The sequence below is a fragment of the Triticum aestivum genome, chromosome 5A (genome assembly GCF_018294505.1).
Source record: "Triticum aestivum cultivar Chinese Spring chromosome 5A, IWGSC CS RefSeq v2.1, whole genome shotgun sequence".
NCBI classification, from domain to species: Eukaryota; Viridiplantae; Streptophyta; class Magnoliopsida; order Poales; family Poaceae; genus Triticum; species Triticum aestivum.
The window spans coordinates 107790074-107862162 of NC_057806.1; the positions used below are offsets into that span (position 1 = coordinate 107790074).

Here is a 72089-nt window from a genome sequence, read left to right on the forward strand (position 1 = left end):
CCCAGAACTGCTTCTCCATCCTGCGGACCTCTGCAAGGTAGGCTTTCATGTGCTCATCTTTCGGCTCGTACACCTTGTTGGAGAAATTGACAAGGAGCTGCGAATCGCCCTTGATGGTGAGGCGTTTCACCCCCAGGGCAGCTGCGGCCTTCAAGCCCGCTATTAAACCTTCATACTCCGCTATGTTGTTGGAGACCTTTTCACCTTGCTGGAAACAGAGCTGTACAGCGTAGTAGAGCTTGTCCTGAGTGGGCGATATAAGCACCGCCCCAGCCCTAGCGCCATGCCTGGAGAACGCCCCATCGAAGTACATGACCCAGCCTTCTAGCGCCTCGCTTCCCCGGGAGAGGGACCGATCCTCGTCGGCCTTGAGGCCTGGTGCCTCCGTCCATTCTGCCACAAAGTCCGCTAATGCTGCTCCCTTGATGACTCTGGTCGTGCTGAATTCGAGCTGAAACGCTTGCAGTGCTATGTTCCACTCAGCGACCCTTCCAACTGAGTTAGGGCTCCTGAGCACTCTCTCCAGGGGGTATGACGAGACGACCTTGATGGGGTGACCCTGAAAATAGTGCCGCAGCTTGCGCGAGGCCACCAGTAGCGCGAGGAGGGGCTTCTGAGGCATGGGATACCGTGCCCTCGCGTCCCGCAACACCGTGCTGACGAAGTACACTGGGTGCTTAATGAGGTTGGGTGCGTCAGTGCTGGTGGCGCCCTCCGGGGACCATGGCGCCTCCTGAGGCGATGAGGCCTCCTGAGGCTGGCCATCTGGGAGAGGGGCCTCTTCCGCCTCCGGTGCACTCCTATACGGCGGCTGATCCTCCTCAGACGTGGTGGCCATTTCTGTGGGCCTTCCTTGTTCCTGTTTTGCCTTGTCCCGGGCTGCTGATGTGGTTTTGATTCGACACTCCTCCCTAACCGCCACCAGGGCTGCGCTAGCGGAGTAGGGAGTGGCGGCGAGGTAAAGCACCAGGGGCTCTTGAGGGCGCGGGGCCACCATGACCGGAGGGCTGGTCACGTATCTTTTGAGCCCCTGGAACGCCTTGTCGATCTCTTCAGTCCATTCAAAGGGCCCCCTTTTCTTCATTAGCTGGAAGAAGGGCAGCGCTCACTCCCCCAACTTGGAGATGAAGCGCCCCAGCGCGGTCACGCGCCCAGTGAGCTTCTGCATTTCTCTGAGGGTCTTTGGCGGGCTCATGTCCTCGACCGCCTTGACCTTTTCCGAGTTAGCCACGATGCCTCGGTGGGACACGAGGAAACCCAAGAGCTTGCCCGAGGGGACTCCGAACACACACTTCTCTGGGTTGAGCCGCAGGTTCACTGCGTTGAGGCTCGCAAAGGTTTCCTCCAGGTCTTGTATCAGGGTCCTGGCCTCCCGAGACTTCACCACAATGTCATCGACGTAAGCCTCAACATTCTTCCTGAGCTGCGGGCCCAAGGTGATGTGCATTAGCCACTGAAAGGTCGCCCCTGCGTTACGCAGCCCGAATGGCATGCACGTGTAGCAGTACACCCCACACGGGGTTAGGAAGGCTGTCTTTTCGACGTCTTCTACCGCCATCTTGATCTGGTGATACCCAGAGAAGGCATCCAAGAAGCATAGCAGGTCGCATTCTGCGGTGGAATCGACGATCTGGTCGATGCGGGGGAGCGGGAACGGATCTTGCGGGCATGCCTTGTTGAGGTTGGTGAAGTCGACACACATGCGCTCCTTCCCTCCCTTCTTTGGTACAACGACAGGGTTGGCCAACCAATCCGGGTATCGGACCTCGCGAATGACCCCCGCGGCTTCTAGTTTGCGGGTCTCTTGGACGATGAAGGCCTGCTTTTCTTTGGACTGCCGCCTTGCCTTCTGCTTCACAGGGCGCACGTTGGGGCACACGTTGAGGTGATGCTCGATTACGCTCCTAGGGATCCCCGCTAACTGGTTAGGCTCCCAAGCGAATACCTTCTTGTTTGCGCACAGGAACCTGACCAGGGCCTCCTCCTGCTCGGGCTCGAGGTTGGCGCCTATGGTGAAAGTGGCATGGGTGGACCCGTCCTCATCGACGGGTATCTGCTTGGTTTCTGCCTTGTCTTGGGTGAACAACTGTTTCTTCTTGGCGGGTGCAGCGCCCTTGGGTTCGGGGGTCTCCGAGTCGGCGGGCTGTGCCGACGCTGCCGTCTTGAAGGCGAGCTTGAGCACTCGCAGCGCGTCTCCGGTGTCCCCGTGCACGGTGAGGACACCGCTGCTCCCGGGCATCTTCATGAGGTTGTACGCCGGGTGCGTCGCGGCCATGAACTGGGCCAGCGCTGGGTAGCCGAGGATGGCGTTGTAGGGGAGGCCGATGGGGGCGATGTCGAAGTCGACCAGCTCTGTGCGGAAGTTGTTGTAGGTGCCGAAGGTTACTGGGAGTCGGATCTGTCCCAAGGAGCTAGATGATCCGCCCCCAACGCCTGTGAAGGGCCGGCTGGGTTGCAGCCATTCCAGGGGTATGCAGAGGAGGTTGAAGGCCTCAACCGAGAGCACGCTGAGGCCCGCACCGCCATCGATGAGAGTTCTGGTGACGGCCACCTGGCAGATGGTGGGGGTGCATAGCATGGGGAGCGCACCCGAGCAGGCCGAGTTGGAGGGGTGGTCCTCCGAGCTGAAGGTCAGGCCGGCCTTGGGCGCCGCCCGGTCCGGGAGAGCCCCCTGCCGCGTGGAAGCGACGCTGACCCGGCGGATGAACGGCTTGACGTGGTGACTTGTAGGCGGTGCCTGCGAGCCGCCCAGGAGGGCCGCGACGACCGGGGGTGTTGGTGTAGCATGGTGGGCGGGGAAGAGGCTGTAGAGCTCTTCCCAAGAGGCCATGGAGGCTGCCGGAAGGTGGAGCAGCCATGCGCGCGGAGCGCCGGTGAGGGCCGTGGGGAGCCAGTTGGCCAGGACCCTATCGTCACCTCCAGCTTTGAGGATGGCCTCCTCGTACGCCAGCAAGAAGGCCAGCGGATCAGTCGCGCCGCTGTAGCACGGCGGCGTCGTTGGCTTGAACTTGTCCGGCCACCGTACCCGTTGCAGGGCTGGGGCCAGGGCTCGGAGCCCCCTGGCCCCCGTGCTGGCGCCGGCGGCCGGAGCAGGCGACACGCTACTCATCGCGAGGCAGGTCGTGGCGGTGGCGGAAGGGAGAACTCCGGTGCACCCCTACCTGGCGCGTCAAATGTCGGATTTCGGGTTCCGGCAGACCCTTGAGGTTCGAACACTGGGGTGCGCACGGAGATTTCGCCTTCTACCTACCTGCACCCCTCCGCCTCGCTAAGATCTAAGCTATGGAAAGAACAGCACAAGAGACATAGGGTTTTTACTGGTTCGGGCCACCGTTGTGGTGTAATACCCTACTCTAGTGCGTGGTGTGGTGGATTGCCTCTTGGGCTGATGATGATGAGCAATACAAGGAAGAACAACCTCGCGAGGGTCTATTCTTGGCTGGGGCGACGAACTGCTAGGAGGAGCTCAGTCACCCTCTCTCTCTCTCTCTCTCTCTCTTGATCCTCTCTCCGATTTTTCCCTCCTCCTACCCTGGGGGTGGCTAGTCCTATTTATAGGCAAAGGCCCTAGGCCTCTTTCCAAATATTGAGCGGGAAGAGCGCCAACAATTGGCCATTTTAGAGGGGGACATCTGGTACACTTATCCTGACTAAAGTTGGTCCTCACCTGCCAAAGGCTCTGGTGGTGACGATGGCTTGGGCTCCACAATGACTTCCTCCCTGCCGTTGGGCTGGTCTTGGTCTCGTTGCACTGAAACGGGTGCCTTTGCTTGATGCCCTCGCCTGCGCTTGCTCCCTTTGCACCAAAGAGGAAAGGAGGACACTGCGTGGGCTGACGCCCGCCTGGCACCCTTGGTCGTCATGGCTCGCGTCACGGGCACGTTGTGAGGTGCCCCGCCTTAATCTCTCCGCCTCCTTGTGAGCCAGCCTGATGAGGCCGTGCCTGAGGAAGCTCTGTGTCGTCTGCCCCACGAGGCTTGACCCCTCGCGAGGGTCTTGGGTCTGTGTTGATGAAGATGGGCCGTGTTGGGCACCTCCTCGAGCCACGCCGTAGGCCGCAGGCAGGCAAGTCTGGGGACACCCGTTCCCAGAACGCCGACAGACGGCAGCATGGTCGGGCGGAGCCGACGCGGGCCAGCGCGGCCCAGCGCGCGGGACAGCGGACGCCGACATCGGTCTGGATGAGCGCCAGGGGGCGGCGCAGCGTGGCACGGGCAGCAGGGGCGGCAAGAAGCAGCGGCGGCTGCTAGCGTAGCGAGCAGCATCAGGCAGAGCAACACAGGCGAGAGCGGGGGTGAGGGCCGGCGGGGAACGACTGTGGCATAGGTAGAGGCTCCACGGAGGCGACGGCAAGCGGCGGTGGCAGCAGCAGGATGCAGAGCAGCAGCAGCAGCACAAGCCAGTGGCGGGAGGCGAGCAGGCTGCGGGCGCACGCAGCAAGCAGCCGCAGCTCGCGGGGGCACGGCCAAGCGCGCAGGAGGACGACAGCGGTCGCGGCGGAATGGGGCGCAGGCGGGGCGCGCATGCGACGGGGCTACGTAGCAGCGCGGCGGACGGAGGTGCAGGCTCAGGGGAGTGGCCGCGGGCGTGCACGGGTACTAGTGAGCAAGGCGAGCAGGGGAGCCGAGCGAGGGGGTAGGGCGATGGCCACGACATGATGACGGCGTTCCAAGGCGGGGGTTGGGGGAAGGAGAGAGAGGGAGTGGCGCTCACCGAGGAGGCGCAAGGAGGCCCGTCGAGTGGGTTAGGAGCAGCAGGTGGCCGGCGGCGTCGTGGTTCGTCAGCAACCCGAGGATGAAGAAGCTTCGATCCAGCGCTGCAGCGGTGAGGAGCTCCAACGGGTGGCACCGGTGGATGTAGAGGATGACGCGAAGCAGACAGATGCGGTTCTAGTCGTCAGGGCACATGGTGACGTGGTAGGGCGAGATGGCCGGCGATGCGGGCGCACGGCGATGGCGAAGAGCGGCGGTGGTGCGGATCTGGCGATGAAGACGAGGGGAAGAGGAAATGAGGAGGGGCCGGCTAGGGTTTCATACCGGGGGAAGACATAGGCGAGGGGGGAGCATTGGATGGGCGCCACGACATCGCCCTGTGCCGTGGCGGCCATCTCCGGTGTCCATGGTAACGTGAACATGGGAGATGGGGAGGGAGCGTGCGTCTGGGCCAGCCTGCTAGGTAGATGGGCCTTGAGGCCCAAGGTAGGGGGCTTCTCTCTTTTCTTTCTGCAATTTCCTGTTCTTTCTCTTTATAGTTTTCTGTTATCCTTTTTGTTTCTTTTATTTTTAGGTTTACAAAATATAATACTAGCCCCTAATTCAACATTAGTAATTTATGCCACTGCCACATTTAGTTTTAGAATTTAATTAAAATACTTTGCAATTATTATTATTCAAAAAGCATTTAATTAATTGTTTTAGTCCCTCTTTTAGTTATTTTAAGGCATTTAAGTACTTTATAAATATGTTGGTTCACCACCATAAGTGTTTATGGAATATTTGCCACGCAATTAACATTTTAGTTATGACGTTAAGAAAACTTTAAATTTTGACTTTTATTTGAATTTGAATTTGAATCGGTTTCAAACTAACGCGAGATTAGCAACAATAACCGAGGTGATGTGGCACCATTAACATGGGATTACTGTAGCTTAATTATCCGGGCGTCACAATTCTCCTCCACTACAAGAAATCTCGTCCTGAGATTTAGGAGCGGGAGTAAGGGGGAAGAGATTAGGTTACGAAATTCTAACGAATCTTCTCGGTCGTGGTTGCTCTTCTCGAAGAAGTTGATCGCTTCTGTGGATGTCGTCATTCCTTAGCTTCGGGTTATCAGGATAAGTCATCAGCCTTTCTTGGTGAACTTCATCGTACTTATCAATAAGAAAGGGGCATCCCGACAATGATAGAATGCTAACAGGGGAAATCATCTGGGGGTTATCGCATGAATGATCACATGAGTAACTCTCGAATTGGTCAAATGGAACACATCGAGAGCCGAGCAAGAAGGTACGGTAAGAAGTTTCAAGTGGCTAGTCAATCGTTCGTTGCCTAAACAGAGTGTGAAAGGGTTTTAGAGCAACGGGGATAAGTATTATGTCTGATACCAGAATTGATGATCTCTTAGAAAGTGGCTTGTGAATTACATACGAAACCAAGCATGAGGAATAACCTTTAGGAGCTGGGGTGTACAGGAGAGTCAGGTTTCGATCCTATGGAACTGTGGGTTATGGGCCCACCATGTGGGTTAAAAGTAGGAGGAGCGGTGACATCTTGCATGGTCATGATAGCAAGGCATGTCATAGGGTAGCCTGTCAGTTATATCGGCAACAACGTCAGTACCAAGGGCGAGGGATGAAGAGAACCATTTTCTTGCTCGTTAAACGAGGCGGACCAATAGGCAAAGTTCTCGTCCATCGGTAGCTACCGGAATGTCATCAACAATAGTAACAGGGTCTTGCTGACGGGATTGTACACCGAGGTGTTTACATAAGCAGGAGAATATTACTGCTTAGATCATATAGATCACAAGTAACGTTAAACCAACCAATGGAAAGGGAAATAAGATTATCATATTAAACAGAACAATGGAAAGGAAAAATGTGTTTAAACACATATTTCAAGGGTATATCCTTCCCAAGGACAAGCAGAACATGATATCCATGACAGGAAAACTCTTTGGGTAGGGGAGAGAAATTTCATGACATTACCCATATAGCGGTGTTTGGACAATTGAGCAGGAAACATTTAGCATTGGGCTTCAAATGTTCTTGTTGAAAATCGGAGTACTAAATACATGCTTCGAGATAGCACCGACATGGTCTTCAAGCAAAGGTCAGACTTTGGATACACAAAGGACCCATCAGGAACACTCATAGAATAAGTCTTACAATTTCATCATGGAATAATGGTTATAACTTTGCTAAAAAGGATACTATAACAATAGGTCCTCCGCCCAGGTGTTTTAGGCATGACATCACCTTACTGAGTCTTATAAAGACCAATGTTATAACTCTTGGAAATATGTTCCAACCATCATATCTGACCGATATTCAGGTCTGATTGGTGTTAGGATACCTCAGATTCATGATGCCTGAGAAGAAAAGGTGCAATATAGATTGATGAAATGACATTGTAAGAGTCTTGGGAAATGAACTATGGAAGCGAGTTCCGAAACAAGAGTTCATCATTAAACCAAGGAGAGGATGAGGAGGTGGCTGATGGACTCAGTGAAAATCCATCGAAATTTCCAGAAAGATGGATTCCCACAATTAGGTGAACAAGGAGATAACATTTGTCAGATCAAATGATATAGTGATGTATGCTCAAGGAAAACATACACAATTAAACATTGGTTGAAAGGTGCACCCGAACATGGGCTTGGGTATCATGATCAATGTTAGAATGGTGATTCCATAACCAATAGTCTAAGAATGAACTGTTGACCATTAACTTCAAAGCAATAGGGTCGCTAGAAGTTTTGAATTTCGCACGTCATAGTTCAATTGTCGGTTTTCCGGTTAGAAACGACACGGGGACCAAGATATGAAAAAAGATGGAAAGAAGTATTAATATATCAAGAATTCTTAAGATGTGGTGAAATTGTCACAACATTCTTAACATAAAGGAAGGTAACACTCCAAGGTAGAACATAACATAAGTTGGATAGGAAGGAGTTCCATAACATGAACAAGTTTGTTTTGGAGGGAAGGCAATAATGTTGTCGATAATAACACAAATCAGTGAGGGGCAAGGATGTTATTTATCATTATGAGTTCGATTGGTATCCTGGAAGATCTCAAAATGTTGATAATGATCACGACACATTTGTCAAGAGATTCATGAAGATGTAATCGATCGGCGATGACATCAAATCAAAGGAATGATGAAGCGAAAGGTTATTGGAACCACGGGTACGACACAAATTTGAAATCAAGCTTGCTGTTCAAGGCGAAATGACATGACGAGAAAGATCAACATAAGCTTAGCTCATCGTCGAAAGTTGTGCTCCGGGATTAAGGACCAGGTAGTACAGTTAAAATTGGCACGATAATGATATAGCCGAGCAAGCTAGAAATGACGTGATCGAGTTCAAACTCATAAGTAATGAAGGTTACCAAGAGTTGTTTAATCGCGGTGCGGACTTGATTAAGTTATCGGTGTCTTTGAGTGTTTAATAACTCAGAGCCCGTGAAAAATTTGGAATCAGTGAGAATGTAGTACTTGATGAAGAGCTCATAAGTTATGCAGTTCCGTGATAATCTCGAGATACCAGGGGGTAATACTCAACGAAATACCAAGTAGAGGTTGGACTGGGGTATTCCTCTACAAAAGACAAGTGCTTAAACTTGCACGAGAAATGGTATTTAAAGGACAACATGGTCAAAACCACGATTGCAAAAGACCAGATCCTAGATATAAGATGAACTTATACCGAGGAATAATTAATTTAAGAGAAGCTTCCATGATAAGATCTACATCGTGTCCATGGGCATGAACACAAAGTTCAAGGTCGACTCCCACTTCTCCAATGCATGATCATTCATTCACTGCTCTTATAAAAAATGATTTGTGTGTGAAAACCTACCTGGCGAATTACCAGAGTAAGACCTTAGAAAACTTTTTGGGCTCACAGATTAAGGAAGGCATAGGTCCAACCCATCGGGGCATCTTAGGAACATATAACACAACCATCAGGAGTAATAAACAGAAGCTCGAAAGTAGAGCATGGTTGACAAAAGGAGAGGATACAATTTACCAAAGGCATTATGTATCGGAGAAAGGAGTCACAAGGTGATTAATTATGAAGGACACTATCGAATAATAATCCAATGGTGGATATGGCGATCCACAACGGAGTTGATGTGAGTATCGGTACCCAATCAGAGGAAGAAAGAATGCAATGCATCGATTTATAGAACATCTGAATAATTCAACGTTTAAATAACAAAGGAATTATGATTTTCAAATCAAGGGACCAGGAGCAAACGCTTTGATCAAGGATGGATAAGTTGAGTACACTTAGGGTTACAATTGATGGCAATATGATTGGTCGAGATCCAACCCATGATTAAAATGACGTCTGAGCCGGAAAGATGAATTCTAGGATCTGATTGAGGATGCAAGCATTCGCAACATATTGAATAAATGGACTCAAAAAGGATAATGACAAAGGATGCTATGAATATTGCTGGTCATATGGAACGCATCCATAATGCAAGCATACAAGTATTTGCTGGGCAATAGCGGGCTGAGGATTATCGGAAGATCAGTTAGTATTTTCAATGTATCTTGTGAATCATATGAACAACGAGGGATGAATAAATCCTCAATAAGTGTGAGGAATTATTCTTAGGTGTAATCATGCAGGAAGAAGCTGCAAGGCAGTAGGCATAAAGGATTCTCAAAAAAATCGAAGAGCAATTCAAGGCATCTTGTAATAACAAGAGCAATGGGGACTAATTGTATGAATGGCAAGTGTAAGACGTTACCCATAAGGATATATCAGTGGTAGAGAATTGCAAGGATGGTGGGCACAAGGGTCTCGGGAAAACATCAAAGGGTATCTTCAGAACCTTCTGGTGACGCAAACGATCATCTGGAATAAGGGGCTCTCCAGGTGAAAGTACTTACGAGAACCTAGAGTCAAATTTAGTAAAATCATTTAACCCGAATAGAAGAGAGATCAGAGTCCCGGAGTAAAGATCAAGGAGTAAAAGATCCTAATACCACCCGTAAGACACACAACCATGTTAGTAAAAAGTTTTGCAATGTCTAGACTCGACTTCGGCCAAGGAGTGGGGAAGGGGGATTCCTATAGGCAGTTGGCTCTGATACCAACTTGTGATGCCCCCGATTCAATCGTACACTAATCATACACATAAACGTGTACGATCAAGATTAGGGACTCATGGGAAGATATCACAACACAACTCTACAAATAAAATAAGTCATACAAGCATCATATTACAAGCCAGGGGCCTCGAGGGCTCGAATACAAGAGCTCGATCATAGACGAGTCAGCGGAAGCAACAATATCTGAGTATAGACATAAGTAAACAAGTACGCCTTAAGAAGGCTAGCACAAACTGGGATACAGATCGAAAGAGGCGCATGCCTCCTGCCTGGGATCCTCCTAAACTACTCCTGGTCGTCGTCAGCGGCTTGCACGTAGTAGTAGCAGTCGTCATCAATAGTGGCATCTGACTCCTGGACTCCAATGTCTGGTCGCAGCAAATCAGGTATAGAAAGAAGGAAAAGGAGGAGCAAAGCAACCGTGAGTACTCATCCAAAGTACTCGCAAGCAAGGAGCTACACTACATATGTATGCATTGGTATCAAATGGAAAAGAGGTAACATATGTGGACTGAACTGCAGAATGCCAGAATAAGAGGGGGATAGCTAGTCCTGTCAAAGACTACGCTTCTGGTAACCTCCATCTTGAAGCAGGAGAAGCGAGTAGATGGTAAGTTCACCAAGTAGCATCACATAGCATAATCCTACCCGGCGATCCTCCCCTTGTCGCCCTGTGAGAGAGCGATCACCGGTTGTATCTGGCACTTGGAAGGGTGTGTTTTATTAAGTATCCGGTTTTAGTTGTCATAAGGTCAAGGTACAACTCCAAGTCGTCCTGTTACCGAAGATCATGGCTATTCGAATAGATTAACTTCCCTACATGAGTGCACCACATTTCCCAACACGCTTGATCCCCTTTGTCCGGACACACTTTCCTGGGTCATGCCCGGCCTCGGAAGATCAACACGTCGTGGCCCTGCCTAGGCACAACAGAGAGGTCAGCACACCGGTCTAAATCCTATGTGCGCAGGGGTCTGGGCCCATCGCCCATTGCACACCTGCATGTTGCGTGGGCGGCCGGAGAACAGACCTAGCAACCTCCATTACAAAGGAAGTTGTGTTACGCGGTCCAACCCAGCGCGCGCCGCTCAGTCGCTGACGTCACGAAGGCTTCGGCTGATACCACGACATCGAGTGCTCATAACTGTTCCCGCGTAGTTGGTTAGTGCATATAGGCCAGTAGCCAGATTCAGATCAAATATCCAGATCTTGTTAAGCGTGTTATTTTGAAGTAACCGTGAACGCCGACCAGGGCCAGGCCCACCTCTCTCCTAGGTGGTCTCTGCCTGCCCTGTTGCTCCGCCTCAAAGTAACAGTCGGGGGCCATCGGGAACCCAGACCCACCACTACCAGTGTGGAACCACCTGCCCCTTCAACCCCCAACATCGGAATCACTTGCGGGTACTCAACGAGCCGACCCGACTTTAGTCACAACATGTATAGTATGTATGTATAGTATATACCCGTGATCAACACCCGACGTGATCACGCCCCGATAGTATAGCATGGCAAACTGACAAGAATGTAGGGCCACTGATGATAATCTAGCATCCTATACTAAGCATTTAGGATTGCAGGTAAGGTATCAACAATTGTAGCAACAATGACATGCTATGCATCAGAATAGGATTAACGGAAAGCAGTAACACGCTACACTACTCTAATGCAAGCAATAGAGGGAAGAGTAGGAGATATCTGGTGATCAGGGGGGCTTGCCTGGTTGCTCTGGCAAGAGAGAGGGGTCGTCAACACCGTAGTCGTACTGGGTAGCAGCGGCGTCGGTCTCGGTGTCTAGCGAGAGAAGAGAGGGAAGAAACAATAAATATTAAGCAAACAGATACATAGCGATAAATGGCATGACAAGTAGAGGTGCTAGGGCTACCTTAATGCGGTATGAGGTGGTACCGGTGAAGGGGGAAACATCCGGGAAAATATCACCGGTGTTTCGCGTTTTCGGACAGATAAATCGGAGGGGGAAAGTTGCGTGTTCGCTATGCTAGGGATGCGTGGCGGACGAACGGGCTGCGTATCCGGATTCGTCTCGTCGTTCTGAGCAATTTTTATGTATAAAACTTTTTCATCCGAGTTACAGATTAACTTCTATGATTTTTTAAAGATTTAAACAATTTCTGAATTTATTATTAAATCTAAAACAGAGTCATTACACCATCATGACGTCAGCGGTCAACACAGACCGCTGACTGGTCAAACAGGGCAGTGGGGCCCCTTTGTCATTAACCTAACTAATTAACAGATTTAATTTAACTGAACTAGTTCATTAGGCTAATTAAGCAAGGTTAAGTAAGATAATTAATTACCTAATTTATTAATTGTTTTATATTTATTTATTTTTCAAATCTTTTTTTGAAAAAAGGGGGTGGGGGCCCCACTGGCAGTGGCCCAAAGGCCAAGCCACAAGGGCGGTTAGCGGGCACCGGGCGCTGGGCGCGAGCGCCCGAGTGGGTGAACCCGGGGCGCGATGGAGGTCGCCGAGGCGAGGCCGTGGCATCGGCGGGGCTCGCCGGCCGGCCGCGGCGGGCAAAGGCGGACGCAGGGCGGCGAGCGGGACTGCAGGCGGCGGCCGCGGGAAGGCTGCGCGAGGCGCGGCGATGGGGCGTGGCCAGCGGTCAGAGGCGGGACGGACGGCGACATGGTCGGGCGGAGCCGGCGTGGGACAACGGGCGCCGGCAGCGGTCTGGGTGAGCGCCAGGGGGCGGCGCAGCGTGGCACGGGCAGCAGGGGCGGCAAGAAGCGGCGGTGTCTGCTAGCGTAGCGAGCAGCATCAGGCAGAGCAACACAGGCGAAAGCGGGGGTGAGGGCCGGCGCGGCGTGGCTGTGGCGTAGGTAGAGGCTCCACGGGGGGCGACGACAAGCGGCGGTGGCAGCAGCAGTATGCAGAGCAGCAGCGGCAGCACAAGCCAGTGGTGGGAGGCGAGCGGGCTGCGGGCGCGCGCAGCAAGCAGCAGCAGCTCGCGGGGGCACGACCAAGCGCGCAGGGGGACGGCAGCGGTCGCGGCGGAACGGGGCGCAGGCGGGGCGCGCATGCGACGGGGCTACATAGCAGTGCGGCGGACAGAGGTGCAGGCTCAGGGGAGTGGCCGCGGGCGTGCGCGGGTACTAGTGAGCAAGGCGAGTAGGGGAACCGAGCGAGGGGGTAGGGCGACGGCCACGGCATGACGACGGCGTTCCAAGGCGGGGGTTGGGGGAAGGAAAGAGAGGGAGTAGCGCTCACCGAGCAGGCACAAGGAGGCCCGTCGAGTAGGTTAGGAGCAGCAGAGGTGGCAGGCGGCGTCGTGGTTCGTCAGCAACCCGAGGAGGAAGAAGCTTCGATCTAGCGCTGCAGCGGTGAGGAGCTCCAACGGGTGGCACCGGTCGATGTAGAGGATGACAGTGAAGCAGACAAATGCGGTTCTAGTCGTCGGGGCACATGATGGACGTGGTAGGGCGAGATGGCCGGCGATGCGGGCGCACGGCGACAGCAAAGAGCGGCGGTGGTGCGGATCTGGCGATGAAGACGAGGGAAAGAGGAAATGAGGAGGGGCCGATTAGGGTTTCAGCCCGGGGGAAGACATAGGCGAGGGGGGAGCGGTGGATGGGCGCCACGGCATCGCCCTATGCCGTGGCGGCCATCGCCGGCGTCCATGGTAATGTGAACAGGGGAGATGGGGAAGAAGCGTGCGTCTGGGCCAACCTGCTAGGTAGATGGGCCTTGAGGCCCAAGGTAGGGGTGCTTCTCTCATTTCTTTATGCAATTTCCTGTTCTTTCTTTTTGTAGTTTTTTTATCCTTTTTGTTTCTTTTATTTTTAGGTCTACAAAATATAATACTAGTCCCTAATTCAACATTAGTAATTTATGCCACTGCCACATTTAGTTTTAGAATTTAATTAAAATACTTTGCAATTATTATTATTCAAAAAGCATTTCATTAATTGTTTTAGTCCCTCTTTTAGTTATTTTAAGGCATTTAAGTACTTTATAAATATGTTGGTTCACCACCATAAGTGTTTATGGAATATTGGCCACACAATTAACATTTTAGTTTTGACATTAAGAAAACTTTAAATTTTGACTTTTATTTGAATTTGAATTTGAATCGGTTTCGAACTAACGCGAGATTAGCAACAATAACCGAGGTGACGTGGCATCGTTAACGTGGGATTACTGTATCTTAATTATCCGGACGTCACAGTTGGACTCGATCGGGAAGAGATCAATCTGACAGTATTTATCCGGACGTCATAGTTAGGCTCGATCGGGAAGAGATCAATCTAACAGTAAGTGCCTGTAAACATGGTTTAGGGCCTATATGATGAATGTTACCTTGACTTTGTATATGTGTCATTTTCTTATACTAACTTTAGTATAAAATTGAGTCATCTATTTTGGAACGGAGAGAATACATTTGAATAGGACTAGATGTATCTTTGAGAAGAGCATTACCCGAGCACGTGCAAGCTTACTAATAAAGATACCCAAAAATTAAGACAGAAGTGCTTCCATCAGAAGTTCGACAACGCCCCTTAATACAAAAACCTGCAGTATTGCAACCGAATGGCGCATCGTATAAATATCAGCCCATCTTTACAGAAGTAGATTAACTCTACGCAAGATCATTGGTGCTAGAATCAAACGCGGCAATTGACACTCGGTCGATGCTGAAGCAAGCAGAGTTCGTCGAGATCAGCCGGAGGAGCCCTGGAGCCTGGACACGAAGCTGGACGCGGCGAACGCGGCGGAGCCCCCGGCGACGCAGACGAGGGCGGCGACGGCCTGGAGCGCCACCTCCCAGGGGTACTGCTCGGGGACGAGGAAGACGACGGCGGGGCCGGCGGCCAGCAGCAGGAGCGCGAGGCCCTGCAGCGAGCCGGGGGTGCCAGGGTCGGTGGCGGCCGACAGCACCCCGAGCTCCTCCGCCTTGGACAGCAGCCCGAGGCGCTCGACCGCCGACAGCGACAGCCCGGCGCGCTCCGCCGCGGACAGCAGGCCCGCCTTCTCCGCCTTGGTCAGCAGCCGTAGCTTCTCCACGTTCGTCAGCAGCTTCACGGGCGCCGACCCCTTCGTCGTCGCCGGCCGCGGCGGGCCCGCGGGCTTCCCCACCGGGAACACCGTGGTAGTGCCCTGCATGCGCCACACGCGCGCGTCGGTATATTGCAAGTTCTTACACGCACGCACGCATGGAGTCTGACATGAAATAGATTGATAGCGCAAGGGATTAACGGCAGGCGCTAGCTTACCGACGATCTTTTCGTGCCGCCGGAGCTGGGCTTCGGGCCCTTGGTTGCCATGGCGGTGACACTGGGAGTAAGGCGGCTCCTCCTGCCGGACGGCCTCGCCGTGGTCGCAGCGACGGTGTTCGGCGAAAGAAGCGACGCCATTGTTGATCCACCTCTGTCCTCGCCTCGTCGATGGGATCCCTGCTCTGCTAGGTAATGGTTCAGGACTTGGCGACGTGCAAACCTTTGTCCCCTTTCGCTTCGGTGGAGTGGTGTAGCTGGTGTGTGCGGTCTCGGCTGATCCATCCAAGCAGGAGACGTGGCATCTCTCCAGCGCTACGAAATCCAACGTTGGCGACGAATGACTATTAAATCACGGAAATAATGTTTAGTAAGCTGCTAGGCGAAATGATGTCATCAAATGACTCCGTGGCCCAATGGATAAGGCGCTGGTCTACGAAACCAGAGATTCTGGGTTCGATCCCCAGCGGAGTCGTATTCATTTTTTGCTCTTTTATTATGTACGGCCCAACCAATATATAGTAACAAAGCCCAAAAATTCCATCAATTGACTCCGTGGCCCAATGGATAAGGCGCTGGTCTACGAAACTTCATTTTTTGCTCTTTTATTATGTACGGCCCAACCAATATATAGTAACAAAGCCCAAAAATTCCATCAATTGACTCCGTGGCCCAATGGATAAGGCGCTGGTCTACGAAACCAGAGATTCTGGGTTCGATCCCCAGCGGAGTCGGATTTTTTTTTTGTTTTTCCTATATTCTCCTTTTTTTCCCCTTCCTCCTTTTTCTCTTTTTTTAATCTTTTTGCAGGGGAGTCGCAACACAAAATTCGAGTGCAAAGCCCAACAGACCGATATAGAGAAGAAGTGGGCTCCTTAACATAACACGTAACCGGCCGCCGCGCGAAGAAGAAAAAAACCCTAACCAGATAGAACTCGTCGGAGGGAGCGGGAGGAGATCCAAAGGGCGGACATGGCGGCGGCGAAGGCGGCGTTGGAGAAGATGAGGGCGTTCTGGGACTCGCAGTGCAACAACGAGGAGAACTGGGCGGTCAACTATGTCAGCCCCTCTCCCTCCTCTCCCTTCGATCTAGTTATTTATGCGTCGCCTACTTATTAATTACCCTGTTCTTGCTTCCCGCAAAAAGAAAAACCTGTTCTTGCGTCATTGCTGAGATATGGGATTACTAGTATGGTAGTCTGTTTTGCTAACTGATACGGGTGAGAGATTCGGTTTAGAATTTGGATGGTTAGGTTGTTCGCCGCCCTTTTGATGTGTAGTATATGACCCAGGAACTTGCTAGCACATCGTGAAGCCATGTGTGGTTCTGTTATGTTGTGCTTCAACAGCTTTGCTTGTGAATTGTGATGCTGCTGCTCAAGGCTTGGGGCACAATTAGGGCATGGAAAAAAGCCAATGAAGTTGATTTAGGCATTCTGACTCTGTACCGCTAAGACGCTTCGCTTGCTAATGCTATCGATTTAGACTTCTGTACTTGCCTATCTGCAAGATGAGACTATAATGTGGCGTTGGTTGTCGGTACTGTCTTGTGGCGTTTGTGACGTACTAGTAAATTCATATAACTTCTAACTTGCTACGTTCGCTTGCTAATGCCATCGGTTTAGCCTTCTGTACTTGGCTATCTGCAAGATGAGACTATAATGTGGCGTTAGTCGTCAGTACTGACTTGTGGCGTTTGTTACGTACTAGTAAATTCATATAACTTCTAACTTTCTAGGTTCTGCACAACTATGGCTGTGTCTAGATCCACCTCTATCTTCGGCTGTGTTCCCCTCTTTGTTCTGCACAACTACGGGTGCGGTCCTCTCATGGTTGTTCCACACTATGATCACAATTCATAGGTTCAATGTGGGATCTAGGATCACGAATCGAAGGACAGTTCTAGAATTGGTAGGATTGGTCAGTCAATCTAGGTTGACAACCTTAGTTCCTTTGCTGGCGAATTGCTTACTTTAGTTACTTACCCTCAGAAAAAAAGTTGGTTAATGGTTAGATTATGCCTGGCGTGATCTTGTGGATCTTCTAAATTTCTGCCTGAGAACCGACGTTTTTCTGTTGGTGAATCCCAAACTTTAAGTTATGCTTGACATTGAAGTTTTGCTGTTGGTTAATGGATATTCTGATGTATTTTGAGTTATGTCTGGTAGTTGATCCTTTATATTTTATTGTCCCATGTGTTATTTTTTGACTAAAAGAGGAACCTTCATGTTTATTGAGGTGCAAAAGGATTTGAATTTGTGCTCCCCCTTGTGTTCTGCTATGTGATCCTCTCAAGGTTCCACACTATGATCGCAATTCATAGGATATATGTAGGATCTAGGACAACAAATCATGGGATTTTAAAGAATTGGTAGTATTAGTCAGTCGAACCTTGTTTCCTTCGCTGATGAATCGCTTACTTTAGTTACTTATGAATCACTTACTTCAGTTACTTATCCTTACAATTTTGGTAAACCATGCCTGGCAATGATCCTGTGGATCTTTTAATTTTCTGCCTGAGATGTTTGAAATCTCTGCCTGAAAACCAATATTTTTTATTGTTGGATTCCTAACTTTTAAGTTATGCTTGACATTGAAACTTTGCAATGGTGGATCCTATCTCTGAATTTGTCGTCTGACAGCTGAACATTTGTATTTTTTTCTCCTATGTGTTCTTTCTGGCCATAAAGTGGAACCCCCAGTTGTGGTGAGGCGCAAAATGATTTGAAATTGTTCCTACATGTTATCTCTTGGTACTACTTGAGTACTGTAATTGGGCTGGGCTGTTATTGGGTTAAGGAATACTAGATTAACTGCTTGCAGTTTATAGTGATATTGTACCCTTGTTGTTTAGGACAATATCTCCTGTTGGTACAAAAACCTCTTACTACTGTTTTTTTATTTGTTCATTTACAGAAGGTGCTAAAGGCTGCTGGTATATTTGCTGGATCCGTCTTCCTGATGCACAACTTTGGCCATAATATGGTCATCTAAACGGGACTAGATAGGGCAATAATGGACATTCAATGGTGTGGTGTTGCACTGCCTTTTTCGTTTTCTCATCAACATGGTCATCACACATGTTCTTAGTGTGGATTAAGGAGTGAAACTGTTGTTCTTAGACATTGGTTGGTAATAATGGCAGCCAAAATAGTACTTTATATGTATTACTCTATCAGGTGTTCTCATGCTTTGTGAATTATCAGGCAAGTCGTCGCAAACTTGTTGGGGATCCCTTTTTGTTAGGTCTTCTTGAACTTTGTCCTCCAGTTCATGCAGTGAATTAAGCCGGTGATACTATATTGCTGTGAATAATTTACATCTTCCTGATTTCTGGTGATTGTTGCTGTTAGAGTAAAGCTCTGAATGCTATTCTCTCATCCGGAACACAGCTAACCGCAGGGGTGTTTCACAAGCAGATGCAAAAATTCTCAAAGTATCTAGGATGGAGAAATCTGCAAGCTGATCTTATGCATCTGATCACCAAAATTTCATGTATTTGCTCTGTGCTGACAACAGGATAGTGTAAGCTATCTTTGAATAGTTTGAATTGTTTACCACATGTGTCACGTGGTACATGATAGTGTGAGCTAGGGCACACCTTGCGTTTGTTTATTTGGTCAAAATGAGCGTGATTTGCGAGATCACTCAAGAATTTAGAGTGTAGGCTGTGAGAGATTATGACCGGACTTGCTACTAGATGCGACTATGTTACAGCACCAATTGTTTTGTTTGTGTGTGGCTGATAGGTGGCCCCTAAAATTGTAGGGGAACGTTTAAATCGGGTAACCGATCTCAGCGCTCGGTCGATCACCTCCTCTTCTCCATTTCCCTATGTCTGCACGCGCCACTCAACTCGTCCGCTGACCATCGACCTGCGCTAAACCCAACCACATGGCCTGAAAAGGGCAGATGCTATGCTGTGAGCTAGTGACGGAAGGGCAGTGTTGCAAGCCACGGAGTCAGAGCGGACGGTGCTGCGAGCGGCAGACGGTGTTGTTGTGAGCAGAGGTACTCGTCACTGCAAAGGCCAGTGGCTATTGCTGCGGAGTCGAGTCGGTGCATTGAGCTCGGCAATGGGCGGTGCTACGACTCAGGCATGTCTTCGTTCGGTGACTCGCGGTGCTACGACTCACATCGCGTGCTGTTGTGTGTCAAACGACAATGGTGTGACGAGCTGCGAGCTCGGCAACGGCTGGTGGTACGATCGTCGCCAGCGGAGACCTGTGTGTCCGTGCTGCAACCGGAGACGCGATGTGCTACGAGGCGGGCGGTGGTGCTTGTCAGCAGGGGCGGCTGGGCTGCCCCGGGCCTCCTTTGTATATTGTAGCAACTGCTACGGTACTATACTATAATAAACAAGGGATTTGGGCCTCATGACTCTTTTTCCTATTTTAGTTCTTGGCTAGCAAGTCACATGACACTCTACACATGCAATTTTAGAGTCTAGGCAGCGAAAAGTAGATACATTGCAAGTAATAGTAATGTAGCATCCATGTGCTGCTGCTGCTGATGTGTTCCTCTCTTGTTGATATGATATTCACATGTGTACAGAGATGGATAAATGAATTCAGAGGGGAGAGAAGACTAGATATTTTTGTGCCCGTGTGTGTAGTATATTTGACTGAGCTGAGTAGAATGTTGCTTGTAGCTATAGCTATGAAATACCCTCTGTCCGATTTTTTTTTTTTGTGAATACGCTTAGCAGCGTATCATTTCATTGATAGGTGGGAGGGGTGGAAAGTACAAGGTGCAGGTAGCATCCGTACAGACATACGCTGGAAGGCGTCTGGAGGGATGCATCGAGCAGAGGGAGGAGGATGCTCAGCCTCACTACAATGATCAGGTTACAGGAATAATAGAGGCTAGTCCCTTGGCGCCGGCCTTAGCCCATAGGCGAGCGTCATCCTGGATGGAGACCACCAGACCATCAGTGGAGGGTTGTAAGCCGTCGAAGATGGCGGCGTTGCGATGCTTCCAGATGGCCCAAGCGGTTAGAGCGACGATGGAGTTGAGCCCTTTACGGAGTCTGCTCGGCGAGGTGGCGGACGCAAGCGCCCACCAAGCGAAGAAGGTCGTCGCGCCGTCCATTGGAGGAGTGGTGAGCCGGCACCAAGCCAGGATCTCGTGCCAGGTTATCCGGGCAAAGACGCATCCCGCAAGGAGGTGGTCGATGGATTCTGTCTCCTGGTGACATAGGACGCAGGCGGTGTCGAGCGTGAGGCCGTCACGAGCGCGGCGCTCAGCCGTCCAGCACCTGTCCAGAGAGGCGAGCCAAAGGAAAAACTTGGTGTTTAGGGGGGCCCAGCTCCTCCAAAGAAGCTTCCAAGAGGGCGGCGTAGTGGATCCGTGGAAGAGAGCGTGATAGCAGGATTTGGCCGAGTAAATGCCGTTTGACGTCCAACGCCAGGATATCTTGTCGGGTGTGGTAGTGAGGGCCACGCCTTGGAGTTTGCGCCAGAGGCGGATGTACTCAAGGGCCTCCGGGATCCCGAGCGTGCCGTGGATGTCACGAATCCAGGCATGCTGCTCAAGGCCCTCGCAGACCACGGTGCGTCGCTTGCGCCGGCTCGGTACGAGGGAGAAAAGGCCAGGGGCGATCTCGGATACGGCCTGGCCCTCGAGCCAGTGATCGGTCCAAAAGAGGCAGGTCTTCCCATCTCCAAGATGCCAGGATGTGGAGGCGCGGAAGAAGCGAGATGTCACATCGTCCGTGGGGAGCTGTAGATGATGCCAAGGCCGCGCGGGGTCGGTGGCTTTGAGCCAGAGCCAGCGGCAGCGCAGGGAGATCCCAGTGAGGTACAAATCACGCACACCAAGCCCGCCGAACTCGATGGGTCGACATACGCGGGGCCAGCTCACCAAGCAGCTGCCAGATCGGGCGTCGCGTCGGCCATGCCAGAGGAAGTCGCGGATGATCCGCATGATCTTCTTAAGGATGGATGGGTTGATGACGATGGCCATGAGGATGTGCACGGGCATGGCAGAGAGCACGTGGCGTACGAGTGCAAGGCGCTCGCCACGGGTCAGGAGTGCGGCTTTCCAGGTGGCCAGCTTCCGCATAATCTTGTCCACGAGCGGCAGCAAGGACGAGGAGGGCGTCTTGCGCACGGATAGAGGCAGGCCCAGGTAAACCACGGGGAAGCTGGAGACGGCGCACGCGAGCGTGGAGTCGATGATCGAAGGCACCTCCTCGTCGCACCGGATGGGAGTGGCCGAGCACTTGAGGAAGTTCGTGCGTAGACCCGATGCCTCCCCGAAGATCCGTAGCAGCTCGCGGAAGGTGGCAAGCTCCATGGTAGTCGGATGGCAGAAGACGACCACGTCGTCAGCGTACAGAGAGATGCTGGAAGCGGCGTGGCGAGTGGTAAGCCGTTGTAGCATTCCCGCGCTGACCGCGTGCTGGAGGAGGGAGTTCAGGGTGTCGATCACAATCGCGAAGAGTAGCGGGGATATCGGATCGCCTTGGCGAAGCCCGCATGCATGATCCACCGGGGGTCCCGGATTGCCGTTGATGAGGACCCGCGTGGATGCGGTGGAGACCAGGATGCACACCCATTCGCACCAGCGTTGCCCGAAGCCAAGGTGGCGGAGAGCTTGAAGGAGGAAGGGCCAGGACACGGTGTCGCCCTCTGTCCGAAATTATTTGTTTGAAATTACTTGTCTTAGGTACATCAGTATCAAGACAAATTTTATCTTCTTGCTAGCTTCATCTTCTTTTTCGTTACCTTCCATAATAGACCTTTTGACAAGAGTATAGTGGCATGTTCGATTCATAGTCACAAGTTGTTAGATGTTCCAGACCAGTAAGGGCAACTCTAACCGATCCCTTATCCTGCAGTAAGGGAGTATATTTGGGTTTTTTCTCTCTTCTAAACACACCTAGCCAAGCCCTAATAAACCGTTAGTGGAGTAAAAAATTTACTCCATCCCCAATGCTCTCTTTATATTTACTCCGGAGCTCGGCGGCTGAGTAAAAAATCCCCACTCTCTCTTCCTCTCCCTCGCCTACTCTTCTCCCCCTCGCCCGCCGCCGGCAAGACCCCCGCCCCGATTCGCCGCCCTTCTTCCTCCCGATAGCCGGACGTGGTGGCCGCGGATCCCCTCCGCCGATCCGCGCCGCCACGCCCGCGGGCCGTCGTTTGCGGGCGCTTCCTCAAGCCACCGCCGCTCGGCCGATCCGCCCGCCGCCGCGCCCCCACGCGTTTTGCGGACTTCCCCGACCTCCCTCCACCGCGGTCGCCGTCGAAGACCTACCTGGGCGTTCGGCAGCGGTCGTGGGGGATGTGGGTGGCCAAAATCACCGTCTGCGAGACCCACAAGCCGAAGTGGATCGGCTCCTTCCACACCGCTGAGCTCGCGGCCATGGAATACACCGGTGGCAGGTCCGGGTCCACTGAAGCGATGCGAGGCTGAACTTTGTTGGGGAACGTAGCAGAATTTTAAAATTTTCTACGCATCACCAAGATCAATCTATGGAGTCATCTAGCAATGAGGGAGAAGGGAGTGCATCTACATACCCTTGTAGATCGCGAGCGGAAGCGTTCAAGAGAACGGGGTTGATGGAGTCGTACTCGTCGTGATCCAAATCACCGATGACCTAGCGCCGAACGGACGGCACCTCCGCGTTCAACACACGTACGGTTGGGAAGACGTCTCCTCCAACTTGATCCAGCAAGGGGGAAGGAGAGGTTGATGGAGATCCAGCAGCACGACGGCGTGGTGGTGGAAGCAACGGTGATCTCGCAGGGCTTCGCCAAGCTCAGGGAGAGGGAGAAGTGTCACGAGAGGGAGAGGGAGGCACCAGGGGCTAGGGTGCGGCTGCCCTCCCTCCCCCCCCCCACTATATATAGGACCCCTAGGGGGGCGCCGGCCCTAGGAGATGCAATCTCCAAGGGGGGGCGGCCAAGGGGGGTGGAGTGCCCCCCAAGCCAAGTGGGGCGCCCCCACCCCTAGGGTTTCCAACCCTAGGCGCAGGGGGCCCATGGGGGGCGCACCAGCCCACTAGGGGCTGGTTCCCCTCCCACTTCAGCCCATGGGGCCCTCCGGGATAGGTGGCCCCACCCGGTGAACCCCCGGGACCCTTCCGGCGGTCCCGGTACAATACCGATTACCCCTGAAACTTTCCCGATGGCCGAAACTTGACTTCCTATATATAAATCTTCACCTCCGGACCATTCCGGAACTCCTCGTGACGTCCGGGATTTCATTCGGGACTCCGAACAACTTTCGGGCTACCGTATACTAATATCTCAACAACCCTAGCGTCATCGAACCTTAAGTGTGTAGACCCTACGGGTTCGGGAGACATGCAGACATGACCGAGACGACTCTCTGGTCAATAACCAACAGCGGGATCTGGATACCCATGTTGGCTCCCACATGCTCCTCGATGATCTCATTGGATGAACCACGATGTCGAGGATTCAATCAATCCCGTATACAATTCCCTTTGTCAATCGGTACGTTACTTGCCCGAGACTCAATCGTCGGTATCCCAATACCTCGTTCAATCTCGTTACTGGCAAGTCACTTTACTTGTACCGTAATGCATGATCCCGTGATCAACCACTTGGTCACATTGAGCTCATTATGATGATGCATTACCGAGTGGGCCCAAGAGATACCTCTCCGTCATACGGAGTGACAAATCTCAGTCTCAATTCGTGCCAACCCAACAGACACTTTCGGAGATACCCGTAGTGCACCTTTATAGTCACCCAGTTACGTTGTGACGTTTGGTACACCCAAAGCACTCCTACGGTATCCAGGAGTTGCACAATCTCATGGTCTAAGGAAATGATACTTGACATTTGGAAAAGCTCTAGCAAACGAACTACACGATCTTTAAGCTATGCTTAGGATTGGGTCTTGTCCATCACATCATTCTCCTAATGATGTGATACCGTTATCAATGACATCCAATGTCCATAGTCAAGAAACCATGACTATCTTTTGATCAACGAGCTAGTCAACTAGAGGCTCACTAGGGACGTGTTGTGGTCTATGTATTCACACATGTATTACGATTTCTGGATAACACAATTATAGCATGAACAATAGACAATTATCATGAACAAGGAAATATAACAATAACCATTTTATTATTGCCTCTAGGGCATATTTCCAACAGTCTCCCACTTGCACTAGAGTCAATAATCTAGTTACATTGTGATGAATCGAACACCCATGCAGTTCTGGTGTTGATCATGTTTTGCTCTAGGGAGAGGTTTAGTCAACGGATCTGCCACATTCACTTCCGTATGTACTTTACAAATATCTATGTCTCCATTTTGAACACTTTCACGAATGGAGTTGAAGCGACGCTTGATATGCCTAGTCTTCCTGTGAAACCTGGGTTCCTTGGCAAGGACAATAGCTCCAGTGTTGTCACAGAAGAGAGTCATCGGGCCCGACGCATTGGGTATGACTCCTAGGTCGGTAATGAACTCCTTCACCCAGGTTGCTTCTTGTGCTGCCTCCGAGGCTGTCATGTACTCCGCTTCACATGTAGATCCCACCACAACGCTTTGCTTGCAACTGCACCAGCTTACTGCCCCACCATTCGAAATATACACGTATCTGGTTTGTGACTTAGAGTCATCCAGATCTGTGTCGAAGCTAGCATCGACGTAGCCCTTTACGACGAGCTCTTCGTCACCTCCATAAATGAGAAACATATCCTTAGTCCTCTTCAGGTACTTCAGGATATTCTTGACCGCTGTCCAGTGTTCCATGCCGGGATTACTTTGGTACCTCCCTACCAAACTTACGGCAAGGTTTACATCAGGTCTGGTACACAGCATAGCATACATGATAGACCCTATGGCCGAGGCATAGGGGACGACACTCATCTTTTCTCTATCTTCTGTTGTGGTCGGGCATTGAGCCATGCTCAATCTCCTACCTTGCAATACAGGAAAGAACCCCTTCTTTGACTGATCCATATTGAACTTCTTCAATATTTTGTCAAGGTACGTACTCTGTGAAAGACCAATGAGGCATCTCGATCTATCTCTATAGATCTTGATGCCTAATATGTAAGCAACTTCTCCAAGATCCTTCATTGAAAAACACTTGTTCAAGTAGGCCTTTATGCTTTCCAAGAATTCTATATCATTTCCCATCAACGGTATGTCATCCACATACAATATGAGAAATGCTAGAGAGCTCCCACTCACTTTCTTGTAAATGCAGGCTTCTCCATAAGTCTGCGTAAACCCAAACGCTTTGATCATCTCATCAAAACGAATGTTCCAACTCCGAGATGCTTGCACCATCCCATAGATCGAGCGTTGGAGCTTGCACACCTTGTCAGCATTCTTAGGATCGACAAAACCTTCCGGCTGCATCATATACAATTCTTCCTTAAGGAAACCATTAAGGAATGTCGTTTTGACGTCCATTTGCCATATCTCATAATCATAGAATGCGGCAATTGCTAACATGATTCGGACGGACTTCAGCTTCGCTACGGGTGAGAAAGTCTCATTGTAGTCAACCCCTTGAACTTGTCGATAACCCTTAGCGACAAGCCGAGCTTTATAGATGGTTACATTACCATCCGCGTCTGTCTTCTTCTTAAAGATCCATTTATTTTCTATGGCTCGCCGATCATCGGGCAAGTCAGTCAAAGTCCATACTTCATTTTCATACATGGATCCTATCTCGGATTTCATGGCTTCCAGCCATTTGTCGGAATCCGGGCCCGCCATCGCTTCTTCATAGTTCGAAGGTTCACCATTGTCTAACAACATGATTTCCAGGACAGGGTTGCCGTACCACTCTGGTGCGGAATGTGTCCTTGTGGACCTACGAAGTTCAGTAGCAACTTGATCTGAAGTTTCATGATCATCATCATTAACTTCCTCTCTAGTCGGTGCAGGCACCTCAGGAACATTTTCTTGAGCTGCGCCACTTACCGGTTCAAGAGGTAATACTTCATCGAGTTCTACTTTCCTCCCACTTACTTCTTTCGAGACAAACTATTTCTCTAGAAAGGATCCATTCTTGGCAACAAAGATCTTGCCTTCGGATCTGAGGTAGAAGGTATACCCAATAGTTTCTTTAGGGTATCCTATGAAGACGCATTTTTCCGACTTGGGTTCGAGCTTTTCAGGTTGAAGTTTCTTGACATAAGCATCGCATCCCCAAACTTTTAGAAACGACAGCTTAGGTTTCTTCCCAAACCATAATTCATACGGTGTCGTCTCAACGGATTTCGACGGAGTCCTATTTAAAGTGAATGCGGCAGTCTCTAAAGCATAGCCCCAAAATGATAGCGGTAGATCGGTAAGAGACATCATAGATCGCACCATATCCAATAGAGTGTGATTACGACGTTCGGACACACCATTACGCTAAGGTGTTCCAGGCGGCGTGAGTTGTGAAACTATTCCATATTTCCTTAAGTGCGTGCCAAATTCGTGACTCAAGTATTCTCCCCCACGATCTGATCGCAAGAACTTGATTTTTCTGTCACGTTGATTCTCAACCTCACTCTAAAATTCCTTGAACTTTTCAAAGGTCTCAGACTTGTGTTTCACTAAGTATACATACCCATATCTACTTAAGTCAGGGTGAGAACATAACGATAGCCACCGCGAGCCTCAACACTCATTGGACCGCACACATTAGTATGTATGATTTCCAACAAATTGGCTGCTCGCTCCATTGTTCCTGAGAACGGAGTCTTGGTCATTTTACCCATGAGGCATGATTCGCACGTGTCAAATGATTCGTAATCAAGAGACTCCAAAAGTCCATCTGCATGGAGCTTCTTCATGCGTTTGACACCTATGTGACCAAGGCGGCAGTGCCACAAGTATGTGGGACTATGAATATGTGTAACATTACGCTCGAGATTCATTAAGAATAAACCATTCACCAGCGGAGCATGACCATAAAACATATCTCTCATATAAATAGAACAACCATTATTCTCGGATTTAAATGAGTAGCCATCTCGAATTAAACGAGATCCTGATACAATGTTCATGCTCAAAGCTGGCACTAAATAACAATTATTGAGGTTTAAAACTAATCCCGTAAGTAAATGCAGAGGTAGCGTGCCGACGGCGATCACATCGACCTTGGAACCATTCCCGACGCGCATCGTCACCTCGTCCTTCGCCAGTCTCTGCTTATTCCGCAGTTCCTGCTTTGAGTTACAAATGTGAGCAACCGCACCAGTATCAAATACCCAGGAGCTACTACGAGTACTGGTAAGGTACACATCAATTACATGTATATCACATATACCTTTAGTGTTGCCGGCCTTCTTGTCCGCTAAGTATTTGGGGCAGTTCCGCTTCCAGTGACCACTTCTCTTGCAATAAAAGCACTCAGTCTCGGGCTTGGGTCCATTCTTTGACTTCTTCCCGGCAGCTTGCTTACCGGGCGCGGCAACTCCCTTGTCGTCCTTCTTGAAGTTCTTTTTACCCTTGCCTTTCTTGAACTTAGTGGTTTTATTCACCATCAACACTTGATGTTCCTTTTTGATTTCCACCTCCGCTGATTTCAGCATTGAATATACCTCAGGAATGGTCTTTTCCATCCCCTGCATATTGAAGTTCATCACAAAGCTCTTGTAGCTCGGTGGAAGCGACTGAAGGATTATGTCAATGACCGCGTCATCCGAGAGATTAACTCCCAGCTGAGTCAAGCGGTTATGCAACCCAGACATTTTGAGTATGTGCTCACTGACAGAACTGTTTTCCTCCATCTTACAACTGAAGAACTTGTCGGAGACTTCATATCTCTCGACCCGGGCATGAGCTTGGAAAACCATTTTCAGCTCTTCGAACATCTCATATGCTCCGTGTCTCTCAAAACGCTTTTGGAGCCCCGGTTCTAAGCTGTAAAGCATGTCGCACTGAACGAGGGAGTAATCATCAGCACGTGACTGCCAAGCGTTCATAACGTCTTGGTTCTCCGGGATGGGTGCGTCACCTAGCGGTGCTTCTAGGACATAATCTTTCTTGGCAGCTATGAGGATGATCCTCAGGTTCCGGACCCAGTCCGTATAGTTGCTGCCATCATCTTTCAGCTTGGTTTTCTCTAGGAACACGTTGAAGTTGAGGACAACGTGGGCCATTTGATCTACAAGACATATTGTAAAGATTTTAGACTAAGTTCATGATAATTAAGTTCATCTAATCAAATTATTCAATGAACTCCCACTCAGATAGACATCCCTCTAGTCATCTAAGTGAAAACATGATCCGAGTCAACTAGGCCGTGTCCGATCATCACGTGAGACGAACTAGTTAACATCGGTGAACATCTTCATGTTGATCGTATCTTCTATACAACTCATGCTCGACCTTTCGGTCTTCCGTGTTCCGAGGCCATGTCTGTACATGCTAGGCTCATCAAGTCAACCTAAGTGTATTGTGTGTGTAAATCTGGCTTACACCCGTTGTATTCGAACGTTAGAATCTATCACACCCGATCATCATGTGGTGCTTCGAAACAATGAACCTTCGCAACGGTGCACAGTTAGGGGGAACACTTTTTTGAAATTATTACGAGGGATCATCTTATTTCAGCTACCGTCGTTCTAAGCAAATAAGATGTAAAACATGACAAACATCACATGCAATCAAATAGTGACATGATATGGCCAATATCATTTGCTCCTTTTGATCTCCATCTTCGGGGCTCCATGATCATCGTTGTCACCGGCATGACACCATGATCTCCATCATCATGATCTCCATCATCGTGTCTTCTTGAAGTTGTCTCGTCATCTATTACTTTTACTACTATGGCTAACGCTTTAGCAATAAAGTAAAGTAATTACATGACGTTTATGTTGACACGTAGGTCATAAATAAATTAAGACAACTCCTATGGCTCCTGCCGGTTGTCATACTCATCGACATGCAAGTCGTGATTCCCATTACAAGAACATGATCAATCTCATACATCACATATATCATTCATCACATCCTTTTGGCCATATCACATCACACGACACATGCTGCAAAAACAAGTTAGACGTCCTCTAATTGTTGTTGCAAGTTTTTACGTGGCTGCTATAGGTTTCTAGCAAGAACGTTTCTTACCTACGCCAAGACCACAACGTGATATGCCAATTTCTATTTACCCTTCATAAGGACCCTTTTCATCGAATCCGATCCGACTAAAGTGGGAGAGACAGACACCCGCTAGCCACCTTATGCAACTAGTGCATGTCAGTCGGTGGAACCAGTCTCACGTAAGCGTACGTGTAAGGTCGGTCCGGGCCGCTTCATCCCACGATGCCGCCGAATCAAGATAAGACTAGTAACGGCAAGCAAATTGACAATATCGACGCCCACAACTGCTTTGTGTTCTACTCGTGCATAGAAACTACGCATAAACCTGGCTCTAATACCATTGTTGGGGAACGTAACAGAATTTTAAAATTTTCTACGCATCACCAAGATCAATCTATGGAGTCATCTAGCAACGCGAGTGCATCTACATACCCTTATAGATCGCGAGCGGAAGCGTTCAAGAGAACGGGGTTGATGGAGTCGTACTCGTCGTGATCCAAATCACCGATGACCTAGCGCCGAACGGACGGCACCTCCGCGTTCAACACACGTACGGTTGGGAAGACGTCTCCTCCAACTTGATCCAGCAAGGGGTAAGGAGAGGTTGATGGAGATCCAGCAGCACGACAGCGTGGTGGTGGAAGCAATGGTGATCTCGGCAGGGCTTCGCCAAGCTCAGGGAGAGGGAGAAGTGTCACGGGAGGGAGAGGGAGGCGCCAGGGGCTAGGGTGCAGCTGCCCTCCCTCCCCCACTATATATAGGACCCCTAGGGGGGCGCCGGCCCTAGGAGATGCAATCTCCAAGGGGGCGGCGGCCAAGGGGGGTGGAGCGCCCCCCAAGCCAAGTGGGGCACCCCCACCCCTAGGGTTTCCAACCCTAGGCGCAGGGGTTGGCCCATGGGGGGCGCACCAGCCCACTAGGGGCTGGTTCCCCTCCCACTTCAGCCCATAGGGCCCTCCGAGATAGGTGGCCCCACCCGGTGGACCCCCGGGACCCTTCCGGTGGTCCCCGTACAATACCGATTACCCCTGAAACTTTCCCGATGGCCGAAACTTGACTTCCTATATATAAATCTTCACCTCCGGACCATTCCAGAACTCCTCGTGACGTCCGGGATCTCATCCGGGACTCCGAACAACTTTCCGGTTACCGTATACTAATATCTCAACAACCCTAGCGTCACCGAACCTTAAGTGTGTAGACCCTACGGGTTCGGGAGACATGCAGACATGACCGAGATGACTCTCCGGTCAATAACCAACAACGGGATCTGGATACCCATGTTGGCTCCCACATGCTCCTCGATGATCTCATCGGATAAACCATGATGTCGAGGATTCAATCAATCCCGTATACAATTCCCTTTGTCAATCGGTACGTTACTTGCCCGAGACTTGATCGTCGGTATCCCAATATCTCGTTCAATCTCGTTACCGGCAAGTCACTTTACTCGTACCGTAATGCATGATCCCATGATCAACCACTTGGTCACATTGAGCTCATTATGATGATGCATTACCGAGTGGGCCAAGAGATACCTCTCCGTCATACGGAGTGACAAATTCCAGTCTCGATTCGTGCCAACCCAACAGACACTTTCGGAGATACCCGTAGTGCACCTTTATAGTCACCCAGTTACGTTGTGACGTTTGGTACACCCAAAGCACTCCTACGGTATCCGGGAGTTGCACAATCTCATGGTCTAAGGAAATGATACTTGACATTTGGAAAAGCTCTAGCAAATGAACTACACGATCTTTAAGCTATGCTTAGGATTGGGTCTTGTCCATCACATCATCTTCTATATCTAAATAGCTGCCCCCCACTACCTGATTTTCCTGGCTTCTCATGAGGCCACGTCATCGCTAACCCCCCACCCTTGATCGCACCACTACGTCATCACTAATCCTCCCGCAGGCCCCCCGCTGCTGGCCGTTTGGTTTACCATGGACAAACCCGCAGATGGGCTCATGACTTGGTTGATAGCCCATAGTGGCGCCCCGTGTAATTAGGTTAATCTGCTCAAGAAAATGTACGTACTAATTAGGTTCATCTTTTTCTTTTGAGAATTAGGTTCATCTTCTCCGCTACGGGTGTTATCTCCACCGCTTGCTCTTCTGTTCCCCACGGCCACAATCGACGAGATCTGCCGGCCAAAAGTGCAGGCACCAATGCAATGAAATGGCAACACTAATTCATCCTCTCACATTAATTACCTCACCTTTATTACCCGCTGCGAGTTATCTCCTCTGATTTCTCTTCTGCTCGTCATCACCACAACGAGGAGATGACCCATCCACAAATGCAGGCATCAATGCAATGAAACGGCACCATTTATCTCCTCCCATTAGCTCGCCCTATACAAGTCACTAGAACAAGCTTCAGCCACGACCCCTCGCTGTCGAGCTCGGCCACAAGGTGCTCGATGTACGCGGGGAGACTGACCATGAAGCCCTGTGTTGGCTATGGCTATCCCATCCTCGACAAAAAGGTAGTATCATCACTGGATTCCTTTATAATTCTTTCTGTCTACCAGTTCAATTGGTTTACGTACCAGATTCTGTTTGCATCGGAAGTCTTTGGGCTTACTTGGTGGAAGTGGTCAGTCTTTTTCCGTCCACACCTACGACATCAGACAAGATTGATTTTTATTGTAGCACCTAACTTGAAGACGCGTTGATATTCATCTTCCTTCAAACGTCATGGTGAATGATAAGGGGTTTTGGAATGATGCACGACCCAGTCCTCTGGGTCATCTTGATCTGTTGTTGAGGTAACTAGAATTGTGTGGAAAGTATGCTCTTCATGTGTTGTTTGCAGGGAAGCAATTGTTATAGATCCATTCAAACTAATTTACCATGTTCGTTCTCCACATTTTCTCTACGTAATTGTTTATGGTTGTAGTGTGGCTTGGGCATGATACTGATTTCCTGATTGTTCCATCATATGAATGTTTATGGTACATGGTAGTTATTTACACACAGGTGTCAATTGCAGATAATGTTGATGATAGTATGAGGTGTGTTCTCTACATGTTTTAAGAGAGCATATTATGCTCTATGGCGCTAGATGAAGCAAGCTTATGGAAGCATATCTTTTTATAAACAATATGTATATCACTATATCATGATTTGTGACCCAGCGAATATTTGGTGCATCTACCTGCAAATAGTAACGATGTTGGGCCATCCTAAAATAACCCCATGTATTTGCAGATTAGACAAGAATTGATGTTATCCGGTTGATGAGATATCTTCGTCAGTTTTGTGAAATATATTACAGGAGTTATGTTCTCAACCAATGGTTCATCTAGCGCTCTCCATTCCAAAACCGACTACACATTCCCCTGGAAAAATGAAGAACCATTGTACTAGATGGAAAACAATGGAGAAATGCCGACATCCTATATATGTTATTTCCTTTTCTGTTTTGTCAAATATCTTCAGAAGTTTATAGTCTCTCACCCTATTAATATTTTATTTCCATAGATGTTATGTGTGTGTGTGAGCATGTTTATTTCTTGACTGCTATTTTAGTCGCCATTCGTTAGTGCATATTTTGTAGATCGATTTAGATAAAGTTCATTGTTGGCTTGAGTATGTACTTTCAAAGGCTATGATATGATACAAGACTGGTTGTTCTTCTTAATCAAAGAGAGGAAAAGTTGAATGAATCTTTCATAGTATCGAGGCACCATGGCATGCTTTGAGGTTATGATACACTTTTTTAGTGCAATTCATGTAAATCATATTTCCACTCTTAGATAATCGATGTAATCTCTTGGTATGCAAGCATCGGTAATCCAGTGGGATAACATGTTGATATTGATACTCTGTCCTCACATCCACAAGACCGAACCTCCTACCAACAGAGAACCAACTCTCTTTGCTATTACATTGTTCATTTTGGAATTTTTAGCACATTTTTAGGGTTTTATTCAAATCTTTACACTACTTAACTAACAGCAAAGAGACCCCGCAGCAACGCGCGGGGTATCACCTAGTTCTCCTAATGATGTGATCCCGTTATCAATGACATCCAATGTCCATAGTCAGGAAACCATGACTATCTTTTGATCAACGAACTAGTCAACTAGAGGCTCACTAGGGACGTGTTGTGGTCTATGTATTCACACATGTATTACGATTTTCGAATAACACAATTATAGCATGAACAATAGACAATTATCATGAACAAGGAAATATAATAATAATCATTTTATTATTGCCTCTAGGGCATATTTCCAACAAACTTTCCCATCAACGAGCATCTGTTCCACCTCGCCCCGCCCGAGCCGGGGGTGGTGTCTGATCGGATGGCGCGGGACGACCGAGAGGCGAGGGAGCGCCTCAAGGCCTACATGGACGACCTCCGCCGACAGTACCCGGAGCTAGTGGAGGCGAAGCGGGCGATCTTTGTCGTCCATGACGTCAAAGTTATCGTTATCTCCGACAAGGGCGGCAATGCGGGCAGCAACGTCAAGGAGTGGCAGAGCATCTTCCCCGGTGACGACGACGACGACAGCACCGACCCGGGCCCTAAAGGATTGGCTCGACCTCCACTTCGACAACAAGTAGTTTAAGTTTAGTTTTAGTTTAAAATTATGCTTAACGTTCAGTTGAGAGAACTTTATGTGTTGAACTTATGTTTAAATGCATCATCTTCTGGTTCAAATTTGATTGAATTTGCGCAAATTAAGTTGTACTCCGCTAACTTTAGTGGATCAGCTAGGTGCGGCCAAATTTTAGTGGAGTATATATACTCCACTAACTTATAAGGGATCATTTAGAGTTGCCCTAAGAAGTAAAAGCACATCAAATGTGTGATCTCAAATGGAAAGCTCACACCCATGTTTTCTCAGGAGGGTACATGATAATACGTAAGGCAAATCCATTCTGGATCAACTAGCTTACATCAAAACTACTATGGGGAAGAAGATCTAACGACACACTTGCAACAAAACTTGAAAAATTCTTGTGTTGCGGTTCGAAAACACTGTTTTCCATCATAGATGAGGTTCATGGTAGTTCTGTTTATGAAATCTTCCGAGCAAGATTCTTCACTCCCGCACCAACACATTTTAGAGTGACCGTGTTTGAGTTTGTATCGGGCTTGATGATGAACTTGACATCAAGGAACTCCTTGATGTTTCGAAGTGATTCTATAGCGTGCGGTGTCAGCTGTCCCACGCGAACCTTTGACACATCAGGCGGGCATAGAGCGCACAGCATGAACAGAAGGCCCTGCAAATTGTTTACAAGAGAAACATCATGTGGCTAACAGAAGAAGCATTTTGAAGCAAGATTCAGAAAGAGCCATAGAAGGAAAGTTAGACACGGTCTCAGACATTATCTTGCCAAAATGAACCAAGGACCAGGTTGGCAGAAGAACTAGCATAAAAAGATCATTCTGACGGACTACATCCATGCATACAATGTTCAGTTTGAATTTTTTATTCTTATCCAACTTTTGTGGCTGGCTTTTGAGTTACTAATACAATGGAAGAAAGGATTCTCCCCTGCTGTGTTCTCGAGAGGGGGGGGGGGGGGGATGCTAGAATTGCTAATTTATCTTCCTACAACATCATCAGCCAAAATAATAAATGACCATTACTGTTGCAGAGCGGTCTAAGTGCTTCAGAGTAGACAAAAAACACAGTAGTGATCATGAATCGTAGGAGAAGCATGTAAAGAAAACACAAATTATCAGCCACAATATAAAAATATCTGCCACCAGCCAGCTAAATAATATAAGAAAGGAATAAACTGGAATGAAATATCAGACCTGATGTGTTGAGTCAACAACTCCTCCTTGAGCCACCTCTTCTAGCAGCATCGATGCAACTTGCTCACCAAGATCCTCTGGAGACATTAGCTCAGGCTTCTTAGATTGTTCACTCATTTCATCAACATTGGGATAACTCACAGTAGCATCTGCAGAAATCAGACAGCCTGTTGTGGTCTCAGCAACTACTGATACGCCATAGCCTGCTGACCTGCCAAAAGATGAATAAATTTAAATTTTTGAATAGCAGGACACCAGGAGATAACAGCACATTGTGTCACTAATAATATTCAACAGGTTCTACTTCAAGTTGGAAACGTACAATCCACCAGATAAACCAGCTCTATGATCGGTGAAGATATGAACATCCGGAATAAACTTATTGAAGAGTCCACGTGCAGCATAGAGGATACGGTTTTCAATCTGTGGAGATACATTGGTTGAGAATGTTACACCTCTTATCCTCTTTACCATTCCTTCATCAATCCAATTAACTGCCTGCAAAAACACTTGATATTAGAAGGGAATGTCAACAGAAATCACGAAACGTGAGCAGAAGTAAACTCCACCACACCTTTAATGTACTATTTATATTGGGAACTCGAAGAAGCACTTCACCACCACCACGAGGAGGAGCTCCCCGGTTTTCAATTTTGAGCTCCAGTCCCTCAAGAGGAACGCCAAAATGCTTGAGCATATGCAACGTAACCATCCGGAAAGTATCCACAGAAGGATCCTTTGTATCATTCGTTATTCCTAAAAATAATGGCATCACATTTAGACTCCATACTAAATTTAGAAGCAAAAGACACTGTATGATCAATAACAGTGATGGCCATCAACCTTCTGCAGAATTTGTGATTCCTACAAGCATGACAATATTTAGACTCCGTAGAAGTGGAAGACTTTCTACAATCATTAACAACAACGGCCATCATTTGCGCAGAACTAAAGAATTATTTTCTTTCAGTCTTTTGCAGATCTTGGCTTATGGAAGCTTGAGACACATAGTACTACTGAGCACCTCATGTTAACAAGAGCATCTTCATTAGCAAAAATGAATGGCCACAAGGATCATGGGTTCATGAGAAAAAGCTAATAAGGTTTGCTTACTCGGTGACAGCGAATTCAGCCAAATTAACTAACTGGCCATAAAACCACCTTCGTCAAAACAATCCATGCGAGAACAGGACGAACTCACATGATCCACATACACCAATTGAAACAAACCATCCGACCGAACAATGAATCAGACTGGATAAGAACAACCTAAAATTAAAATAACTCATTGCAATGAACAATGAAGCAGATTTGATAACCAATAATTCTAGAAAACCCTGACCACACAACCTCTGCCTGAACTAATATGGTAATTCCCGAGTTCCAGTGCAAAACATGGCAATCAATTGACCTGACGGTGCAACAACAGTCACCCGAAATTTCTCTGATTCTGCACACCTCAAGCACAAACAAGATGAGCAAACGCTATTCACCTTTGAGCCGAATGGACAAGGGCGACCTGGCGAAGAGCCCGAGCAGAATGAGCGGCTCGATGAAGTAGCCGATCCCGCGGTGCACCCCGCAGTCGTGCTCCAGGTCCTTCCCACCGAGGACCACCCCGGGCTTGTACCCGACCTTCGTTCCTGCCCACGAACGAACCCACTACAATCAGCCACCAGCCCAAATCGAAGAAGCCCCTGTCGCGGCCACAAGTCGGCGCGCCCTTGCCTGTGTCGTTGACATCGATGACGTGCTGGTCCGAGACCTTGTCGAGGAGGTGGAGGAGGGACATCTCGTGCTGGCGGAGGCCACCCTCGCCGGCGCGGATGTCCTTGATGATGATGGGGGTGGAGGTCAGCGTCGCCAGCACCAGCCGCTGCCGGAAGTCTCGGCTGCCCGAGAGCCTCCGGGACTTCTCGCGACCCATCCTCGCCGGTCGCCGGCGCCGGGGACGGTTGGCTCTACGCTCGCCGCGCGGGGGGTGGTGGGGTTGGTCGTGCGGCGGGGGCGGGGAGGGCTCTTGCTAGTAGGGTTTAGGCGGGCGCCGGCGAGGCGTTGCTGCGGCGGGTATTTCACAGGGACGCGGGCCTCGCGCAACGGCCCGCTTGTACTTTCTTTTAGCAAAGCCCCGCTTGTACCAAACCGGAGAAAATTGCCCGGTGTCGTCCATGAATACACAGCCCACATAGAGATTTAGGGTGTGTCTGGATTGTGGCCGCTCCTTCGGAAGGCTTTGGTTAGGTCAGTCCAATGGTCTTCATTTCGTCCCTGTAAATATCGTGACGATTGAATAAAAAGCTTTAGAATTTGCCTAAAAAAACTTGACGCGCTCTCAGCCATTCGACACGTGTCGTGTTCTGGGCGTTTCCTTCGGATTTTGTTTTTGTTTTTTTTTTCGCACGCGTTTTCAGCTATTTAAACGGGTTTTTTTCGGTTTGCTTTTCATTGGTCTTCCTTAGCTTTTCGACCAAAAATAAATAAAAAAGTGCGAAACGCGTTTTCTTTTTTTTTTCCTTTTTGCGAGAGTTACGGTTTTGCTTCCGCGAAAGGCGCGGTTTTGCTTTTGCGAGAGTTATGGCCGTGCCTCTCGGAAACGAAAAGACACGTTTTCTATTTTTTCCTTTCGCGAGAGTCACGGGTTTGCTTCCGCGAGAGGCACGGTTGTGCTTTCACGAGAGTCACGGTCGTGCCCCTCGGAAACGGGAAAAACGCATTTTCTGTTTTTTTCCTTTCGCGAGAGTCACGGTTTTGCTTTCGTGAGAGGCATGGTTGTGTTTTCGCGAGAGTCACGGCCATGGCTCTTGGAAACGGAAAAAACGTGTTTTCTGTTTTTTTTCCTTTCGCGAGAGTCACGGTTTTGCTTCTGTGTGAGGCACGGGGTGTGCTTTCGCGAGAGTCACGGCCGTGCCTCCTCGGAAATGAAAAAAATGCATTTTATTATCCTTTTTTCCTTCCGCGAGATTCACGATTTTGCTTCCACGAGAGGCACGGTTGTGATTTCGTGAGAGCGTGCCTCTTTCGGAAAGGGAAAAAAACCGTGCTCCGGGTTTGGTTTTTTTGTCCGGTTTTTTCGGCCGGTTTTTTCATGAAAAAAGTCGTCAAAACCAATCAACATGGGATCTAGTTTTGAAGATCTCGACGCGAGAAATTCAACGGTGAAAGCGGTTTGAGATTCGGACGCATGGTTTGAGAGATAAAACGTTTTGAACAAACGGATCTATGAAAAAAGGAAAACTCTCAGGTTGCGACAAGTGGTGCAGAACGTGACACTTGTCGCAACATGGGGAGTTGGAGTGATCTTTGCAACGAGTACTCCCCAACTAGTGATCTCGGCTAAAGTGCACCTTATCAAAATTTTGGTCATGACCCAAAGATTGATCTTTGTTTGGATGGTCGACAATTTTTTAGCATGCCAATGAACTCTAGCCAACTCTAGTTTAATTTTTTGCTAATGTTGGCCAAATCATGGGTAACCAAAACTCAACCATAATTTGGCTAGCCAATACTTTGATGGGGAACATTGGGCACAAACCAAACACACCCTTAGCTCCAAAAACAAGCCCACATAGAGATAAAAATGAAAAGAAAAAAAACTACCAGACACAATGTTTGCTTTTTTCTGCTAAAAATGGCACAATGTTTTGATTGCACACCCTAATTTCTATGGAACTGTTTTTTTCAAAATAAAATAGTAACTGTTTTTGGTGGATCAGTAAGAAAACCACATGTTTAGCACGCGTTGACTGCACATTATTTAGTTTTGTGAATAAGGTTGCATGCTCCTCATCATGAGTTGGGACTTGGCTTGCATTGGAGGCATGACAGTACCTTCTACCCCGTCATATATGACCCCCTAAGGCATCTCCAAGGGGATCCATCAAATCGTCCCCAAATATTCATAACAAACAGTCCAGACACTTTTAACCCTACAATGCGGCTTAATAAATTGGGTCGGACCGGCCTGGACAGCCAAAATTCCCTAGACTGACCCCAAATCGAGGAGCTCCTGGAAATCCGTCACGTTGGAATCCCCACCCATGTCCCATCCAAAATTCCACTTAAATCCCACGATCTCATATTTCTCCTCCGTCATGATGTAACACGAACTAGCGAGATGCTAATTCGCGCGCGTAGACGGCCCGATCTTTCACGGCGATGGTTGATCAACAGTTCGTCCCCTGTTCCTCCTCGCAACCTTCAAGATAATTTTCACCCGCGTACGAAAATACACGATTGAAAATAATGACCCCCTTGAATCAGCACGTAGGCGTTGATGTGATGATCAACCCTCCGTCGCTAGTAAATTTTCACGACAGAAAAATCACAGATAATACACAAGATATGGCCGCCCATAACTCGGACGTTTTTCTGTATATGTCATACTTGAAATAAAACTCAAAACTGATCTGTTTACACGGCCACAGCCTGGCTTTTATATGCCACACCTACGCAACCCCAAAGTCTATCTAGAAACTTAAAACTCCAACCCTCTTACGAATGCTAACTATAAAAAACAAATCCTAACTAGAAAAGACAAAATGACTTACGTACCATGCTAGCCAGCTAGCTAGCGTGTAGACACAAAATAAAATAAGGAATCCTAACAGATTAATTCTAGGACTCTGTGTATCACAACTTCACATTGCACGGAGGGGTATGGAAATTAGGCTCCACCACAGCTAGCGCAGGCTCCTCCTTTGCCTCTTGTATTTTCTTGAGCGCCCGAATAAATTGACGCTGTTTCGATTCCTTTTTAGTTTGGACACTATGATCTCTTGGCATTTTATGTGTACGTGGCTTCCTTTCTATCCTTTCTTTGATCAAGCCTGGCCATACACCTCTAGATTCCATACGTTTAGGACTATGCACCCATGTGCCAATACCATCTCTTGAATCAGGTGCACACATCATATAACTGGTCGCTAGTCTGCTAGTTACAAAATCAATTCTCGGACCACAAAGTTGTCGCACACGACCATCGTTTCCTTGACAAAGTCTGGCGGCATGCATGGCATTATTTTCACAACGTTTTCCTGGCCTGACTCATTAACTCGCTCAACTTTAATAGAATTGTCGGTCAATGGTGACATGCCCATATCATCCTCCCTCCCTTGAAGAGAAACCGTCCTCGGTTTCAAGTTATTTTTTAACACAACCTTCCTCTCCGGAACTTGCTGTTCTCTAGTGATTGCATTGTCCAACATTGGCTTTAGCACGTGCTTCCTCCCATTATGCGTGAAAGTGTACGTGTTTGATCTCCCAGCATGCACTGCATCGTGATCGAACTGCCACGGTCTCCCTAATAGCAACTCACAAGCGTCCATCGGCAAGACATCACAATCCACCTTGTCAACATAATCCCCAACAGCAAATGTCACACGTACCTTATGTGTAATTTTTAATTTCCCAGAGTTATACAGCCACTCCACATGGTGTGGTTGAGGGTGCCGCCACATAGACAAACCCAGCTCTTGCACAAGATCTTTGCTAATGGCATTGGTAAAACTGCCACCATCAATTATCATCTTGCAAGCATGATTCTTGATTTTACATTGTGTTTTAAAAACACTCCACCGTTGTCCCTTTGCACCACTGTCAATTTTTACCTTCTCCACCAAAAGATTCAGCCCCTCTATCGGTGCATCAACTTCTTCCTTTCTTTCTTCCTGTTGTTCTTCTCTTTTTAGCAAACAATTTTTCCAATCTGCCCTAAACACATCCGTTGGCATGGGAACAAAACAGATTTGTTGGCCCTTCCATGATAGAGAATAACTATTTTTCTTGACATCCCGAACAGCCCCGACGCGCTTGCACCATGGGTCCCCAAGTAGCAGATGGCATGACATCATGGACACAGGACAAATATGAAAAAAATTCCGCACAACAATATTTTCCCAGATCAAAAATTAGCAAAATCTGATGCGTAATTTTGATTTCACTTTTGAACCACTTCAGCGTGTACGGTCTTTCAAGAGGTGACATCTTCAGCCCCAATTTTTCGACCACCTCGATGCTCACCATGTTGACTGTGGTACTCTCATCGATCGTCAGATTGACACGTCGTTCGTTCACGACGCAACGAGTGTGAAAAAGAGTGACCTCGCCAATGCCTTCCTCCTCCATCAATATGTTCCTGCTTAACATGTTGATGCTCAACTCCGTAGACAATGTTGCAAACTGAGTCGCCGTGACTAACCTTTGCTCTGAATACCACTTGATGTAACACGAACTAGCGAGATGCTAATTCGCGCGCGTAGACGGCCCGATCTTTCACGGCGATGGTTGATCAACAGTTCGTCCCCTGTTCCTCCTCGCAACCTTCAAGATAATTTTCACCCGCGTACGAAAATACACGATTGAAAATAATGACCCCCTTGGATCAGCACATAGGCGTCAATGTGATGATCAACCCTCCGTCGCTAGTAAATTTTCACGACGGGAAAATCACAGATAATACACTAGATATGGCCGCCTGTAACTCGAACGTTTTTCTGTATATGTCATACTCAAAATAAAACTCAAAACTGATCTGTTTACACGGCCATAGCCTGGCTTTTATATGCCACACCTACGCAACCCCAAAGTCTATCTAGAAACTTAAAACTCCAACCCTCTTACGAGTGCTAACTATAAAAAACAAATCCTAACTAGAAAAGACAAAATGACTTACGTACCATGCTAGCCAGCTAGCCAGCGTGTAGACACAAAATAAAATAAGGAATCCTAACAGATTAATTCTAGGACTCTGTGTATCACAACTTCACATTGCACGGAGGGGTACGAAAATTAGGCTCCACCACAGCTAGCGCAGGCTCCTCCTTTGCCTCTTGTATTTTCTTGAGCGCCTGAATAAATTGACGCTGTTTCGATTCCTTTTTAGTTTGGACACTATGATCTCTTGGCATTTTATGTGTACGTGGCTTCCTTTCTATCCTTTCTTTGATCAAGCCTGACCATACACCTCTAGATTCCATACGTTTAGGACTATGCACCCATGTGCCAATACCATCTCTTGAATCAGGTGCACACATCATATAACTGGTCGCTAGTCTGCTAGTTACAAAATCAATTCTCGGACCACAAAGTTGTCGCACACGACCATCGTTTCCTCGACAAAGTCTGGCGGCATGCATGGCATTATTTTCCACAATGTTTTCCTGGCCTGACTCATTAACTCGCTCAACTTTAATAGAATTGTCGGTCAATGGTGACATGCCCATATCACGTCATCTATCTCCGCTTCTGGAGACCGATGTTTCCTCTTCCTTCCCCCCTCTTTTAAAAGGAGTTGGCAGTGTGTTTCTGAAGAGAAGGGAGGAAAAGGGTTTGTGTTTCTACATGAGTTGCCCCTCTTAATGGGTTGGGCCTATTTCTTTTGCAAACTGGTATTTTTTTTCTAGTAATACACACATATGTATGTACTCCATGCATATAGTATGGGTTGCTGTTTACGCTGGGCCCTAGACCGTTGCACTCGTTGCCATGGCCCAAGGCCGGCCTTGGTGATACTCATAGGTTTTAGTGAGTTACTCTAGCACCATGTTAACTTTTACATTCCTTTCACTTCCGTAAATGATGTTCTTTGTAAATCTCTTTCAACGTGTTGTCGACAAGCAAGCATTAGCTAGACGAAGTAGAATAATTACTAGTTGATTACTTTTTCTAAATTAATGAAGCTTTTGTTCTGATTATCTTGGCCTAACCCACTTGCATAATAACAATTGCCGCTACTATAACTATGCTAAGTTTTCAGGTAAAAAAGCGGTGTATTATCTAGGCATGTGGATCGTAAGTGAACCAAAACCTTCTTATTATTTTGGTTTAAACAAATGAGTTCTTACGGTCTTGTTTCTTGCTCGAGGATTGTCAGAGATATACCCCGCGGTATGACTCGGCTGGAGTTATAACCCGGCTGAGACTTGGTAAACTGGCATAGAGGTAAGACAGACAGTTAAGTCAGATGATAACCCGTCAGGTGTTAAGTCAGATGATAACCCGGCAGGTGTTAAGTCAGATGATAACCCGACAGGTGTTAAGTTAGATCATAACCCGGCAGACAGCCATAACTCGGCAGACAATCATAACCCGACATACAATCATAACCCAACAAACAGTCATAACCCGGCAGACAGTCATAACCCAGCAGGCAGGGTCGCATGGGGTTAACAAGCCCGAGACGTTAAGGAGCCCAAGATGTTAAGAAGCCCATGAAGATAAGTCAAAATAGTTTAAGTCTTAATCCAAGTTGGACTCTATATGTAACCCGCCCCTTCAACATATATAAGGAGGGGCAGGGTACCCCAAAGGGGGAGAAAATAATAGCTAAGCCTAGACACAACTAGAGGAGATCTGGTTTATGCGGCGTCTCCCTCATGATGATAATGAGACCTAGCCACAAACAACATGCAGGGTTGTTACCGGATGATGTTTCTCGGGGCCCGAAGCTGTCTAAATCTTCGTCTTGCGTGTAGCGTCTCTCGATTCTGATCAACCCCTTCAAGCTACCGCGTAGATGCGTTGGCCTCACGACTAAGTTCTTACACTAGGACATCTGCCGTGACAATTCCACGACAGTTGGCGCCCACCATGAAACCTGCGCACAGTGGTGTTGAGTTATTGAAGAGATCTTTTTTAGGGTTCAAGAAGTTTGCAATTTTCCGACTCAAAAATGGCGTGGAAAGTTTGCAACAGCTGCAAGTTCATCAAATCAAGATCAACGAAGTACTCCAAGTCGCCAGAAGGGCCTCGCTCTGGGACGTCCCGAGTTGCTATCGCCGGTTCTCGTCCGCCGCGCGTCACGGCAGCAAGCCGCCGCCTGCTTCGTCAGCCGAAGAGCCGCCCGAACTGCCTGCTTCTGCTGCAGCGTCCGAGCCGGGCCTGCTTCAAGGTCTCCATATGTGGTCAACAACTGCAACGGTGCCAAATCTTCTTGCCGGTGCAGCTTTGCCAACGCGGGCCATTTCATGCAAGAACCACCTGTACCTCGCTACTGGTTATCTCCATCCGCCGCTTCAAGTCAAAATCAACACGGCCTCGAAACACCAACACGACAAGGTGCCGATCACATCTGAAATTGCAATCAATGATCCGGAATCAGACTTGGCCACGACCCGAACATGGATAGTCCATAGGCTCAGACTTCTCCTACGACCCGCCTCGTTGACCCGCTGCGCCTCCATCGCCGCCGGTTCAACTCATCGGCCGTGGCCAAGCTGTCGTTCTGGCTGCTCCCGTGTTGCGGTGCCACCCGAGCGCTTCCGCCCCTGCCGCGAGGCCGCCTGTATGAGTCGCCCCGTCGCTGTGGCTTGCCGGAGCTGCCTCATCTCGCCCCTGATTTGAGCCGCCGCCGCGGCCTTACCTCACTTTTTCCACCAAGAGCCGCCGCGGCCCCTGCCGGAGCAGGCCTCGGACCGCCCCTGCCTGTGGGTTGCTGCCTCCACCGGCGTCGCCCCCGCAGCTACGACCTGCCGCGCCTTGAGCCTAAACAGTCAATATCCGGGTAACACAGTACCAACGATCATGGATTTGGTACCCGCAACAGTCAATATCCGGGTAAAACAGTACCAACGATCCACCACATTATCGGGACATGTCCAGGGTTTGAAGGAAAAGCCAGTGCTGGCACAGCAGTCCTCGGTCAACGCCAATACATCAGACCGCATGCTCTGACTGCTGGTGTGCATCAAATATGCTGGGTCACTCGGCGGATGCCCCCGAACAATTCGTTGCCTTACAAGAAAAATAGAGAGAGCAGTGACAAGCCGCATCAACATGCTTGTACTGGAAGTAGCGCAACAGCAGGCACACGCAAGGGTGGCATGAAAATACCTAGTACTGTATTTCGTCTGACAACAGTCAAATCGGTTCAGCAGTTGAGGAACTGTCGAACATAAAATATTCTCACGTGGGATCCGAATGAAAAAATACATACGAGCCCACATGAGCCTAGTAATACAATTGGTGCTGCTAGTAAAAGCAAACAGTGGTGGAAGTAGAAGCATCACATCGATTATGAGGAATCAAATAAGCGGATGGATGATTGAAGGTGGAGGCGTGCAAATTCCGCTAATTAGGATCATTTGTGTCAACCTCTGCGTCCAGCATTATCCGGCATCAGTGCCTGCACTCATCTCATGAAAATATCAGGTGATATTCGTCCAGTTTATTTTAATAGCACATATTAAATTTTGTGTTAAAAAGTACTTTGGTTTGTGATATTTTTTGATGCAGGACAATTGTTCACTGCAAGAGTGATGGTCGTGTCGTGGATGTATGGCTCGCGCCACCATTATCATGCGCTAGCATCTGACCATGCCATGATGCTCGACGAATATATGTGCAAACCGCCGTTTTTACGGCCCAATTTACATCAATATGACGTGGTTGACTCGCCCGTCCACGCTGGCTTCCAACGCTGCGGGCGGTTCACCCGTTATTGATTTCAGCTTCACCGTGGTGATCATCAATTCCGCGGTGAATAATTTCTGGCCTAACATATCAGGTGAAATCCATCCAGTATATTTTTATATCATATATTGCTTTCTTTAAAAAAGCAATTACTCCGGCTTGCAAAGTTATCTGACGCAGGACCCTAAAACCGCTATATTGGTGCAAATTTAAAGGCCGTCAAAAAAATTCCGGCTTAAAAAGAAAGATTTCGGTTTAAAATCCGGCTCAAGGGAAGCTATCTCCCACAAAGCTTTGAAGCTCTCAATATCCAGTTTAAGAATTTTCGGTTAAAAAGAATAATCTCTCGCAAGTTCGAGTTCTCAGGAAAAATTAAAGGGACCAAAGAGAGTCTGTTGTAAAAACACAGCTCAAACATAGGCACCCAGCGAGCACAGCTCAGAAATATATCACTTGGGGGCTTCCAGTTTATTGAGATAAGCTATGATTACCCTTTGATCCAGCTTATACGCCATGTTTACAAAAAAACTTGGGGGCTTGTTACCCAAAGTCAAAAGGGGCCAAAGAGAGTGTTGCAAAAGCACAACTCAAACATAGACACCCATTGAGCACAAATCAAAATATTGCTCGGGGGCTCTTTGGTTCTACAAGAACAAAGAGTCTATAACCTTGTAATAGGCTATAAAAGCCAGGCTTGGAAGCCAGGTGTATCCACCTAAAACCCCGGGTTATCCTGCCTTTTTTAAGTAAGCCACTCCGCCCAGGTAATCCTGGTAAGACCCGTCGAACATTTGACAAGTTAATCTTATAAAGACCCTGAACTTGTCATAGTTAAAATGACAATTGGTTAATGTGAGGTCCATCTTATAAGGCTTTGCAAAATGGTTTAACTCAGTGGCCTAGCAGCCCATGAAAAGCCTCACCTTTTTGCATGTTTTCTTTTGAAAATTTTCTTTTGGCAGTTTCTTTTGATGAAGATTATACTGATCCGGTGTTTATTGACCCAGCTTGGCTTTCAGCTATAAGTTGTCAGCATACGATCAGCTACAATCCGGTGTTTATTGACCCGGTCTGGTTTTCGACTACAAGTCGCCAGTATGAGATAAGATAACATCTGGTGTTTATTAACCCGACCTGGTTTTCGACTATAAGTCGCCGGTATATATTTGGGTTGCGCCATTGGAATCATGCGCTTATAAATCATTGGGTATATTATTCAAATCTTTAATAGCCAACATGGCTGGATTTTTATTATGGTTATCAATAACCAATATTATGATTGAGGTTTTCAAAGTCGCTTCAGCGCAATGGCTATTATTTTATCAATGGATATAATTTATTCTACAATGGAAGGAATAGTCCCAAGTCGCTGCAGGCTTACGACCCGGCACTTGGGGGCTACATTATTCAAGTTGAGATCACATCAAATATGCAAGTCTCATGTCGCTGCAAGCATGCACCATGATACTTGGGGGCTAATGTAAAATCATTTTTACTGGCTTTATTGAAGACCCGACTCATCACATCATAATGAGCCGGCCCTTGGGGGCTACCAATTGCTCCTGTCAACAATTCAAGGTACAAATCTTAATCCATTATATTGAAGGGCCCACTGCTCAATTGGTAAAGCATAGAACTCTTAACCTTGTGGACGTGGGTTCAAGCCCCATGATGGGAGCTACATCATATGATGTTATTTTCAATGAAGTATATATATAAAGTCCCAGCTCAGTATTATCTTACTGAGCCGGCCCTTGGAGGCTACACATTGCTGTTAAAGTCTACATGATCATATTTTCAAAGTCCTTGATCATTATTTGCATTATGACCCGGCCCTTGGGGGCTACACTGGTTGAAGTTTTTATGAGCATAAGGCAATTACAAGTCCCAAGTTGCTGCAAGCATGACAACCCGACACTTGGGGGCTACATATGTGGAATACTCAGTTCTGACTAGTGATTGAGATGAACAACCTAGATTTCTTCAAGCTTGTGACATTCATATTGAAACAATTCTTAAGCTGTTACTACGTTACCTTCTTAAGACTTGGGGGATACAAGTGATAGGCATATAAGAGGTATATTTTCAAAGCTGACGTTAACAAACAGTTATGACCCGGTGCCATCAAATATTTATAAACCGACAATTTTGGCAATGATAAATTGACAAGTTCTATATCCTTAAGCCGGCTGAAGATCAGATGGGTATTTCAAGGTCCAATATTTTTGTTAAGCATTGGGAGCTGAATCAAATGAATTATTCTTCACAATTTTTCTCTGTGACAAACCAATGTCAGCAAATTGATTATGAAGCTGGCCTATTGACCCAGATTTTCTAGAAGAAGGAAATGACAAGGATTTAAGGATGATTCAGGATCAGTTTAACATGGATAAATCCAAAATAAACTGGGGGCTAATATCGGGGATATACCCCGCGGTATGACCCGGCTGGAGTTATAACCCGACTGGGACTTGGTAAACCTGCAGATGGTAAACCAGCAGAGAGTTAAGACAGACAGTTAAGTCAAATGATAAGCCGGCAGGTGTTAAGTCAGATGATAAGCCGGCATGTGTTAAGTCAAATGATAACCCGGCAGGTGTTAAGTCAGATGATAACCCGGCAGGTGTTAAGTCAGATGATAACCTGGCAGGTGTTAAGTCAGATGATAACCCGACAGGTGTTAAGTCAGATGATAACCCGACAGGTGTTAACTCAGATGATAACCCGATAGGTGTTAAGTCAGATCATAACCCGACAGACAGTCATAACCCGGCAGACAATCATAACCCGGCATGCAGTCATAACCCGGCAGACAGTCATAACCCAGCAGACAGGGTCGCCTTGGGTTAACAAGCTGAGACGTTAAGGAGCCCATGAAGATAAGTCAAAATAGTTTAAGTCTTAATCTGAGTTGGACTCTATATGTAACCCGCCCCTTCAACATATATAAGGAGGGGCAGGGCACCCCAAAGGGGGAGAAAGTAATAGCTAAGCCTAGACACAACTAGAGGAGAGCCGGTTTATGCGGCGTCTCCCTCATGATGATAATGAGACCTAGCCACAAACATCATGTAGGGTTGTTACCGGATGATGTTTCCCGGGGCCCGAAGCTGTCTAAATCTTCATCTTGCGTGTCGCATCTCTCAATTCCGATCAACCCCTTCAAGCTACCGCGTAGATGCGCTGGCCTCACGACTAAGTCCTTACACTAGGACATCTGTCGTGACAATTCCACGACAAGGATGATCAAGTTTAAGACATGGGAGGTTGATGAGTGTATTTTTACACTCATTTCCACCATTGTTTAAACATGATAACCTAAGATATTTCGAGAGACTCACTTTGACACTATTACTAATGATTAAAAGCAAAAGAGTGCAAATCCCTCTATTTATTTTGTTATTTTGTTTCCTATAGGAATGGGCCAATTAAGGGAGGAAATCGAAGCATAGATGGAAAAAATGAAGTTATGCGAACATCGTTAAGCAACCGTAGGTGCGGAGATGCAACCAGGAGAGAAGGCGGCGCCTGGTAGGAGTGCGCCCGCATGTACCAATGCTAGTACTACCCGACGCCATCTCCGTGACGTCAGCACAAACTTTATAAAAGGGGCGAAACCCCATTAGAAATAGAGAGTCTCCCATTCGCAGCAGAACACTGAAACCCTAAACTGCCGCACTACCATCCATCTTATAGCCTGTGCCATTCCCATGTCCATATCCATAGTAATTATCCCTTAGCCACTGGTCATCGCTTGTAATCGAGATACATTGCATACACTGATATTGTAAGACTATTATCAATAATCCATCTTCATGTTGGATTTTCTTTCTACTGTGATTCATCTATGACGTGTGAGTAGTCCACTCGAGCTATGGACTGAAGCGTGGCCTTGCAACCCCATGTACTTGTGTAGGATTGTTGGTATTGGCTTTAAGACCAAACACATTTATGTCCATTGCAACGGATTTGTCTCTTGTCTCTTTATCGTTCTAAGGCCCCGCAGGTACCCAAGATCCCAAGGATCGATCAAGGAGGAGGTAAAGTGCAGGGATGAATGGAAGGTTGTGCCGAAAGCAGGTGATAGTAAGGATAAGTACGATCGCTGAAAGAAATTCCCTGGGGAAACATGAAGTGCAGTCATTAAATGACCCAATGCGTTGGTCTGAAGAAATCCTTCATAATCGAGGTAACCTTGCATGACGATAAGGGCATTGGCTGGACAATAGAATCATGATGACCCACAAGTATAGGGGATCAACTCTAGTCCTTTCAATAAGTAAGAGTGTCGAACCCAACACTACAAAAAAATACACTTCCGTGATGATACGTGTTTGTCACAGTAGGTCGCTTTTTTTGTCATGCATGTACATCCATGACAAATTTATGACAGAATCAAGATAGTCATACCTGTGCTATCGTAGAAGTGTTCCATGACATTACCAAAATTATCATCATGGAAGTGTCCACTTCCATGACGGTAAATCACGCGTCACAGAAGTGCTTTCGTCAAGGGTGACCAACACATGGCATCCACCGTAACGGAATGCCGTTAAGCTATCGGGTCGGGTTTTGGATCCGATAACCCGTTAACAGCCCCGACCAATGGGGATTTTCCACGTGTAAAATCATCATTGGCTAGAGGAAACACGTGTCGGCTCATCGTTGGGACAGATGTCATCCACTCATTGGACAGGAGGCGCCTATGATAGGTCAACACGTGGCACGGCCCAACAGTGGCCCATTCCGGTGAAAAAGGCCGGCCGAGTAAAAATTAACAGGCCGGCCCATATAAGGCCTACTTGTGTTAGGTCCATTTAAGCCCACAACCCATACGAGATGTGCCAATTCGGCCCGTTAAAGATTTGACATCATTGCAACCCATCGTCAGTTCGAGCCCGTTAACAGCCCGCTATATATTTGGGCTCAATATCGGCCTAATGAGATTTTGGCCTGTTAACGACCCATTTAATGGATGGGCCAATTTTCAGGATGTACATCTTTCAGCCTTTTAGCGACCCATTTAAATGTTGGGCTAATTTCCGGCCCGGTGTGTCTTTCAGCCTGTTGACGGCCCATAAATCTGATGGGCCATTTGTAGTTGGACCCGAGTTTCGGCCTTTTAGCGGCCCATTTAAGTGTTGGGCCAATTTCTGGCCCGGTGTCACTTTCAGCTTGTTGACGGCCCATAAATCAGTTGGGCCAATTGTAGTCGGACCTGAGTTTTGGCCTTTTAGCGACCCATATAAGTGTTGGGCCAATTTCCGGCCCTGTGTGCCTTTCGGCCAGTTAACGGACCATAAATGAGTTGGGCCATTTGTAGTCGGACCTTAGTTTTGGCCTCTTGACGGCCCATGCCCTTCATGGTCCAATACCAGCCTGGTTTCTCTTTCGGCCTGCTAAAGGCCCACAACACAGTTGGGCCATTTACAATACGACCTGACTTTCGGCCTCTTAGTGGCCCATGCTCTTCATGGTCCAATACAAGCCCGTTATCTCTTTCGGCCTGCTAAAGGCCTACAGTATAGTTGGGCCATTTGTAGCCCAAACTTAGTAACGGCCTGTTAACGGCCCGTGAAATAAATTGGGGCCACCTGTTGCCCGCTTCGATGTCGGCCTGTTAACGACCCGGGAGGTAAGAGGGCCGACCATTAACTTTCGGCCTAGTAACGGCCCATTAACTTAATGGGCCCACCAAAGTTCGTTCATGTTTTTAGGCTAAATTAGATAATTTGAGCCCATTACGACGAGCAAAGGTACGACATACAGGGAATAACGTTGCACATCCAGAATATATTACAGGAAATTACATCCACTGGGCAATCAAAGATTGATGCCAGTGCAAATAAATGAGCAGAACCTAACCATCTACAACGTCACAATCTGCAACCTCAGCACAGATGACGCCCATAAGCATGTGGGCAAGTTCTTGCTGCTTTGCCACACTGTCTCTGAAAACATTGATCAGTTGTTGTGTCGCTCGATTCTGCACCTCTAATTCATCCACCATTTCCATCATTGCTTCAACCATTAATTGGATCACAAACATACATTTATTCCGTCGCATTCGAGACAGAGGATACTGAACAGACTCAGATGGCGATTTTGGCAGGCTTGTATTATTGATAGTGGAGAGTGTCTTGACCACTACATCATAACATAAATTAGGACGAGAACCAAATAGATTAATCATGAGTTATTGCCATATTACCTGGCCTAGATTTACTGGAAAGAAACAATGGGGTTGCCTTGCTGTTTTTAGAGTTTGTCTTCTTATCTTCAGCAGCCTACGCAAAATTAACACAATAGCATTGCTATCATTGGCCAAGTCAGATAATAGGAAAGCAACATTGATACAACGAATGTTTGGGCAACTAGCCTACACCAAATTAACACAATATGGCACAACTATCATCAGCCAGGTAAGGTAATACGAAAGCAACATTGATATAATGAATGAATGGGCAACCAGAGAAGCACTACAATTAAGTAATGTGCGTGATATGAGATAGCACATTCATGCAGCTCGGTACGCAAAACTACCAGGCAGTTTTCCTTACAAAAATCAACATTGGCGCCTTTAACATTTTGCTACAACTAATTTTATATCAGATAAAGGTTAGATTCAGGCCGATTAACAAAATACATGCTGATGTAAAAATATAGTGATATACAACAGGTACTTACATCAGCACTGGAGCACAGAGAATTCCCGCAAGATATTTTCCTCGAATACGAACCCAATGGAGGAAGTCTTGTATCGTTTAACCTTATTTTCTAAAAGAGAGACGGGTAAGAAACATGTAGAAAATATGATCAGAATGCTATAAAATTTCATGATGCGAGGATACGCACACGCTTCTTAGAATGGAGTTGACATTCTTTTGCTGGACTGGAGTGGGCTAATTCTTTGGCCACTGGAATCTGCTTATTATCAGTGGGAAGTTGGGTTTCTCTGTGCTGGAGCAGTATCTATGAAAAATGGAGTTGGTTTACGGATTTGCTATTTTACAGTTGACTGTTTTTCAATTCGCCTACACTCAAATCTCTCTCCGTCTGCTCTTGCGCAGAGATTCGCGTTGTGAGGTTTGGTTTTCGGGCTGGTTTTTTTGCTGTCGGGCGCGGTTTTTCTATCTCAGCTCGTTACCGTAACGCCTGCCCGACCCCTGTTTGGTTTTGTCCTTTCTGAATTTTCGGCACGGTTTTCCCTTTTCATTCGAGCATCACTGTTTCAATAAAGCAGAGAGAGAGAGAGGAAGGGGCACTCGAGCGGAGGAGGAGGAGACCAGGCGATTCGTGTTGTTCATGTCGATTCCGAGACCCTCCTCCCCCACTTGTCGAGTTTGATTTCTCTCCCCTTTCTCTTCGATTCATGACGTCTTCGGTTGGTCGGCCTCGTCATTCTCCCTCCCGCGCATGATTTTTGATTGTTTCTGGGTGTGTGGCTTTCCAGATCTAGGTGAATTGCTGCCGTGATTTCTTTGTGGGTTCGTGATTGGTGTTTGTAGCCGCCGTGTTGTTGTAGATTCGTGGTAGGTGCTTGTAGTTTTAGCGGTTGGCTCTGCTTCCTGGCATGCGTAATCCTCCATTGTTCCCCATCTACTCTTGTGTAGGCGCTGGTAGTTGTCTCGTTTTTTTGTTAGATGTAGATGTATAGATTAGATGCAGGGTTTCAGATGAGTGTTTTTGTGGTTAGAGTTTGGTGACTTGCGCTGGCAGGTGGTCTTTATGTTCGTGGATCCTGTTGGTTTTTTGTTGTAGATACATGAATTTTGGTAGGTTTAGTTGTAGTTAGTTGTTACCAGTGGCCTCTACTGCATGTAGTGCACAGGTTCCATGACTTCTGAGTGTTATCAATGGCCTCTGGGTGTATCAGACTTACCCCAGCCTCCAGTTAGCTCTGTTTTTGGTGTATTTTCCAGGTTATATTTTCTATTTCCCCCTGTGTTCTAGCCCTGTACTTACCCCTAGTTTGTGAGTGTTGGTTCTTATCAATGTATTTTTTTCAGTGCTCATGTATTAGAGTGTAAGCACAATAATTTATGTGTTCTTTTGCTAGTATTTGTTTTCTGAAGTTCATGTAGGTTATCTAGATTTTCTATTGAATCATGCGCTTTTCTCTGTACTTTTATGTGCTTTGCACTTCAATTCCTCTATTCTTTCATTTTTCTAATGCTCCTGGTTGATTGAACCAACCAGGATTTGCAGTGTAACTCTATTTGTATTGAGCCTGTATTTTACTTATGTTTCTGTAGTGTAATTATCCTAGAGTTACTGCGTAATTATGTCCAGAGTTTCAGTGTAATATAGGCCAGAGTTACTGTGTAATTTCCCTGAGTTGCAGTGTAATTCCCCCCAGAGTTACCGTGTAATTCTCATGCTTATTATATGTACTTGACCCTAGAGTTTTACACACTGTGATTACCCTAGAGTTACTGTGTAATTACCCCAGAGTTCCAGTGTAATATACCTTAGAGTTGTTGTGCAATTTGTCCCAGAGTTTCAATGTAATTACCCCCAGAGTTACTGTGTAATTCACATGTTGCTTACATGTTATCCCAGAGTTATAATGTGTCCCATTTTTTACAGTGTAATTTTGTTTGATTCGGTTATGTAATTCCTGAAATTTTGGCTTTCATTCTTGTTGATTGTTCGAGTGTCGTTGTGGTGCAGTTATGAACTATGTCCTGTTTACAGTGTAATCTTCCCAAGAATTTCAGTGTAACCCTAGTTTTAAACGCCTTGCTTATTCTATGTATTTACAGTGTAATGTTCCCAATAATGTAGTGTTATCCCAGATTTACAGTCTAAGCCCCCTTGCTTTTATTTCTGTATTTATAGTGTAATTTCCGCCCTAATTTTTAGTGTAATACTCATGCTTTAGCTCTGCAATTTATAGGTTTTAGTTTAATGGGTAAGCTTCGGAAAGTCTCTCGCCAGGACGTTACATTAGTATCATCTTCAGAATTTGCATTTGTGTGAGTGCTCTGATTCTCCCCTTTCTCTTTCTTCATTGCTGTGGCAAGTGTTTGAGTTTGCTTTTGTTGCTGCTGAACTGGGTGAACATCTTCAGTCTCCTGGATACTTAGCATTTTGTTTCCGATTTATTATTCTTACTAGTTTCAACTTGTATGATATGTACTTGTTTCTGAAATTTTATTAATGTGCCCACCTGTTCCAAATTCATGTGGGCAAACATGTCTGTTTTCTAGGGGTTTAGTTCTGTTGCGCCTTCTTCGCTTGGTGTAGCTTCGTTTTGCATTTCTTCCAATGTCTGCAGCAGAGTTCTCAAGATGTATGTTTCTCAATTTTTTGCCAGGTCATGAGTTTTTCACCAATAGTTTCACTTACTCTAGAATGAATTGTTGGGCTGTTGGTGTTATGCGTTTTGTTACTGGAGTCCTCCACTCTTGATTGTGTTGTTGATGTAGCCCCATTTGCCGAATGTACCTGCAATTACCATGTTAAGTTAACTGGAGTTCTTGTTGGAATAGCATACTAAGAAAACACTCTTTTTTGTCAAGAGGTTTGGTACCACTACTGTATTTCAAAGTTGCTTTTCTGACCTTGTACATAATGTCTTATTGTAGGAGTGCTGTAAAAGAAAACGATTCCTACAATGTATTTTTTCTGTGAGCTATTTTGATTTTGATGTACGCAACATTTTCTTCTGAGTTTTTGCCATTTAGTGATACTCACATTTTGAATGAGATCTTCTTGTAATAGTGACAGTAGATTGTCTTTTGTTATTGTTCTTCTCATGCTCCCCATCTACATTTTTTTTAAAGAATTATCTGTGAAATTACAGGATCTGTATAAAAAGTCGAGAATTAGGAGGACAGTGGTCTTTCCGGTGTATTTTTAAAGTTCATGGGTATTTTAGTTCCCTTGGTATTTCCAGCATAGATTTTTTGGTGATTTACACTGTATTTATCATGGTAGTATCGTTGTAGTTACTCTGCATTTTTAGTCTGTATTTACACTGTAAGTTCATATGCTTTTTCAGTGTACTTGCTATGTATTTTAGTAGTTTTATGCACCATTCTTACACTGTAAATCCAGGGCATTTTCATTGTACTTGATCTGTACTTTCACCGATCATTGTACTTGTAAGTTCCGCGACATTTGGTAATTCTATGGGTTTTTTTTCAGTGTAAGTCCATGTGTTTCTACATTGTCCAGGAAGTTACAATGTATATATAGGGGCACTTTACAGTGTAGTTCCTGGGTTATTTCGCTGTAAATCCTGATCAACAACATTCTTACAATGTAAATGTTCATTTTTACAGTCTAATTTACACTGTATATTCTAGGCGATTTCCATGGTATTTTTTGTGCAGTTACACTGTAATTCCTAGGTACTTCACCGTGTAAGCTGACAAGTTTTGGAAAGTTTAAATCTCTTGTAGTTTTCAGTGTCAATTCCTGTGTCAGTGGACTATAATTTCCAGGGGATTTACACTGTAAGTCTTGGACTATTGCAGTGTAATTGTTAGGCAGTTGCAGTGTAAGTTGGCAAGTTCTGCTAGTGTAAATCTTGGACTGTAATTTGTAGGCGTTCTTGGACTCTTTTGCACTGCAATTCTTGGTAAATTTTCAGTGTCATTTACTTTGTCTACGCAGTCTGTAGGCTCTGATTTTCTTCTTCTTTCTACTCTTTGCAGCCTTGTTTTCGTATTATACTCCGGAAATGAGTTCCTGTCATTTTTCTGAATGTTCCTATGGTATCAGGTGCGCATATTCTTTTGTATTTTTCTGCATGCTTTCACTAGTATTGAGTTTATAGTGTAATTTTCAGCTACCTCAGGATTATAGTGTAGGTTCTATGATTTTTGCCACTGTATTTCTTCATTATATACTTCAAAGTTTCTGTAATTTCCCAAGTTTAGGCACTGCTAGCGATCACTCATTTCCAGAGTATCCTGTGGTCCAGGTTTAGTTGAAACTGGGTGACAGTTTAGCCCAGCCCGTTTTTTAGAAATAGAAAACATATAGTCGCTGGGTGGTTATTTTTGGACATACAAGTGTGCTGTGTTTATTTGTCAAGAAATGTGAATGTTACCGAATTGAAAAACAGTTAAGTGCTGAATAGACACTCCCTTGGTTTATTATCTCCTGGCGTTTGGATCTTTTGCAAAGACCTGGTTTGTAACCCTTCAGATTCTAACATAGCCATCTTCCCCTTGCATGCCTTATATAGAAGAACGGTGATTCAATTATAAAACATGCTACAGCAGAGATGGAATAGGTACCGAAGAATAGAAAGGCATGACATATTGACATGTATTCACTCCATCCAGAAATAAATGGATGAGTTTAGGCATATTTCAGTTTTAGATACATCCAGTTTTATCCATTTCTGCGACATTTAATCCGGACGGAGGGAGTATGATGTAAGAGCTAGGGATACGATAGGACAACAAAGTAAAAAAACACTGAAAAACCCACTGCAGAACCAAAGTATTCAAACCCACTGATATGAGATAGTACACTCATGCAGCTCAGGATGCAAAACTACCAGGCAGTTTTCCTTGCAAAAATCAACATTGTGGCCTTTAATCATGCATTTTGCTACAACTAAATTTAGATCAGATAAAGGTTGGATTCATGCCGATTAACAAATACATGCTGATGTAAAATATAGTGATATACAACAGGTACTTAATCTACATTGGAGCACAGAGAATTCCTGCAAGAATCTTTCCTCATAAATGATACCATTGCAGAAAATCTTCTATCTGTTAAGCTTATTTTCTAAAAGAGAGATGGGTAAGAAACATGTAGAAAATATGATCAGCATGTTATAAAATTTCATGATGCAAGGATACGCACATGCTTCTTAGAATTGAGTTGACATATTTTTGCTGGACTGGAGCGGACTAGTTCTTTGGCCACTGGAATCTGCTTATTATCAGTAGGAGTTGGGTTTCTCTGTGCTGGAGCAGTATCTTTAAAAACTGGAGTTGGTTTATTATCTCCTGGCATTTGGATCTTTTGCAAAGGCCTTGTTTGTAACCCTTCAGATTCTAACATAGTCGTCTTTCCCTTGCATGCCTTGTATAGAAGAATGGTGCTTTAATTATAAAACATGCGGCAGCAGAGAGATGGAATAGGTACTGAAGAATAGAAAGGCATGACATATTGACATGCATTCCCCCCATCCCAAAAAAATGAATGGGTCTAGGCGTATTTAAGTTCTAGATACATCCTTTTTTATCCATTTCGGCAACATGTAATCCGGACGGAGGGAGTATGGTGTAAGAGCTAGGGATACGACAGGACAACACAGCAAAAAAAACACTAGTTGAATGTAAAACTGTATGCTAGCGGAATACATACAGAAATAACTAAGGTAACATACACATGTATGATTGGGAAAATAAGATGGCATTGCAACAGAGCACTAGAACAATACCTCAATGTAAAAAAACATGGTATGGTAGACAGATGAAGTACATACTGATGAATAACAATGCATAAGATATTCAGAAGCATGATGTCCAAATTAAGCAGATGACATTGCGATAGAGTAGAATGACAGTACTTAAATTTGAAAACATGTAATCATGAATGGAATAGGTACTGAAAAACAGAAAGGCATGACATATTTACATGCATGATCAGCATGCTAAGCACATGGCATCGCAACAGAGTAGATACACTCCAGGACATTATATGCATGTTGTACCCATATCACAGGCCAAGTTAAAGCAAGGACCTTGTGGGGTGAAGAGGATTCATCATCTTTCTGCAAGTCTTCTGAAGAACTGCCTTTACATGTTCCATCATATTGGGTATCATTGACATCAAGTTTATTGGCCTTTACATTGCTCCGTGAGGTTCTTGTGGATATATCAGTGTGTGCAATTATATCTGACATGCATGGAAGACAACTAGTAGTTAGATTTATATAATGAGTGTCTATAGGAGACGACATAAATAGTAGGACTGGGGTTAACTAGCAGCAACAGGTCTCATAAACTAAAAGGAGAACACAGATGAAAGCTACAGAATATGTATTGTTTGTACTCGAGATTAACTAGATGGCATACAAAAGTATTAAAGAACAACATAGGAAATACTAGAAGTGGTATAATACTATAATCACCAGCCTGTGGGATATCATTGGCTGATGGATGATAACTATGAAACAATGTTACCTAAAGAACAAGTATCTTAGCTGAACTATGGAACAACGTTAACTCCTGAACAAGACCCGTAAGAGATCAGCATGAATATACAGTAAAATGTGATGATCTATTTTCCATGCTTAGATGAATAACAAAGCCATAAATGTTGCACACAAGTAAGATGAGGGTACAACCTATCTGGCTGCCATCCATAGGAGTGAGCATCATGTGCTGACTTGTGGATAGCCCTACAGTTGTTGTGGCTGTGCATGTCGGGCACACGCATTCGATGCAGGGAACTACTGAGTGGGGACTATAGCTCCCTTCTGGTGTATGCTTCCCTTGTTGGAGCAGCTGCAGTGAGTCGGAAGATGGTGTGTCTGAAGATGCAGATAACACATAATGTTAAGAATGACATATCTCTTTGATCTGAAGAAATACACTAAGAGATCAACAATAAGGTACGAGAGTGGTCACACGTCTGTTGACTGAAGACTAAATTGGGGTCACACGATTTTATTTTATTTTGGTACTGTCCGATCTACGCCGGATGGCTGGCCGTCTTGTGCCTCCCAGCTAACACTGTTCGGAATCTTCCCCGAAGAGCCAACAACCAACGGCAGAGCAGCCTGCCTCCGCCGTCTGTGGCCCCGGCCAAAACCCCGCTCCCCACCCCACCGCACTGCCGTGGTTGCGCCACCCCGGGGCCAATCCACAAAGACTCCCCGTCATCCAGATCTGGCGGCAGCAGTACCTTCAACCCACGCAACTCTAAAAGATAGCCATCTAAGCGCTGCTTCCGCGGCGAACTTTGCGGCCCCGCACCCTTACGTTAGACACCAGCCAACCGACAACCTAGGAGCTCCGCCGCCTCGAGGGGTGCTGCTTCCCATTGCAAATCGATTGGCCCAGAATAAAAATTCAGACAACTGACGCCTAAATAAAGTGATTTGAGATGAGGGTGCGACCTATTTGGCGGCATGGTGAAGTAGGCAGGTCCAGCTGCTGAGTCGGTGAGGCCGGCGCGGTTGCGGTGGCGACTGGCGGCAGGGAAAGAGCGATGTCGCGACGGTCGACGGCTACGCCAAAGCAGTGCCAGGACTCTGGATGGATCCAAAGTTGGAGCCGCTCCGGCGCTGTGAACAACATCGGGGGTGAATCGGCTCCGGTACGGTTCACGCGGCCGTCGTCGAGGTAGCACCAGCAGCATGGAGTAAGAGGCACACGACCCAGTGCACGACGACAAATGGACAGCGTCTCCGGCATTAGGGAGGAGAGCGGCTGTGAAATTGGTGCGGTGGGGGCACCATGGAGGTGGGGCTGAGGTTTCGCGGCTCGGGAGAAGGGAGCTTCCCGGGGAGAAGTGATTTGGCGCCCACGAGGTATGAATGGGGGCGGGCGGGGGAAATTGGGAGGGGAGTGGAACCATGTCTTACGGACGCATTTGTCTGAAATGTGATGGGGAGTTACAGTTCTACCCTTGCCTATAGGCTTCTCGGGTTGGGTCTATGTACTGAGGGTCGGGGGTAGTAGAGTAACTTTGCTTCTCTGGGCGGGAGCGATTTCGGGCGAGGAGGGCGTGTTTTGAACTATAGTGCGCGCGAGCGATTTCGGGCGAGGAGAGCGTGTTTTGAAATAGTAGGCACGAGCTATTTCGGGCGAGGAGAGCGTGTTTTGCCGACCATGGTTTATGAATTATTTGGCACATGTCATTTCGGCCGAGCAGAAGGCGCGCTTGGATGAAGTTACGAACCTACCCTCGATGTACAACGGGCCAATTGATGCGTGTCCCACATAGGACGGTAATTTCACGTCTCCCATTTATTTGCTCGGGCGAATTCCACCGAGCAGAGAGGATGTTTAACGATTCATTCAAATTTGGGAGAACGAGCATCCACGTCTACCTTACCAAGTCGACTCGGATCAAATTTTGAAATATTAGCTTGCCACTTCTTTCTTAAATGGAGAGATGATGCTCGGGAGTAATGTGTTTTTACATGCTCATTGCTAGCGATTTACTATATGACAAATAGTTGACCCACTCAAAAACGCGAATCAAACCTAAAATGAAATATCTCGATTCAATGAAATAGCTTGTTCAGTAGGTCAAAATAGTGAACTAAATCTAAAATTGAACACCTTAATCAAGTAGCATGTTATACAGTATTATAGTACTTCATGAACATGTTGAAAGTCAAATTAATAAACTTGTTTGATATACGCATATATCCGTTCATGTGTGGATTGCAGACAACATGTTCTTCAATTTAAATATTTGAATGCAAGTTTATATCGAAACATGGTTTATATCAGTCTTTGATGCATAAAACGCGACCTCCCCCTCTCTCGGACTCTTGTTCTCTCTCTCTCTCTCTCTCGCCGACAATTTTCAATTCTGTCGCACGCATCCGACACAAAAACCTTGTTCGTCCCTCTCCCTTTCTCTCCATCTCTCTCTCTCTCTTTGTGTGTGTGTGTGGGGGGGGGGTCTTTCTAGTTCGCATGCATATATACACCATCTATAGGTCTCTCTCGCACACTATGTATGATACTCTAGCTAGTCCAAGCTAGATATCTTGGGTGCACTCACCGTACGCACACAGATTCCTTGGCTCTTTGCCTGTAACTCTCTCACGCACCACTATGTCATCTTGGAGCTCTTCCCCCCCTCTCTCAAACTCTCCATCCACCTGGGTCACACATACACATGCATATCTCACTCGCACTCGATAGGCCCATCTAAAACTCTATCTCCCCCCCTCGTTCTCTCTCCATCTCACACGCGCACACACACAATCTCATGCCCAGCTAGCCAAGTATGATGGTCTCTCACTCAATTGCAGGCACACGCAGTCCCCCTTTATGTATATGACTAGCTAATCTTAGTCTCCATCACAAACATGTGCATGGTCTATCTCGATTTCTCTCGGGCATCTTTCTATCGCGCACGCACTCCCTCGATCTCCCACCCATACAGTCCCCTCACGATCTCAACGGGATCTCTCTATCACAAACACACCCTCTCTCCCTCCTCATGCGTCCATGCCATCCATGTGTCCCTCTCGACCTTGTTCCTTGTTGTCCACACCTCTATTGGACATGTGCTACAGGGGTGTCTCTCTCCGTTGCAAACAATCACACACTAGATATCTTTGTGTATCTCCTCGCCTCGCTTTTCCATCTCGGAGATGCATGCGTGATATGTTCGCATAAGAAACAAAAAAACACACACACTCTCTAATTTATCGTTTGTTGTCACTTTCTCTTTCACACACATACTCTTTTTGCACACTTACTCATTCTCCTTCACACGCACTTGATCTTTCTCGACTGAGGCACTCTCCTCGGTCTATAGCATATAGATTTATTGAAAAGTCAAACATCACAAAGTTTGACCATGTACGCGGAGAAAAAGAATTACATCTAGTACGGCAAACATATGCCATTAGACTCACCATGAGATGTAGTTTTGTATGATGTATCTTTGGTATTGTAGATATAAATAACATTTGTGTAAACCTGATCAAAGTTTCCAAAGTTTGACTTCTAAAAAATTTACATGCACTGCATTATCGAGCGAATGGAATATCTCTTTCCCCCTCTCAGCTATCTGACGCACCACTCAACCTTATCGGGGCTCCTCAATCTTTCTCAAACTTTATTGGTCAGTTTGGTTCATGACCTGACCCTCATGCCTTGATGGCCGATACTACCTGGTGTGGACGTGAGATGTAAAATATTTCTGCCTGGGCAGGCTTGTGTGGTGCTGAAGCGTTTGGTTCATGCTTGGGCCAGGCAAAGCATCAACGTCCCATCAATCAATCCATGCATCAATTATTTAATGCTAATATCCATCCATGTTGCTGTTAGCCTCGTGGTCACACGACTAGGCATGACCAGGCGTTCGAAATCGGTCGCCTGGGCCAGGCTACTTGCAGTGTCTGGAGTTCAGCCAGGCTAATTAAAGTGCAAGGGAACCCAGACCAGGCGGGCTTTCTTTTTCACAGGGTAGCAACCAAACAAGCGTGCATGAAATCCAGCCACAACCCCAGGCCAAGCAAAAGATGCTCAGGACGCAAGCCAAACTGGCCTTATATCTCCCTGGTTCACACATACACATGTCTCGCTCGCGCTATACATATAGACCCACCCAACACTCTCTGCCCTTGTTCTCTCTCCATGTGACACGCACCCCCTAAGTACCATAATCCATCAATCCATCATAGGCGCAAGCACCCCCCTCCTAAGTATGATTATCTCTTACTAGCCAACAGGAACACACGTATTGTCTCCTTCCATCCATACGTCTATCTCAATATCTCTCGGGGCATCTTCTATCGCGCACACACCTTGTCACTCAATCTCCCACCCATGTAGTCCCATCACGATCTCTAGGGGATCTCTCTATGAAAAACACACACCCTCTCCTCCCATGTCTGCATTTTCTCCGTACATCTCTCTCGACCTCTCTCCCTTGTTTGTCACACCCCTCTTGGCCACGTGCTAGGGGTCTTGCTCTCTCGGTTCCAAACAACCACACACTATCTCCTCATCTTGCCTCCGTTGTCAAAGATGCATGTGTGATATGTTTGCATAAGATACACACGCTTTTTCTCTACTTTTATCTTGTGTTGTCCATGTCTCTTTCACACACACACACACACTTTTTTCACTCTCTCTCTCTCTCTTGTTAGGGACTCTGTCACGTCCATAAGCATATGGATGTTTTGAAAAGTCAAACCTTAGAAACGTTTGACCAGGTATATGTGGAGAAAAACATTTACATCTGGAACGATCATTAGATTCATCACAACATGTACTTACTTCATACTATCATTTATCTTTGGTATTGTAGATATGAGTAATTTCTTTATAAACTTGGTCAAAGTTTCAAAAGTTTGACTTAAAAAAATGTTGGAACTACATTATCAAACGGAGGGAGTAGCTCTTCTCTCTCTCTGCTATCTCTCACGGGCCTCCCCTCTCACTCGAACTCTCTATACCGACAAATTATATGCTCACTGTGTCAGCGTATAGCTCCATATATTGTTTAGTTGACCGGTCAACCAATCCACATGCTGCCTTGTCAGCTTGCGTTCTGTATATTGGTGTGTTGGTCCATGTGGCAGTGGGTGAAAATAAGTAAACTAGAGGCCCATCTGACACGCGGTGAAGTAAACAAAGTTGAAACCACTCGGGGTAGCACCCCGCACGCTAGTAAATTGAGGGCGCATTAAGGACAAACTTCTTGCGCGCGAAGGACGCACTCGCGCACAATTCACCACTGTGCGACGGCATGCACAGAAGGACGCACTCGCGCACACCCAGCACACAACACACACCAGCACACGTGTACACATCTAGGAGTAGAAGGCCGTGGAAAAATCTGGCGTGATGGTCGCTGCCGGAGCCGTCCACCCCCAATCTTGGTGTTTCGTGCAATCCACGGGCATCTACGCATGGGAAATTATGTCAAACAGGGCTAGTTGTAAGTAGGCTAGCTCTACAGCCATGATGATAGTGACTGCAGACGGTGAGGCTGACTATGGTATGCCGAACACGGCGCCTATACTCAGGTGTCATCTCCGGCGCAGGGTCTTGTCACTTCACTGTGAGGAGCGGCACGTAATAATTTGACCAATGGGTAGTACAGTGCTAGTACTCCTACTACTACATTGGTAGTACTACTACTAGTACTAGCAGCACCACCGTCTGGATTTAGGAGTACTACCACTGGCACCGAGGAACGTCTCCAGGTAGTATTGCTTGAGGCCGCCAGGGCGAGGGGCCGCTTGGACGACAGCTTCGTCTCCTTGTTCGATGAGGTCCTCATCGGTTTCCTCGACAAGTTCACCGTTGTCAAGAAGCTTGCGGACGACTTTGATGTAAGCCTCCAGCCGACGCGCCCAGGCTCTGCGATGCCCGCCACCCTCAACGGCCACTATGGTAACAACCTCTTCGACGCACTGGTGGCCCTGCGACTGCCCGCTGTCGCGCCGGAGAATGTCCACCTCGAGGTCGCGCTCGCCGCGCAGCGCCTGGCGCAGCAAGACACCATCGACATAATCACCCACGTCTACACGCAAATCGTCCACAAGGACTACTACATGCAAGAGGAGGACGATAGGACGCTGGCCTTCTTGGAGCGCAGGGCAACCTTGGACGGCACTGTTCAGAAGCACGTTGAGCTCGCCGCCAGCGCCGCTGCTCCTCACACGTCGGTTGGTGACCCGCGCACTAGGGCGTGAGGATGTCGTTGAACGTTGATGGATCCGTATGTATTTTTATCTTTCCGTCAAATCCATGTAGTAGTATATGATACTATAGTAATTATCTTACCATTTGCATCAACTTCATAATTTTTGTACGTACTCCATGCATGAATGGCGCCAGAACCAAACTTCTCATTACTCTAGGCAAAATTGTTATTTTCTATCTATCGGTCGCGCCATGGAGCAGAACCAAATTTTACAAGCTACGAGTTCAAAAGGAAAAGCCTGCCGTGTTCGCATCGCACCCCCACACGGTTGGTCCGGCACGCCGCTCAAGCGGGGATGCGTGCGGTGTTGCATTTTCACTTACAAGTGGGACCGCAGTTGAGCAAACCGACTATCGGTAAACCCCAACCCCGCCCACCACGCGATGGCTGAGAAAACAGGAGGGAGAAGAGATGGCTGTAGCACGGACTCCAAGAAAATTGGTGTCGAATGGGACTCGTGTGGGTGGCGTGTGCCGTACTGCTAGACGTGAATGCTACTGAGTTATGGCCCATGCCACCCCACTATATCGAGCCTATATCGAGGTACGTAGAACAAATTTCCTGCATTCCGTGCTCAGCCCTCCTCTATCTCTCTTCTCAGCTAGCCAACGGACGCGCGGAGCCCATCGTCTGTTTGCTCACATGCGGCCCCACATGTCAGTGAAAACGCAAGAGGACCCACTGAACCTGCACATCTTTCACCTCGACGTGCTGGTGATGAAAAACAAATCCAATAAAGATCTTCGGTGGCCGCTTTTGGAGTTACTCAAGAGTAGTAAGATTCTATTTACAGTTTAACCCAAGATGCACATCTCATGGCTTCAACTACCACTCTATTTTCTTTCATGACACGACCTGGATGCTGGATGTCCCACGTGTCGGCAAAAGGAGGAAGAACCCGACCAAATCTTCGGTTCTGCTCTCGGATTAGACTAGTTGTGCCAACTTAAAAAATTTATTGTGTACTCCCTCCGTTCCAAAATACTTGACTTCCATTTGTCCAAAAATGGATGTACCTATATACTAAGACATGTCTAGATACATATATATTTTGACAAATAGAAGGCATGTATTGTGCAACGGAGGGAGTAGAATGGATGCAAGTTTTTGTATTGGGAAGAAGAGTACATCCATATATTGATAGAGCGCAATTTAGTAGATGTTCTATCACTTTTAGCTGGCACAGACGCAAGATCGAGCCTCCGCAGATCAACAATGAATGCATCGAGAAGGCACTAATCCAACTTACAAGAGTAGTAAAATGTATTCTTGTGGTTCTTGTTTTCTTTGGTCTTGCTTTTCTAGTCAAAATTATCGTTGGAGTCCATGCAAAACGGAGGTGCGTTTGGGGTCGTGCGTTGGAGTTGGCCTTACAAGTGGGACCGCAGTTAAGGAAACCGACTATCGGCAAACCCCCACCTCGCCCGCCACGCGATGGCTGAAGTTAGAGAAACGACAGGGTTGAAGAGATTGCTCTAGCACGGACTCCAAGAAATAATATGGTGTCAGATGGATGTCGTGGTGGTGGCGTGTGCCGTACTCTTGGACGTGAATGCTTGTTCTGGCCCATGCCACCCTACTACTCCCTACTACTTACTCCTACTATATGGTACTAGTATCGAGGATTCGAGGTGTTGGTTACGTACAGCGAACGCATTAATATATGGCTACAGTAAAAACACCCGCCCGACGCGTGAAGCATCTGAAGCTAGTACAAATAGTGTACTACTATTGTTGATTGGCCTCATCCAATAACTTGTTGCAATGCACTTACAATTATGTATTCGGAAAATATTTTTTTGCCTCGTCGCACCACTCACTCAGAGAAGCGACTCGAAAGGCATTCATAAATTTAGTAAGTTTATCACACGCATATCATTTTATTACATACAACAGGTCATCAACCCACATCGACAACGAGGATACATTATAAATACTAAAGTTTTCACCACACAACAAATAATAAGTAATGAAATGAACTTCAACTCAACCATTCCTCGGTGTTGGAAACGCTTGCTTTGAACCACAAGTGATTCTCTGGGACGGGCCATTGATTGTCGATCTGGAAACCAATGCAACACTGATCATCCAGGCTGAAGTGGCCTACTATATCCCTACCAGGGTAGGGAACCACACAAATGTCCGAGGTATAGACACAGTTGCTTCTCATAAATGTGTCAACAACAGTTGGATCGCCTTTCACCATCATCGGATAGTTTTGTCCAAGGAAGAGCGAGTTTTCCCCAAGACTATCAATTCTGTACCAGGGAGAAGGAGTTGGTGCTAGCACACTAGTATCCATCCCGAATACCATGCAACGGGTGTTGGAATAGGTCCGGAGAGTGCGACCATGGGAGACACCTGCTTCCTTAGCAGTAACATCATCAGTGGGCTGTATACACACAAGAAGAGGTGATCCATCGAAATTAGTTGCCAGGCGCCACAGAGTATATGGGCGCTGCTCGTCCTCATGCTCGTGATCATCACCATCGTCATCTCCCCCTTGGTTATAAATTTTTTCAAGTATAGGTGGTGGGATGTTCACAGGACCTTGGAAACATAAGAAGAAGGTTAATTAGTAAAGGGAAACTTGCTAACCTGCATGCATGTGGATGAAACAATTATAATTATGGTGGAAGACAAACGTACCGAAACTATGAGGATGCCATGCAAAAACAGTGCCACGAGTGGTGGCAGCAAACACAAGGCGCTCGTATTGAATTGCATCACAGTACTCATCCGTGTACAGAAACTGATTTTTGAGCAATATCCATCGAGTGAAACCATCAAGGACGGCAACAAGCTTGTCGAAGATAGCAACAACATCATAGTTGCTGTAATTCCAAGAGCAGTTGGGAACTCGACAAATTTCTATCTTCCATAGAATACAGTCACCATGATCGTATTTGAACGTGCATACATTACCGGTGTGCTCAACCTCTGGGCAGTGTGCTGAGATTTTTGGAAGTGGAACCCGGTGACGAGTGTACACATTCACAAGTTCCCACTCGCAGTTGGACCCAATGTAAACAACCCAATATCCATTTGCGCCCGCCCAAGCCTTTCCCCCAAGCGATGGCATCTTAACATCATACGTATCATTATCAAGCGGCATCAACTTGCACAGGGCGAGGCCTCCGTCGTGCCGGCGCCAGTCATCATCAGGGTCACGGCGAAGAAGATAGGGGAGATCAAACCGCTCCTTGACTCTTGGGTTCTTTGTAATGATGCTATTAGTTGAGTCGAGAATGGGCTTGAACGAACCTGCCATGCTAGCCGAGGTGATGACGTCGCACCGATCAATGAGTTCCTCCACCACGTCATCTTTCAGATTGGGGCAAGAATAACGGGGTCGTTTCTGGCCTGTTCCCTCCATGGAGAAGACGGTCGAACAATGGTAGAAGAAAGGGTGAAGGGCTGAAGGAAAATGGAGGAGGGAGAGGAAGAGCGTGCGACAGCAGTTCCAAATCGAGAGGGAAAGGCGAAGAGTTGGTGGACGGTTGCGAGTTTGCCGCGGTTCACGAAGAGGCGCCCCGGCCTACACGTCCGTTCGGAAATACTCCTACTACTCGCCGTCGTCTCACTGATATGTTGGAACGGGACCACATGTCAACGAAACATGGTGTGTAATTTCTCGTGCAAAATGCGATCTGGCCGCGTTGGCCCGAGGTGCCGCATTAGTTATCGACCTTTATTTTTTAATGGCGTGCCGATCAGTTTTGAAGCATGACTAACTGGTACTGTACGCAGAGAAAATATAAACTACTCTACCACTACTCCACCTCCAGTACTAGTAGTAACAAAAAGATATATAGGCTGGAGCTTGAGCGCTTTCTTGCTAAGGGCTGCCCACTTGCTTCTCACACTACCACCCTCTCTCCAGATCTAAAAAAGACGACCCCTCTCTCCCTCCTCACCGGTGGTCACAGATCCGCCGGGGAAGAAAAGGACGTGCATCGTTGACGCACTCATCGTCGGCGAGCGAGGTCACACACTGACGACGGCCGTCCTCTTAGACCTAGCGCCCGCGCGGGATGGCCTCCGTCCCCAAGCTCACTGCCGTAGTGTGTGCGGAGGACGACGACCACGAGCGAAGCCACTTCCCGCCGACTCTCAGGTATGCTACCTCTTTTCGAACCATAACCTTGTTCCTATTGCCTCATCTGCCACGTCGTTGCATGTGGATCTTTTTCCACTCCACCATCTTCCCAATTTGCTATCCTCTGCTCTGCTGGCCACGCAGACGAAAACCATAATTTGCACTATTAAAGGAAACCCTACTTCATGCAGACTAATCCATGTCTGGGTTGAATAAGGAAAGGAAGGGAGACTGTACTATCCAAGAGAGTAGGCATCAAACCCGCATCTAGGTTGAAAAGGGGAAAATCAGTAGCTAAGGAACGAGTCTCGTGTCTCTTGGTTGAATAAGGGTAGAAAGGCATGACAACGCAATAGAGAATGACCAGGTCGATCGGTTTGTTGTCCTCGCATAGGAAAAAGGTGGCTAAAGAGAGCAAAAATGGGACGTAATCCACATATGCTGCCTGGATATTTGTTGCTCTGGGCAACCATACCTCCCTCACCACTCTGCGTCCATGGAGGTACATCGTACTGGTGCGCCCACTGTCCGAATGGGCCTCCCATGCTCTTATTGCCACCTTTTTTGCTGTTAGTATAATGCCAGCAGTCAAGTCAAGCAATGCTACTGCTAAAGTGATGCCACATTTAACTAATGCCGCTCTCAGTCTAATGCCACCGATAAATTTAAGCAATGCCATTTAATGTCACTGGATTATTTCAGGGTTAGCTGTTGATTGTGGATGTATTAAAGATTTTTCAGCTAAGGCATTCTAATGCTGTTGCACAGCCAGTATACCAACGATGAAACTTGTTACTACCTTTAGATTTTTGCATTGTTAATGCTTATAGATTACATACCTCACTTTCATGAGATAAGTTAATTTTTTGTACAGTGTCACCAAAATGCCAAGGCGCTGATGTCATTTTATTTTGGTTAAACTGCACAGACAATTATGAAGACAAGAGGAAAGGTCAAGAGTGGGCACCTCCTCCTCCGGCTGTTCTCTTGATTCGTTCGATCAAGTTTTTATGTTTGATCGATTATCAAGATTGGGATAGCAATTTTTAAGGTCCCCCCGAGTTCGAAATGATATTTACCTTGGAGGTACATGGTTTGCAATTTTTTTATACTGTCATTAGTTAATAATGCAGTTACCTTCAGACTTTTGTATTTGGTTTAATGCTCATGCAGAGCTAGTATACCAATGCTGAAACTTGTTACCTTTATATTTTGTATTGTTAATTCTTATAGAAACCTTACAGTGCTAGAGTTTATTGAAATCTGTTCAGTAAAACCATTGTACTGTACCCTGTAATAAACTGACTATTCTACTGTTGCACTAGCCACTGGATTAGTGTATATTTGTAGTATTCGAATGGTGTTGCATTAGCATATGGACATAAATAAAGTGTGGCAAGCTTTCCCAGATATGTGCTCAAGAAAACTACTACCTGTTTTTCTAAATACTAGACGTTTGGGTACTTTAAATTGAACCGCGAAAACGTCTTATATTAAGGAACAAAGGGTGTCGAGTTCACTCAAATTATCCCGGTAAAGCTAGTCACACCTTTGTTAAAATTAATGTTCATTATGTTATCGGAGGAGGTCTATATGTTTGTCTCTAATGCCTGTCGACTACATACCTGACATCATGATGTAATGTTAAGTCATTTCCTTTTGTACAGTGTCACTGAATTATCAAGGCGGTGATGGCATTTTATTTTAGTAGAACTACACAAAATTTGCTTAAAAGAAGAGGAAAGGTCAGGAATGGCTCAGTTTTTCAGAAAAAACTATGTATGCCTTCCTGACATCAGCTGCTGTTGCTTTATTTATTCCTTCAAACAGGTGGTTAGAAACAGTCTTGCTACCTTTTCCCATTATGAAATTGGAATGCTTATATTTGTGAGTCTATGCTTCAACTAGTGCCACTTTTAGAGTAATCACACTTTCAATATCTATGCAAACAGGGATGCTCGATTTTAGTGGAACTGCACAAAAAGTCCAACTGGTTCAACATTAGGAGCATGTTTTTTCCAAACCTTTATATCCAATTGGTGGCACTATGAGCTGTTCATTACGAAGGTACATGGTTTGCTACTATCTTGCTACTCTTTTTGTATTGTCATTAGATAGTAATACTAGTGGTTTGCATGTGAATTTATTGGCAGGGTGGACCTACATTGGAGGTGCAGGACATGATTCAATGATTGGATGCTCAATTTCGGTTGTATTGATTTCACCTCTTCCATCACTGCGAACATGGATATCCTTGGTCTGATGAAGAATAGGCGCTATATTTTGCTCTGAACCAGCAAATCAATTCAGTATGAAATTGTCCAGGGCAAAACATAACTGTATCAGATTGTCCAGTGCAGAACATGACAGATGCTAAGCGGAAGAGACATGTTTAAACCGAAAATACAAGGTGTGGTATATGTTTACTAGCTGCTTGATATTTGTGCAGACAGAGATGTGTGCCCATTGCTATTTGGCAAACAAACAAAGTGTCCGCAATTTTGGTTGAATTGCACAAGAGAATAGTATAGTCACTACATGCAGTGCCATTTGAAAATAGACACAGAAAGATTGGATAGTCACTTCATGGACTGCAGAAAAGTAGTACTGCACTATTTATTGGCCAACACTAGGTGCTTCATTGCTTTGGTCTGATTATACAATGGGCATCATTTTGCCTAAGTTAAAGTTTGTATTCCGAAAATAGTCTTGCGGTGTGATCGAGAGAAGACCAAATCATATTGCAGTGGATGTTCCTCCATCATGTGTGGTTCATTCTCATGGTTCCAGCTGTTGGTGAAACCACTTACATTTGCAAGAGGAATTGTAGACTTCACAAACAAATTTGTCTTTCAGTCTGTACTGAATGGTGGCCAAGAGAAGCATCCATGTTAGTAGGAAAGAACAGATGTTTTTTCTAGATCTCTGCTTTTGGAGCTACATATTTGTATATGATCTGTTATTGTATATCTTAATATTTTTGTTGTTGATTTGTTATTGTATATCTTAATATTTTTGTATATAAACTTGGTCAAAGTTTGTAAAGCTTGACTTTGACCAAAGCTAATATGCGAACTAAATAAAAACGGAGGGAGTACCTCCTTTCCGGTTTGCAGGGCTTAATTCAAACCTCTCACCAACCAAGGTACTCCCTCCGTCCGGGATTTATGAGTCCCGTGAGCAAAGCAGCAACACCAAGGCATGGCAATAATTAACGGCATGCAGAAGTTTAAGCCTAATTAATTCCAGCAATTTAAGTGGCTGCATGCGTGCCCTCGGCTG

General features: G+C 46.8%; 3 protein-coding genes and 2 non-coding genes across 5 annotated transcripts; 3 read left to right on the forward strand and 2 right to left on the reverse strand.

Moving 5' to 3' along the window:
* Positions 1-14288: 14288 nt before the first annotated feature.
* On the reverse strand, positions 14289-15344 carry LOC123102510 (uncharacterized). The gene is made up of 2 exons (XM_044523893.1): positions 15087-15344; positions 14289-14970 (listed from the first exon to the last, which is right to left on the reverse strand). Exons 1-2 carry the CDS (start codon positions 15225-15227, stop codon positions 14533-14535), a joined length of 579 nt encoding a protein of 192 aa, XP_044379828.1. The 5' UTR covers positions 15228-15344; the 3' UTR covers positions 14289-14532.
* A 144-nt stretch (positions 15345-15488) lies between these two features.
* Positions 15489-15561, forward strand: TRNAR-ACG (transfer RNA arginine (anticodon ACG)). The gene has a single exon. It is a non-coding gene; the product is annotated as a tRNA-Arg (tRNA).
* Positions 15562-15747: 186 nt separating this feature from the next.
* TRNAR-ACG (transfer RNA arginine (anticodon ACG)) lies at positions 15748-15820 on the forward strand. Its single transcript has one exon. It is a non-coding gene; the product is annotated as a tRNA-Arg (tRNA).
* Positions 15821-15848: 28 nt separating this feature from the next.
* Positions 15849-18416, forward strand: LOC123102511 (mitochondrial import receptor subunit TOM5 homolog). Its single transcript, XM_044523895.1, has 2 exons — positions 15849-16145; positions 18003-18416. The coding sequence occupies exons 1-2, from the start codon at positions 16059-16061 to the stop codon at positions 18078-18080; spliced, it is 165 nt and encodes a 54-aa protein (XP_044379830.1). The 5' UTR covers positions 15849-16058; the 3' UTR covers positions 18081-18416.
* Positions 18417-33925: 15509 nt separating this feature from the next.
* On the reverse strand, positions 33926-36974 carry LOC123102512 (probable RNA 3'-terminal phosphate cyclase-like protein). Its single transcript, XM_044523896.1, has 6 exons — positions 36641-36974; positions 36406-36555; positions 35487-35668; positions 35235-35410; positions 34913-35123; positions 33926-34371 (listed from the first exon to the last, which is right to left on the reverse strand). The coding sequence occupies exons 1-6, from the start codon at positions 36837-36839 to the stop codon at positions 34162-34164; spliced, it is 1128 nt and encodes a 375-aa protein (XP_044379831.1). The 5' UTR covers positions 36840-36974; the 3' UTR covers positions 33926-34161.
* Positions 36975-72089: the final 35115 nt, after the last annotated feature.

Coding starts and splice junctions, on each gene's coding strand:
- LOC123102510 (XM_044523893.1), bottom strand. CDS start 15,227: ATGGCGTCGCTTCTTTCGCCGAACACCGTCGCTGCGACCACGGCGAGG. Junction 14,971..15,086: donor GCGGCACGAAAAGATCGTCG/GTAAGCTAGCGC, acceptor TGGCGCATGCAG/GGCACTACCACGGTGTTCCC.
- LOC123102511 (XM_044523895.1), top strand. CDS start 16,059: ATGGCGGCGGCGAAGGCGGCGTTGGAGAAGATGAGGGCGTTCTGGGAC. Junction 16,146..18,002: donor AGAACTGGGCGGTCAACTAT/GTCAGCCCCTCT, acceptor GTTCATTTACAG/AAGGTGCTAAAGGCTGCTGG.
- LOC123102512 (XM_044523896.1), bottom strand. CDS start 36,839: ATGGGTCGCGAGAAGTCCCGGAGGCTCTCGGGCAGCCGAGACTTCCGG. Junction 36,556..36,640: donor CATCGATGTCAACGACACAG/GCAAGGGCGCGC, acceptor GTTCGTGGGCAG/GAACGAAGGTCGGGTACAAG. Junction 35,411..35,486: donor ATATAAATAGTACATTAAAG/GTGTGGTGGAGT, acceptor GTGTTTTTGCAG/GCAGTTAATTGGATTGATGA.